The 69,192-nt window shown below is 41.7% G+C and overlaps 9 protein-coding genes and 1 long non-coding RNA gene across 14 annotated transcripts in view; 6 read left to right on the top strand and 4 right to left on the bottom strand.

Annotated features, from left to right (window-relative positions):
- LOC116261302 (peptidyl-prolyl cis-trans isomerase CYP18-1) overlaps positions 1-695 on the bottom strand; it is a 6,410-nt gene extending 5,715 nt beyond the window's left edge. The window contains exons 1-2 of one of the 3 annotated variants that reach the window (XM_031640001.2): positions 344-695; positions 1-130 (exon numbers count right to left, since the gene is read on the bottom strand). The exon at positions 1-130 is cut by the window's left edge and continues 20 nt beyond it. The gene's annotated coding sequence lies outside the window, so the exon portion shown is untranslated. Of the gene's footprint in view, positions 179-343 lie in introns of all 3 variants that reach the window. The other 2 variants (XM_031640000.2, XM_031639998.2) reach the window with 2 other exon arrangements.
- Positions 696-8,561: 7,866 nt separating this feature from the next.
- Positions 8,562-10,554, top strand: LOC116260119 (3-ketoacyl-CoA synthase 7-like). Its single transcript, XM_031638211.2, has one exon. It carries the CDS (start codon positions 8,946-8,948, stop codon positions 10,410-10,412), a length of 1,467 nt encoding a protein of 488 aa, XP_031494071.1. The 5' UTR covers positions 8,562-8,945; the 3' UTR covers positions 10,413-10,554.
- Positions 10,555-12,982: 2,428 nt separating this feature from the next.
- On the bottom strand, positions 12,983-18,166 carry LOC116260804 (small nuclear ribonucleoprotein SmD3b-like). Its single transcript, XM_031639304.2, has 5 exons — positions 17,860-18,166; positions 14,369-14,421; positions 14,226-14,292; positions 14,090-14,146; positions 12,983-13,250 (listed from the first exon to the last, which is right to left on the bottom strand). Exons 1-5 carry the CDS (start codon positions 18,016-18,018, stop codon positions 13,185-13,187), a joined length of 402 nt encoding a protein of 133 aa, XP_031495164.1. The 5' UTR covers positions 18,019-18,166; the 3' UTR covers positions 12,983-13,184.
- A 2,746-nt stretch (positions 18,167-20,912) lies between these two features.
- Positions 20,913-23,757, bottom strand: LOC116260803 (alpha-L-fucosidase 1-like). Of its 2 annotated transcripts, XM_031639303.2 has the most exons (4): positions 23,346-23,757; positions 22,270-23,262; positions 21,864-22,106; positions 20,913-21,775 (listed from the first exon to the last, which is right to left on the bottom strand). In XM_031639303.2, the coding sequence occupies exons 2-4, from the start codon at positions 22,800-22,802 to the stop codon at positions 21,070-21,072; spliced, it is 1,482 nt and encodes a 493-aa protein (XP_031495163.1). In that variant the 5' UTR covers positions 22,803-23,262; positions 23,346-23,757; the 3' UTR covers positions 20,913-21,069. The 2 variants fall into 2 exon arrangements, with proteins under 2 accessions (XP_031495163.1, XP_031495162.1); XM_031639302.2 differs by having other exon boundaries at positions 22,270-23,757.
- An 8,245-nt stretch (positions 23,758-32,002) lies between these two features.
- Positions 32,003-34,600, top strand: LOC116261330 (subtilisin-like protease SBT1.3). Its single transcript, XM_031640038.2, has one exon. The coding sequence runs from the start codon at positions 32,150-32,152 to the stop codon at positions 34,484-34,486; it is 2,337 nt and encodes a 778-aa protein (XP_031495898.1). The 5' UTR covers positions 32,003-32,149; the 3' UTR covers positions 34,487-34,600.
- Positions 34,601-36,779: 2,179 nt separating this feature from the next.
- LOC116260659 (uncharacterized) lies at positions 36,780-38,594 on the bottom strand. The gene is made up of 4 exons (XR_007574284.1): positions 38,520-38,594; positions 37,582-37,649; positions 37,330-37,461; positions 36,780-37,178 (listed from the first exon to the last, which is right to left on the bottom strand). It is a non-coding gene; the product is annotated as an uncharacterized LOC116260659 (long non-coding RNA).
- Positions 38,595-38,769: 175 nt separating this feature from the next.
- LOC116260858 (phospholipase D beta 1-like) lies at positions 38,770-45,538 on the top strand. The gene is made up of 10 exons (XM_031639379.2): positions 38,770-39,985; positions 40,081-40,197; positions 40,686-40,880; positions 41,336-41,581; positions 41,736-41,804; positions 41,881-42,028; positions 43,180-43,328; positions 43,622-43,798; positions 43,998-44,195; positions 44,971-45,538. Exons 1-10 carry the CDS (start codon positions 39,071-39,073, stop codon positions 45,262-45,264), a joined length of 2,508 nt encoding a protein of 835 aa, XP_031495239.1. The 5' UTR covers positions 38,770-39,070; the 3' UTR covers positions 45,265-45,538.
- A 1,743-nt stretch (positions 45,539-47,281) lies between these two features.
- LOC116261045 (phospholipase D gamma 1-like) lies at positions 47,282-58,569 on the top strand. The gene is made up of 11 exons (XM_031639636.2): positions 47,282-47,433; positions 48,989-50,818; positions 51,320-51,436; positions 52,128-52,322; positions 52,908-53,153; positions 53,327-53,395; positions 53,516-53,663; positions 55,047-55,195; positions 55,641-55,814; positions 56,039-56,236; positions 58,141-58,569. Exons 2-11 carry the CDS (start codon positions 49,238-49,240, stop codon positions 58,432-58,434), a joined length of 3,171 nt encoding a protein of 1,056 aa, XP_031495496.1. The 5' UTR covers positions 47,282-47,433; positions 48,989-49,237; the 3' UTR covers positions 58,435-58,569.
- A 761-nt stretch (positions 58,570-59,330) lies between these two features.
- LOC116260660 (pentatricopeptide repeat-containing protein DOT4, chloroplastic-like) lies at positions 59,331-61,307 on the top strand. The gene has a single exon (XM_031639100.1). It carries the CDS (start codon positions 59,331-59,333, stop codon positions 61,305-61,307), a length of 1,977 nt encoding a protein of 658 aa, XP_031494960.1.
- Positions 61,308-62,094: 787 nt separating this feature from the next.
- On the top strand, positions 62,095-66,336 carry LOC116261046 (uncharacterized). Of its 2 annotated transcripts, none has more exons than XM_031639637.2 (4): positions 62,095-62,345; positions 63,722-63,987; positions 65,601-65,784; positions 66,037-66,336. In XM_031639637.2, exons 1-4 carry the CDS (start codon positions 62,232-62,234, stop codon positions 66,157-66,159), a joined length of 687 nt encoding a protein of 228 aa, XP_031495497.1. In that variant the 5' UTR covers positions 62,095-62,231; the 3' UTR covers positions 66,160-66,336. The 2 variants fall into 2 exon arrangements, with proteins under 2 accessions (XP_031495497.1, XP_031495498.1); XM_031639638.2 differs by having other exon boundaries at positions 63,722-63,969.
- Positions 66,337-69,192: the final 2,856 nt, after the last annotated feature.

The raw sequence follows: 69,192 nt of genomic DNA on the forward strand, positions 1-69,192 counted from the left end.
GCCAATCAACTACAGTAATGAATCGTGATGCTTATTCCAGTGCCGATTGGAACAAGATTGCCCTAGTGTTTCAATTGCAATGTTATTTTAGCTTCCCCCGGGTAAACTCAATCAAGTGTTTCATGAAGGCCTGGCCGCGTGATCAATCAAATACACACTCATCCCCAAGGTAGAAAGCCTAGAACAGGAAAACGAGAAAAGAAGAACCGTGGCAATAACTTTCTTTTTCCGCAGCAGGGGAAAAGGAAAACGAGATACCGGACTTTTGCAATGAAAATCAACCACCGTGAACGGAGGGACGGATGCCCTTTCCACCATGCAGAGAGAGAGAGAGAGAGAGTACCAAGTGGTAGGAACAGAGGCGACGAGCGACAGTGACTCTGTGAGATTGAGGAGGTAGGGTTCCCTTCCTTTCCCGCGAAAAACATTCCAGAGAGGTCGATGGCGGCGCTAATGCTTTTCTCTCTCGTGAAAATTACGCTTAGCGGGCAAATAAGCTCCCCGCACTGAATCAGGATTCCCTTTTCAATCGCCAATTGAGCGGAAACGTGCGGCTTTCTTGCAAAAACGAGAAACGTTGATGGGAAAGTGGCAGAGGCAAACGGGCCCTAAAAAGGAGGTATTTCCGTAATGTCCGGGAGGAGGGAAGGAAAGAAAGGAAAGTAGGGAACAAGAAAGCCAACCAAGAGGAAATTTTTTCCCAGACTCCTGTTTGTGCTAAGATACACGCAACGAACCGTAAAATAATGTTATGAAATCTTGGTTTTGGTTTTGCATCGAAAAGCTTGAAATTTGAGGCGTGCCTCTCATGCGCATAATCTTTTAATTTAATTGTTAATTAGCTTTTTATTAATTGCATTTGGCCAATTTTCTATGGGCCGCCAAATAGATGAATGCTTGTCAAGGTGTGCCCAACTCCATCTTATCATCAGGGAAAAGAAAACTTTGTTTAGACAAGTTGATCTGGGGAAGGAAGAGATAAGCAAATTGAACTGGGTTCTCACAGAAATTGGGTTCAGAGAAGAGGGCATCTGGGAGCAACAAGAGCTCCCCCTTAAGAAGACTTGGCCTCAAAGCAGTTCAATGGCCGTAGTATATGCCTTCTAATGAAAACTAAGACGCTTCTCAAAACTTGCCTACCAAAACAAGGTAAGCTGGAGTTTGTGGGTTTATTTGGAAGATCAGGTTATAAATTTTAACGAGCGCGTCCGATGCACATATAATCTGTAAATTTATTGGGACTGGACTTTTGGGTTTTAGATCTCGTAACTTTCGGGGGCCGTTTGATGGCCTGAAAATCAGGAATTGAAAATATATTTCTGAAAATATATTTCTTAGAAAAATAGAATGGAAAAAATCTTTTTGATTCTCATTTTGATGTGTGTGTAATGACTGAAAAATATATTTTTAGAAATATATTTGTGCGTTTGATGATAAAGAAACATATTTCTTGATTTCCAGAAATATATTTCTTAGTTTCATATAAAAAACATATTTCCAGATTTTCTAGAAGAAAAAGATTGATGTAGCATAAATCTTCAAAAGCAAGGAAAGATAGATGACGTCCATACAAATCGTAATCTCAATTTATACAAGATGTTGAACAAGATCATTGTGTTATTCCAGGACAAAAATTCCTGGTGAGTGAACTATTTCATACTATTAACCAAACCAGAAATACAGATGCAGCAAAGTTTATCCATTTACCAGACCAGAAATACAGATGCAGCAAAGTTTATCCATTTACCAGACCAGAAATACAGATGCAACAAAGTCTATCTAGACCAAACCACAACCATTCAAAAAGTATGCATCCCCAAAAAACAAATAAAATGTAACTTTCATAATGTCTATCATTTTAAACAAAAAGGTTCTTCCAAAATATGGTGATTATACTTCCTCATATATTTCCCTTGAACGACACTCGAACATGACATAATACTTATGTCAGGGCTTCAACTTCGATTACCTATGAACATAAATATAAACATCAGCTCTTATTCTACATACAATAACTAACAAAAGTAAAACATAAACAAAATAAACATATGAATAACTAATCATCAACACAATGATATTATTCAAGGGACATTTAAACAAAATTAATATTTGGGCAGCCATTCACTCTTGAGAAATTGAGCACATTTACTATGATATCCTCTCTTATTTTATCAAGCAACATCAGTGCAAAGAAAGGAGTACAGTGATATCAATGCTCCTAAAGCAATCGAAAGACGCAAATTTCAACAAGAGGACAGACATCTTTCTTTGTTGCTCTAACAGAAAGGTCTAAATCGACAGGAAGAGCACGTCATGTTGGTCTCCTCTCTCTCTCTGCTTCGGGCATCTACCATAATGGGACCAACGAAAGAAGAGATATCTGACCAGAGTGGAAGGCGTAGATCATTGGGGTTGTGCAGTAGAGAACGACACCAGGTAGAAGCAATTTTTTGTCAGCCGAACGTGTCAACCTCAAACATGAGGTTCAACGGGTTTGGTTGTCACTAAATAAGGACGTTTTGATGCAGAGATGCTAGAGTCTCCTCCATTATGCAAAAGAAAAATGACCACAAATATAACGTCAATCTTTTCGACCGAAAAGGATCAGCCCTCTTATTATTGAATTAAACTGAGTCATAGACAATCCTTCGCATTATCAAGCCTGCAATCAGCTTTTCATTCTCTTTGCATGAGTGATATATATGATATGCCTAATCCGATGGACAATCCGGTGACAGTAATCAACCAACACAAAAGCACCCAAAGAAGCAAATAGGATCATGGAAATGCATGATTGTGTACGATTGTACAAAGCCATATAGCAGGAAAAAGGGTCAAACCGTCAGATTCAAACAATGGAAAAGATATGAACTCCAAAATTTTTGAACCATATTGAAACAACGGAAAAGGATCTTCTCAAAAACGTTCGAGCCAAGGCGCAAAAGGCTTCCCAAGCCCCATTACTAAATCAACAAGACGAAAAACAAAAGCGCCAGAGTATTGATCTTACACAACGGAGCAAGCGAGTGGTCGGAGCAGGAGAGTGTGAGGGAGACGATGAGGCAGCAGCTGTGGCTGGGTGAGGAACTCGCGGCAGGAAGGAAGAGGCAGAACGCGAGCGATCGAGCCCTAACGGGCCAAAAAAAAAATTCTAGAAATATGTTTCCACCAAATCGACCTGAACGGTCGAAAAAACATTTCCGTGTTTGTTACGCTGGAAATATTTTGAAAACCAAAAAAATGTTTCTGGTTCCATAGGGAAATTCCCACCAGTCAAACGCCCCCTAGGTGAAGAGAGTGTTCGTTGAATGGGGGTGTCTTCAACCAGTAGAGTCGAGCCGAATCGGGCTTGACTCAAAGTCGCCTGGCTAAGCTCGACTTGAGCAAGCTTAAATTAAATTTCAGGTTTATAAACGCTATCAAGTTACACTAACTCCACTTGATTAAACTCTTTATCTCTAGTAGGCTCATATACCAACAAGTCAAGTAGAAGTGGTGTATGTTAGCTTGTTCACCGAGCTACAGCCGCAGTGGGGCAGACTCCACCATTTTTCTCACCATTAATATGGAAAGCCCTGGTGGCTCACGTTGGCATATGGCATTATAAGTAGTACAGTCTCTGGATGGGTTTCTGCTAGTAGGTAAGAAGCGATGGCGGCCCCATATTGACCTTAAATGCATTGGAAACGACAGAAAAACCGCTGCACCCAAGGTTCTACTATTTAATGAACTTGTGTAACTTTCTTTTTTCTTCCATAGCTTTCTTGCGATTACTGTTTGTCCCCAAGACTGCCCCTCTCTCAATTTACTTTCACGGGCCAGTATGAATGATACTGAAAGCTGGCCTCCTCTCCTCATCCCTACGAGGCGCCGCCAACCCATGACGCCAACATTTCAAGGAATAACATAGACGAAATCTGGGGGGAGCAGAAGAGAAATTCAAGGAAAAAGTAAGAAATGCATGGCTTATCGCTTACAAAAGAAAGAAAAACACCTTAATAGAGGTTATGTTATTGTTACTGGAGAAGTACCCAAGTTAAGCAATTCCAAAAAACAGGCACTTAATTTCTCATTTGAAAAGAAGAGTCTAGATTTAAATGCATCGTTTAATTGAAGGCGGGAGTAAGTAGGACGCCAAGGTTGGGAGTTCCATCATAAATTGAAATGAAACAAAAAAATCTTCCCACTGTCATTCGACGTGCATTGGAAGTGTAGAGCCAAAGGGTCAGCAGGATTTTAACATTTCCTAAAGAAAACGTGATGCTCTACTGATTTCATATATGTCCGAACCCCTTGATTGTGAGGGAGTGTATCCTAATCGATTAAGGCTTAAGCTGTGTGTTGACGCACCTCCGTAGCTCCTCTAATTGCCTTGCCTTTCAATCGATTTCCATCTACCTGCACCTCAAAATTGCTGCTTAATTTAATGGCATATACCAAGAATGCACTTCTGCGTAATGAATTGGCTTTGCTCCCACTTCCCGATGCATTTATTCCATGCCCTTCTTCTGCTGCATGCTACAAGGACGAGATGTGCGGTGGTTGGGGGTCATATTGTCAACCGCAGGATACGGACATGGAACCTTTAAGTATGGGCTCTTTAATCATCCGTAGCATAAACCCACATCATATGTGCATACCTCGTCTCTGTTTTTTCTCTTCCATTATTTTCCGTTCGCTATCATGTGATTTTTCAGATCTGAGCTGTCCTTAGGGGACATAATAAATATGCATCAAAAGGACTTTAGGTCATTTCAGCCATTCTTGAAAAAAAAAATGGTTTATTTTGGAGATTTTATTTTTTTTAAATATCATTAATTTTGTTTCAAATAAAGAGCGCATTTTAGTCATTTTACACCCAGTGCACAAAAAAAATTTGTGCACCATTTGCTCGATCGGTCTTTAAATCGAGCCAGAGAGAGTTAGAAACAAAGCTATCCTACAGGAAAGAGCAAGAGCAGGAAGAATGGAAACCAGAGTAGGAGAGCATAAAAATTTCATTTCTCTAACACTTATTTATAGTTATAATAAAGGGACAATGCATAAAAAAAATTAACGAATTTTCTAAATTAATAATTTCACATTCTTGAACAACCTAGAATGCAGAATTGTCCTTCACGTTGAAACATTTTTCTGCTGAGCGTAACAGCCTTGATTGAAGCTTATAACAAAAATATTCTTGTGGACCACCACGACGCATACAACGAAACTCCTGCAACAACCATCAAGCTTTAACATATACTTATGAACAAGTAAAAGAACTGTTGTTGGTGAGATTGGCATGCGAAGATTGCTTCATCTTCTCAAAAGATCGATTGGCATGCGAAGATTGCTTCATCTTCTCAAAAGATCGATTGGCATGCGAAGATTGCTTCATCTTCTCAAAAGATCGATTGGCATGCGAAGATTGCTTCATCTTCTCAAAAGATCGATTGGCTTGCGAAGATTGTTTCATCTTCTCAAAAGATCGACTTCTTTGCGGAGCCAAATACACCACGGCATCTGAACTGCAAGTGGAAGCCATCAACAGATCGCCTCATTCATTTAGCTTGCCGTGAAATTGGGACATGTGGGTGATCTGAATAAATGGTCCAGGTCATAATTTAATAGCGGCCTGCCAACTTTCCCAGAGAAAGAAATTGATAGCGGCTGGCCTCCCTTGTCCGTTATCACTTGAAAAAAACGCAAGCGACCATTTATAAGTTGGGACATCAAGGCGTTGCCACGGAATGCTTTTCTAGTAGTTGGGATGCGACTCAATTTATTTCTAAATGAACGATTTGATTACATCTACATTACTTAATTAGCACAGAAAAATAAGTCTGGTTGGTTAAAAAATCGAGATTCGATTTTCCAATCTCTCTCTCTCTCTCACGCACATACATCCAGATGCGGTTTGTTGGACGCAGTAATGACCATCTGTCTTTCAGCTGTATAAGAGAGATTGGTGAGTATGGGTCGTCTTTTCCGAGAAGGAAAGTGGGTGATACATCGACCCTCCATAGTAAAAGGTCCGATAGTAAGACGTTTCTTTCAATTCTCAGAGTAGGAAGGGGATGATGATGGATCATGGTTGTCTCACGTAAGGTCTTGGGGCTGCTAGGTTATTCTTACAACATGTTTCAAGGGAAAAAGGAAAAAAAATGTTCTTACAACATGTTAGCAGCAGCGCACATGAGTTAGGTGGGGGCATAAGTGTTTTGAAGAAGCAGATGTTGCCGTGCTTTAAGTGGCGTTTTTATTGGGGATACTGTACATGATCATATATTTGTGGTAAAGCAAGTTATATACGAAACCGCTGTCCTTGAAATTTTTGTGAATCATGACAAAAAATGTTCTTGATTAATAAAAAAAAGTTGTACGAATAGAAAAAAGTAATCAAAAAAGTAAGATTTTGAAATTTGATAAAGCTTAAGCTAAATGAGTTGTGTTACATAATGACCAATATACTTCTTTAAGTGACAAAAAAACATCTTAAATGAGTTGTGTTTGTCCAGCTGATGTCGTTATCTCAAATCTCTATCTTTATCTCATATTCATGTTGTTATTTCATACACATTCTATCATTATTATCTCATACTCATTATTTTATACTTTTGTTATTGTCACATACATATATCGTGATCTCATATCATCTTTGTCATTATCTTAGATGTTATGGGTATGAGATAATGATAAGATACGATAAAGCTATCAAAATGATAAAGTTGATGCTATGAACATGAGAAAATAACAGGAATATCAAATAAAGATAGTGGTGTAAGTTAATTAAGACAACTATATGCTTACAAAACTCCTTAAAGCATTCACGCATGTAGATGATCGATGGGTTTCTTCTGCAGACAGAGAAAATAAAAATAAAATAACGAGAAACCATCCTCTCCTTTCAGGGGCAAAGTGTAGAAACTGTCGATGGAGGTGCAACTCATCGCACCATCTTCCAGGCTGTATTGTATGAATCGAAGCGGCGGGTGGCTTTTTATTCAAAGCTAGCGGCGGAAGACAGTCACACGTCACTGCTTGCGTGGAGTTCCCTGAAAGTCTCTCTCAATCAGACTCAGACACGTCTTACATGTATTTCCATGCGCCAAGCCGAATTATTGGATAGAGCCAACTCTTCCGAACAAAATTTTCTACTTTGTATGATTCTATTTGCTTGGCTTTTGACGGCACCAACCGAAAGCTCCCACCTCTCCAATTCCAATCAATTAATTTTAAATCCTCTTGTCCACCTTTTTCCGATCATTTTTACATATTCAATTTTGCTACTTTTTTTTCTTTCTTTCTTTCTTTCAGCTTATTCGTCCCAACTTCTTTAATCTTCTGATTGTCATATGTATGGTTGTAGGTGAAAAACATTCTTCGTGGACCGATCCCTATCGCGTGTTCTATTGGCTTTGCGTTTTCTATTTGACTTTGCTGATTTTATAAAACATGATATGTTTCGCATCCCACTCCATCGTATTTCATCTAAATGCATTTGCTTTCCCACTTTCTCTTCCGGTATTGCTTCGTGATGATATCCTGTAACAGTGTTACCGGAAGATCACAAAGTCTTTTTAACTGAGCGTCGCAAATACCCAATCATTGATGTCAATGAATCAGATTCTTCCCAACGGGCAGTTCGTGAATTAAAGTCTATACTCGTGCGTGTCGATTCCTCGTTATCAGTATAAAGGAAAACAAAACATGTACATATTTATTATGTTTATATTTATATTTGATTTGTTAGCGGGCACACCCATGTCTAATGTGGCGTGCACCTTCAGAGGCCACCTGAGTCGTCGTCTGCTCTCCGATTTGGTCTTCACCTTTTCCGGATGAGGACGGGTGGCGGTTTCGCTCAGCTCATTCAATTACATTTACTCCCTTTCCCGCCCGTTCGTTTCACTTCGTCTGTCTGTCACTAATATCTACGAGCAGGAGATTATCATGGGGTGAACAGGAGCTGAGTTCAGCCGCTTGAGTTCGGCTCGACTAATGAAACCAGAGTTTAAGAATATCTCAACGAAAACAGCTCAAGATTAAGGTTTCACAAACTCTTTTAAATATATGGACTATTATTTTAACATAAATCGAGCTCAACTCCATTAAGGCTAGTCAAAGATGAAATCGACTCAAAGATGAAATCGACTCCTTCACTCCCTCAAACTCAAAATAGACTCAAAGGTGAAACTAAGTGAGGAGAGAGAAAAAGAATGAGAATGAAGCTTCACAGAACAACCCAAGAAGAATATCCATTACTCGACCTAACGAGTCCACTTCGGTTCAAGCTAGCTTCGTTAAACAAACTTAAACTCGACTCGATAAAATAAACCAGCTGAACGATCAACTCAAAGCTCGATTCATTGAGTAGAAAAGATGGCTCCAACTCAAGTTTAAGCAGCCAAATTCAAGTTGCTCGCTGGTTGTTTACCCCTACTTCAGGTTGGTTGGTGAGAGGGAGTTTGGAGCAACCACGCTTGTTCCACCCTTCATGCCTCCTTCCCTTAATGCCTCCTTTCCCTGTCAATACAACACAACTCCTGACGCTTGATCCGTCGCCATCGGGTAGAACACATGCTTACGCCTCATCCTGTTCCTGTGGCAAAAGAGGTGACCTCTCGCTCTCTCTCTCTCTCTCCCTCTCTAACTAACTGCGGAAGAACATTGATTGAAAACCCATTATACAAAAAAATGGCGGGCTTCTGCACTTCACTGGCATCACTAAAATAAATAAGCTAGTTGCCATCTGTGTACCGTCATATTAAAGAGGGCGAAGACTCACCTGTCACTCTCTACCAGTCACCTTCCCCCTCCCTCCTTAAGAACGGCACAACTCATCTCAGGCACATTACATATATGCATGGCTTCGGCCTCCTAACCGCCATCAGCCAGCTGCGCAGTTCCAGAGAAGTAAAGGGCGCCTTTCCTCTCCCTCTCGCGTCCCGTCTTCTCCCTCCATCATGGGGGTGCCCGCACCTTCCCCCCTCAATCCTCTCTCGTCCGAAGACCCTGAGACCCATTTTCCCCACAGCCTCTACACACACCTCTTCCGCTCCTTGTTCAAGACTGTGAGTAGGAACCTCCTCCTGTTTACCGTCTCCCTCGAAGTATCCACCTTTGCGTGGTGGGGTTGCAGCCCCACCACCTACGCGGTTCCTCTCTTTTTCTTGCTACTGTGTGCCGCCATGGCTCAGTATTGGCTCACCCGCCCTCGCCCCGTGTATTTGGTGGACTTCTCCTGTCTCAAGCCACCTTCCCATCTGAGGGTACCGTTCAGCACCTTCAGCGAGCACGCTTCCCTGGTGGGGTTCCTCAACCAGGAGAGCATCGACTTCATGATGAAGGTCATACGTAGCTCCGGCCAGGGCGAGATGACCTACCTCCCCCCTCCCCTGCACTTCCTCCCTCCCAGGACCAACCACAGCGACTGCGTTGACGAAGCCTGCATGGTCCTCTTCCCCGTCATGGATGATCTCCTCGCCAAGACATGCACCTCCCCTCGGGCCATCGACTTCTTGATCGTCAACTGCAGTGGCTTCTGCCCTTCCCCCTCCCTCACCTCCATCCTTGTCAACGCCTACGGCATGAGGGAGGACATAAAGACCTACAACTTATCCGGGATGGGGTGCAGCGCCGGAATCCTGGGAGTCGACTTGGCTCGAAGGCTCCTGGACCTGCACCCCGACTCCATAGCCCTCGTGCTCAGCACGGAGATCATCTCCACCGGGTGGTACCCGGGGAAAGACCGCAGGAAACTTGTGCTTAACTGCTTGTTCAGGATGGGATGCTCCGGGTTGATGCTGAGCAACAGGAAGGATGCGAAGCGCAGGGCCAAGTATGAGTTGTTATGCACGGTGAGGACTCAGATGGCGTTCGACGACCGAGCTTACAGGTCGGCGGTGCGGGAGGAAGACGAGGACGGCATCACCGGAGTGACACTCGAGAGAGACCTGCTGCACGTGGCCCGAGAGCTGCTCGTCGCGCACCTTTCGGTGCTGGGTCGCCGGATCCTGCCCTTCAGCGAGAAGGCACTGTACGTTCTGTGGATGCTGCGCAGGAGGTACTGTGGCTCCTCGAAGGAGATCCACGTCCCGGATTTCAAGTCGGCGGTACACCACTTCTGCATTCCGCCGTCGGGCAAGGGCCTGATTAAAGAGATAGGGAAGAGCCTCAAGTTGAGGCCACAGGACGTGGAGCCGGCGCTCATGACGCTGCATCGCTTCGGCAACCAGTCGGCTGCGGCACTGTGGTACGAGCTGGCGTACATCGAGGCGAAGGGGAGGGTGAAGAAGGGCGATAAGGTGTGGCAGGTGGGGATGGGGACGGGGCCAAAGGCCAACAGTGCTGTCTGGAGAAGCTTGCGGTCCATCAAGGCCGAGGGCGGGCCCTGGTCCGACTGCATCGACGCCTACCCTGTTGTTGACTGATGTATTGTTTTGCTGTCGTGCCCCCTCCATATTGAAGAAGACCATGGCTCGTAAGCAGTAATGTTCCGGCTAGATAGCACTGTTGTTAAGCTCATTTCTCTATCTTTTCTTCCGTAATGATGATTATGAGTTCATGGTTTTCTTTTCTTGTCCTGGTGGACTGAGACTTACACTTGTTGTTGGCAAGCTGTCCACCTTCCCTTTATTGCAAGTTTGGGCACCCTTTCAAGCAAATTGATGAGAATGTGCCCACGGTTTCATAGTTGTGATTAAATTCCCTATAAATGGACTACTGAATAATCTTCTAGAAAAAAGATGGGGTTTTCTCTTCCAAAAAAGGTTATTGCCGCAGAACAGAGAGCTTTTACATATGCATGGAATTAGAATGACTCGGTGACTCATCCCAACTAACGCACCGTGAATTCTTCGTGTGGTCTCATTGGGTTGGATTATTGACGCATGCTTCACAAGCTTGTGATGAATTTTGATTTATGAAACTAAGCGGAAGCTAACCTATAACAGACAGCGCATGATGTGAGGTTGTAAGGAGCTTTTCTCCCAAGAGCGTGAATGCATGCGCAGTTGGGCACACAACAGACCAAACCTGAACCGTCCTCAAGTTCTTCAAAAGATGTATGGTCATCCAGAGTTTCCCTAATTATTGAATACATTGTTTTAAACGGATCCGCGTGCGCGCTTGTCTATATACATATAATATAATTCTTGAAAGTGAAAGAAGACTTTTTTAACTTGACGAGGGCAAATCCGTTCTAGTTAGGGGTTATCAACCATTAAACTGACTAACACAAATAGTCTAGTGATAGAAGGAAAGCAAATCTTATCTTCAACTTGAGGATGATTTTGGATGGAACTCAAAAGGAAGAGATTGTTGTGCAAACTGCACTATAGAAAAGAAATTACAATTTTTTTTTTCATAAAACTTACTGCGCAAACGTTTTTTTATATCAGAAACCTTGATCAACAAACGGATCAAGTTTTCTAATATATAAATACAAGGAACAGTAGTCCGTTACTTTTTTGCTTATAAAATTTTAACTACACAAGAAAAAGTATTATTTTTACACCCTTTTTAGGTTGTTGATTATGGAAATCACATCTACGCCATTAGTTTTTTTGTGAAAATGCTTGTAAATACTAAAAACTTGTATGATTCAAAGTAAAAAACCAGCTTAGGTTAAGCTCAAATCTTGTGTGAAACGACAGCATATAAAGTATGAACCCGTCCAACTAAAAGAATAAGAGGATGCATTTGAAAACTGAAAAAGGAAGAATATTGGATTTAGCCAGCTAATTATAATATTAAAGACTATTATCTATGGAAAGCTATTTTATTAGTGCCACCACTTTCCAATTATTTGTCTATTTACGATGGAAAAATAAAGCTGGGGTACAACTCTTTTATTCGACAAACCGGACATGCTTTTCCGTGAAGGCTTGGTATCAAAGCCTGCAAAAGAAAGGTCTCTTGTGGCAGCAAAAATAAACTTATAAATACAAACACGACTTGACTACAAATTTGTGTTGGCACAAGTCTTTTTTACATAATATTCGTCCTAAAAGTTTCGTACCAGTGGACAAGGAAGTAAAAACTAGCCAGCTCATTAATACATATAAATTGTCACTGAATACCCTTATCTTTCTACTCTTGAAGCCGTACAATGTTGCCTGATTGTAAAAGCATGCATATGATGGGTTTCTTAGTAATCTTCTAGTCACTGGGGTAAACCCCTCCAAAAAAAAAAAAAAAAAAAAAGGGACCAGCCGCAAGACAAAACAACAGGTTTAAGCGGTTCGATAATAGTAACCCACCTAGAGCACGCGCATTGCACATGCACCTCAATTGGAGGCTGGAGGAAGATTTACCTATAACGCAAACACATTGGTTTAGGAAATTTCCTTTGTCATTTCACCGCCAGGAAAGCACTTTGACTTAGAACATAGGTTACAGATGAATTTTATCCCTTGATATTCAATATTATCTTCGACTGAGCTTGTCTCTTCATCATATATTGTCATGTCGGCCAGATCTATACAGCATTAACTGCAATCTAAGTAATCCTGCAGCTCGGGCGAAAGAACCTATCAGGAAAAATCCGGGCTTCCCCTGTAGAACTTAGCCATCGGTGTGATTACTTTGGCTAGTCAAAACAGTACCCGGCGCCTGCTGCCTGGGCTCGCCAACAACTGGCCGAGTTGGGGGTTGTAGGGGGCTGATTCCTCTCCGCACATCACGCAATCCATACACTCGCCATCCTTGGTAAGACTAAAAACAGCATAATTCGCAGCTGAGCACTGACCGGATCACATAAGATGATCGATTCGCTCAAAATAAATTTGGAGTTCCTACCTTTGGAGCTAGGCATGAAACGCGAGTACTTGGATCTCACAGACTCGGACCACTCATAATCTTTACCACCTACCACTGCTTGTAATAGGGTTCAATCACACACACACGCACAGAGAGAGAGAGAAAGCGAGAGAGGGGTTATCGCAGTTGCTAGCGGCGGCCATGTTTTGAGCCAGCACCTCCATTTTAGAAAAGTATCCACTGATTTCCACAATACTGTAATCATGAGAAGGGAGAATTTTCACAAGAGGAAGACAATCAGTTCCAGTACAGCAATGATATCAGAACATACATTAGTGTTCCCTTTTCAGATCATGGATGGGCCAAAATGGACCTAACAAGCCAGGAGGACGGAAAGCATAGCGATCTAAAAGCAAATTCTAAGAAAACGAGCTCATGTGCAGCTACCTCCTCACTGGTGGTGCCACACCCCTTCCAAGAGCAGGGGCTGCGCGCCCTGCCGCCTGAGCCTGCCAAAAAAATAAATAAATAAAACAAAGAAAAGAAGATTTCATTCCTGTTCTCTATTATATGTTCTACGTGCTACGACAGCATCATCGCATTTCTGGGGTAGGACCTAGTTCATCACATGGTAAACTACTCATCAGAACATGACAGAGACCGCCTAGCATTTCACACTAAAAGCAAGAGCAAAAACAGCCCGTCTCAAACTGATTCAGATTATCAGCATGACTATAAATTTCCAACATTCAAGCCGCTGCATCTAAAACTATTGTTGGCATAGAACAACAAAACAACGATTAGTTTGAGAGAAACTACAAATTGGGAAAAAAGAAAGATAAAATATTGCTAACTATACGAACTAGATAAAAAGAGCTCACATCCTTAACACAATTCTTAAAACGCAATCCGGTGCAGCAACATCGATCATCATAATTCTAGTTCCCTCAACCAAACCCTACTTTCCGTTTGAACTAGAGATCTTAGAGACTTTGCATGCAAGGCCTTCACATTCAACCATGGGAATAAGGGAAAATAGCACAAATTAGACACAAAAACTGACGCTACAATTTGATTACTTACAACCTTGAACAAGAAGATGGATTAGACCCAAATGAAATATGACAGGACAAAACAACAATGTAAGTTAGGTATCAACCGGCAAGTGACTCCAGCCCCTTTCTAATAAATGTACAGGGGAATACCAGTTTCAGCGAGAAGTATGTAGTCAGGTAAACATACTCAAAGGCAAACTTGTAGTTGTCATTAGAACAAAAAATGTACCATAAAATACGCACACAGCACAAACAAAATTAATCAACAGCTTGCAAGATATTTGGAGACTTACTCTTGCACGCATTGCAACAGCACGGCCACGGCCAACTCCCAATGAAGAGCCCTTTCCCTGCAGTGCATTCAAATAGTAAGCAACTAAGTATGAACTAAGTAGATAGAAAACAAGCAGATCGAGCATAGTAGCATACCCTAATTCTTGCATCCAGACGTTTGAACATCGGGGCATTCTTCAGCATATCAGGGATCACCATAAACCTGTGCAAATTCAGTCTATAAGATGCAATTACTGATAACAAAGTGAAGCGTAATATACAAAATTTCAAAAGACCACCTGACTTTGCTACCACGAATGAAAACATGCTCCAACTGCGACACCTTTCCATCCTGCCACAAGAAAAATTAGACATTCAACAATAGGTGTAACCTTTTTTATTAAAGAAGAATCTACTTCCACATAAAAGATTCTTCAATTATCTCCAACCAAACAAAATCAAAGGTTGATTTGCTCCTTATCGAATTATCCTACCAAGGAAAAGGAATGAAGCCCAAACTAATTGAAGTTGTCAGGAACTTGAAGATCACGCCAGTCTTCATAGCAAACATGACAATATTTATTATGACATGTAAAATGCACAATTCTAGTTTGCACAAAAATGGTTCCAAAAGAAGGGGCATTGAAAAGATTCAATCAACACACCAAATTATACATAGAATTCAAAAAATCTGACCCTTCAGGGTGCCCTCAAACATCGTCCATCATTTCCCCTTATGCAATGTCATCAAAAATTCCGTGAGAGGAGATGAATGTCTCAGGCCTTCTCCTGTTTCATGCAAACATGTCCTTAGTCCTCTAATGAAGTGGACTGCCGAATCTAGATTACACGTCCTTAGTGTAATGAAGTGGACTGCTGAATCTAGATTTACTGGTTATACCTCTCAATTTTTTGTCTAACTTATCAAAGTTTGCGAGTGAAAAGAAGCACAGCTTTGGAGCAATTGCGACTTCCAAATCGGTACTCATTCCCCACCACCCATGCATTTCATAGACAATCACAAATTGGTCCAAGTCAAAGAAATACTGCCAACCTACAGGTTTACGTTGTTTAAGAGATCCACTCAACTAATACCAAGTCCGTTTAATCAATTAAGGAGATCTTCTTATCTACTATAGGACCATATCTTGATAGGAAGTATGAAGATATCTTCTTCTTCACCTTCTTCGGCAGGCAAATCAAGAAAGACATGTCAGAGGATACTAAACAAAACAAGCTTGACCAGGTACTTCAAAGCAAAGATCAAACTGAAGTACCTAAGGACTAAGAGCGTAAGACAATGTCTGACTATGCATTTCTCATCAGTAGCAAAAATATGCCTGAAGCACTAGTAAAGATCTGATGGGAGGCATTATGTCCAAAAGGTAGAACAAACATCATTCACAAGCTTTATGTTCGTCAGCTCTATAATATCCAGAATTTTTCTTTCAACCACCCTTCCACCCTCAAGAAAAATAAGCTAAGGCCCTCATAGCTGATGTGAAAAAAACAAATGAAGTGGAAGATCGTACAATCTAAGCTCCCGTAGACGTCATCAATGGCTGACCAAGCTGTCCATTGACCGGCCACCGATTAGTTGAATTTATGAATGCCCTCACTCCACAAACAGTCAAACAACAAATAACTTCAGACCCATTACCAATATAAAAAATACCAACATAGCAAAATTAGCAAACTAAAATCACAACCACTATTTTCTTTAGTTGAATATTAATTCATGCACTAGTGAATAGTCAACACTACTAAATTTTGTTTCATAAGAGGAACCATCTTGTATGACATGATACAGTACAACACTCTCAAATCCATAACGAAAAAACTGTCCCATGGATGCTTCTAAATGGCTGCCGCATCTGCATCGATGCTGATGCTGCTACGACAAAGCACATTCGGTTTGGTCAGTCGAACTGGGTCAAAACTGACCATTTTAAATGTGCACATAACTAAATTATCTTTAATACAAAAAAATTACATATAAATATAAATAAATAAAGCTACTAAATAGTTAAATAAGTATTAACAAATGATTTATATACATATACACACACATTTATATACACCCTCACTGCAGCCGCACCTAAATTTTTTTTTTTTAAATTGAAGCATCCGCTCCCTGCACTTAGGTGACATAGCAAAAAAACTGGCATGAGGACAAAGCAATAATTAAAAGAAAATTAAACAGCTCATCAACATAATACATGAAAAAATTTTGCCCTCCATTCATAAGCCATTCAGGGATTTGGTTGCCCTCATACAAAATTTCAGGAATTTCATGGCAAATTGGCAATAGTCCTAAGAAATTGTTTCATCAGTCACACAATGCATCTGGCTGATACTTAGCTACGTGATTTCATTATTGCAAATCAGGTCACTCTATCTTTGGGACGAAGGCTGGATTGTAAAAAAAATTATTCTTTCACAAACATTAGCTTCAGTTTTCCTGTGTTTAATTCAAAAGTTTTATCTTGCTGCACATATCAGAACTGTTTCAATTATTTTCAGAAGGACTGTTCTATCAATAAAAGTTACCCACTTAGAAAAAAAATATATATAAAGAAAAGGGGAACGTAATTAACTATTTCTGAAGGCTGTCACAAGGGATATTGACAAAACTGTGACCACTTCATTTAATCCCACCCCAGATGAGTTTCCTTATTGCTTATTTCAGTATACGTGTACATAACATTCATGTGTATCACTTGTTCCACTTAGAAATTGAAACCAGAAGGCTGCCTGATTCAACCAAGAATATTCTCTCCGTTTTGCTCCTTCTGAACATAATCAACAGGGCCGCATTCAGGCAGATTGAATTCATTTTGTCTTCAAACTAAGTCACCGTCCTAGACAATCACGATGAAGACCAAGATTCAGCAGTTTACCAGTTCCGCTGATTCCTTAGGGGTCTCGACAACCGCTCTATACCAACCCGATGAAGACGAAGATTCAGAAGTTTACCAGTTCTGCTCATTCCTGAGGGCATACTGGACAACCCCACTATTGATAAGTGTCTAGATTCTACTCACACATCTCTGGAATCAGGTGGGAGATGGAACCTGCGTAATTGCATCCAGGGGACTCTTTCATCCTCTTCTTCGTGTTTGATGAAACCTGGAGAAGCCCATGGCCCAAACATCAAGCCAACCCTAAAATCATACTAGGGTCACTGCCCGGTAACTACGTTTAGAAAAAACAAAAAACGCTGATACGACGTACACGGACCAATTCAATCTCAATCCTGGTAGTGGTAAAAAAGCGAAACTCGCAACATTAGAACAATGCACCGCATGTTTCCACAGTTTCCGTTCCTTATAGAAGAAACCAAAAGAAGCACGTAGTTAATGTCCATGTTTCTGCCCATCAATTTATCGATTTTCGAATGGCACTGAAAAAGAACAAAAACATCCATTCAGCCCTTAATCCGCCACCAAGCCACCTCAACGGCAAAAGAGAAGCCTGTTCTTATTCTCATAACTCGTAAGGACATGTCGGGTTTTGCAAAAACGATCCATCCACAAAACTGGCTCATTTGGTTTATCCTCGTCCTCTAGGCGTGCAGTACGTCCCGGAAACCCCGAACCCCAACGAACTCAACATGGTGAAATCATCTGAGAGTAACCACCCAATGAGTTGCAATATATCCATAGGGGGAAGGGGAAATCAACCACTAGCTAGCGTTGAAGAAGAGAAAAAGGGAAAGGAAAGGAAAGGCGCAGAACGAACGAAAGAGAAGGAGAGTAGCGGGGGCAGAAAGGAAGAAGACGAAGCAGACCTTGGCAGTGTAGGTGATGTTCTCGAGCTGACAGTTCCAATTGTCCTCGCACTCGATCATGGACCCTCTGTAGAGCTCGCCGCTCTTCAGCTCTACCGTTACCACATGGCCGGACGCCTCGTGTAGCAGCTTCACCGGAATACCCAAGCTTCTGCTCATCCCTGCCACCCTTTTCCTCCGTCTTTGCCCTCCCGCGAGAACCGTGAAACCCTTCGAAAGCCCTAGCCCCCGACCGAACGCCCGGATATCAGTCCAAACGCCGGTCAGAACTTGGTAAGGAGGGAAAAGAAAACCTTTCACCTGGAAGTCCCCACCCCGGCTCGAACCTATGCGCTAGTGCAAACGGTTAGATTCGGGTCGGACCCATCCTTTTGTCAGATCCTTTTAATTGGACTTTATCTAACCATATCCGGAAGTGAAGTTGACCCATTTTAGAATTGCACCCGGACCCAAGTAGCGTAGGATACGACATCGAGGCGGGGGCTGCAAAGTCAAGCTATCCACAGCTTCTGTTATGATCCACCGAAGATGACAGACAGAAGACTGGGAGGTCCCCTTCCCCACATGCCTTCAATGCTTTTCATTCAGTTTGCCATGCCAGCTTAATACAAATTAAAGATGGAAAGAATCCTTTACTTGGTCAAATCATAGACGACCTTCATTTCCTGTTCAAAGTAAGATTGAGGTGCTTTCTTACTAGTAGGTGGGTGGAGCTTTTTTCAGGTAATGCTGCTCTATTTGTGGATTTTAGGCCTTCATCTGATCATGCTGCACTTGTCTTCTCATCTCAGCAGCATCAGCGGGAGACTAGATTTGATCATTCTGCATGTAGAATCGACATTGCAAGAGCATGGAGAAGTGATAAGCCAGGATGTCCTATGTCGTAAGCTTCCTGGCAAACGCTACCTTATTGTTATAGAAGTTTTTCATGGGGTTCTTAAGGGTTCGGTCGACAGGAAATATATTTCAGCCCCTAAGCTGTGGAAAGGCGTGCATGGGGTAGTCTTCACTTGATATCCCATTCGCGCCTGCCTTAGGTCATGGGAGGTGTTGGAGGGAATCATTACTTGTGTTTTGAGAAGGGCATGAAGATCAGCAAAGAGAAATCTCAGTTCTTTACTTTTGGTTTAAATGAGGGAGAGACCTCTCGTATAATTAATAGATTTTCCTACTATGCATTTAGGGTTTTCCTTAAGCCCTCAAACCTCTTGGTACTCATATATGGGACTCCATCCTTCAGAGCAAACTCATTATATTGAAGAACAAACTTTTATCATACGGTCCGTTAAAAATGTAAAAAACGAGGCCCCACATTATAAACGGGCCAGCCCGAGGCCCGGCCCATTTAGAAACGGGTCGGGCTTTTTCGGGTTAAAGGAGTTGAAGAACATAGGAAGGGAGACAAGTGAGCTTGGCACCGGCGACCCATAGAAACAGAGACTTAAGTTGTAGCGGTTTTCAGATGACAGGAGTGAAGATATATAGGGGAATGGTCATGTTCTGGTAGACTTCGGGCAATGCGCGTCGCTCGGCTACCTCAACATTCAGTTTTTTGAAAAAAAAAAAATAATGATGTCGGGCTTCTCGGGCCGTCGACGATCACAACGACAGGCCCGAGCCCGACCCGTTAATTATCGGGCCGGGCTGAGCCCGTTAACCTCAGCCCATAAATCATTATTTCAAGGCCCGGGCCCAGGCCCGTTACGGGCCGGGTACCGCCGTTGCCCAGGCTTAAGTGTTTTCTTTGGAAGGGAACTCTTGACATGCAAAATGAACCGCACTTAATATCTTGGAAAGTCCTCACTTTGTCATTGAAGGAGGGAGGTATTGGAGTTGGGCGGATGATGGAGGTCACTTCTGCCAATCTTGCATATTTGAGGTGCATGGCCCTAACACACCAGGATTGGGCAAATCCCGTTACGAAAAAATATTTAGGTTGAAACTACTTGAAAGAGTGCTTAAGATTCCAAAGTGGGGGCTAATGTCTCTCCAATTTGGCGAGCGATTATGATGGCTTGGAGGAAAATTAATAGTGAAATCTCTTCAACAGTTAAGCGAAATTTTGGTCGGATCACTCGCAATTAGAGATCCTTATTAACCACATTTCTCCTGAAGAATATGAAGCGGTGAAAGCTCACAGGGGCAAAGTGTAAACAAGAAATTGTTGATGATGGTTGCAGGAATATGGGGAGGTGGAGGCACATTCCACAGATTTTGACAGCTTTGGCACTTGTTTAGTTCAAGGCAAAGATGTTCTCTGTTGGAAGAATAGCCTAAACCTATTATAAGTAGAAGACAGATTTAAGGGTTTGTGAAGGCCAGAGGTAAAGTGGAGGATCAGACTTTGGTTTTCAAAAAACCTGCCTAGAGCCTGTTGGTTTGCATTCATCTGCAGCTACCATAGACTTTCAACAATGACCAGAGCGCAAACAGTGGGGTTTAAGGCTTAAGCTTGCATCTAAATGCATATCGTGTGGACGAGCAACCAAGGAAGAGGACCATTGGTTTTGCTGCACACATTTTGAAATTTGTGTTATCTTGGTTCAACTTCACTGACTTTACTGCAGCTTGGGATGGGTAGTGGCGTGAGCACCTAGCTAGTATACAACTACGTTAATGCTGGGGTCAGCGTCGTGATATCTAGTGTTTTCGCAACTTGGCAGTGCACAAAGAAATAGTTAAACATGTCAATGATGCAAGGAGAGAAGCCTGGCATACCTGATGTGAAATATTTCTTAAGCAGGAATAATGGTCTGAATGTGAAAGGACAGCTATCAATCTTTGGATCAAAGCAGAAGTGTTTTCACCGTTTTGGAAAATTCGAGGCAAAAGTGGTTGGGTCGTGGAAATCGCTTCCTCGATCAGTTATGGAACCATAATTCGTGCTCGTGCAGGCATTCTGTGGGTAGGTGATCAATCCATTAGTAACTAAACTATCTTATGGGAAGGTTAGAAAAATCAAATGCTGGGCAACTAAACTAGTACTGCTTTGATGGCTGGATTTCGGAACGCTCAAAGCCACTCGCATATGAGACACGACCGACAACACGATCGGAATCATGCAAAAGAGAGCTAGCTGGCTGCAGGTAAGCTCTCACATGTCATTGTCATCACTATTATTACTGGCAACTTTATTAACTACACAATAATGCAGCTAATGTCCATCAATCAAATCATGGACGAGTGTCGCAGCAGAGCAAAGCGAGCCAACTATGAGATTTGAGACTTGGAGTAAGGATCAAAGTGAAGGCCTATGGAAGAGATCAAGGGCGGGCCACGAGCCTCGGTTACGCGCACCCAGACGGCCTGGGCTCGAACCACACGACCTAGTCTGTGCAACCTCTTGTAACCAACCGTGGTTCCATTGGCCACCCTCTCGCCTTTCGTCAATCCCCGCTCATCTTGCTCCACGCTAGTGAACTTCACATACACTTCATGCTTAATGATTCTCTGCCCCAACGTGATGGCTTCCTGTATCCTCACCACATTGAATTCCGCTGGTTTCTCCAACCTGAGCTCGATCCAGGGGTCCTCGTCCGAGTCGGCCGGCGCCCAGTACGACTGCGGGTCGTCGGCAAGCACATTGGCAGCTAAAAATCCTCCACTTCTTCCTCCTCTCTGGCTGCTGCCCTTAGCTACCGCTCCCTCTGCCAAATTGGCAGAGAAAATGGTGGTTACTGCAGATCGAAACTCCGTTAGCCTATTGACATCCGGCTCCGAGATTAGACCAGTTGAATTCGGCGGCACGTTGAGCAGCAGCACGCAGTTTCTTCCAACCGATGTGTAGTAGATGTGAAGGAGCTCATCCACTGCTTTGGGGGTTTCATTTTTGTGCCAAAACCAACCAGGTCTGATGGAAACATCACACTCTGGAGGCACCCATTCACTGCCGTTTGAATCGCCCGTATTCAAGTACCTGAAACCATTAAAACCTATTGCTGTTATGTATTTCATCAGCTTTTCATGATCTATTATCGCCGGACGCAGCATGAAAGTGGACATACCCTATGATGCTTCCATCTCCAATTCGGAGAGAGGTTCTATTGATAGGAGACCAACAGGTCGTACCGGCAGTACCCGTTTCACCTCCAACCCATCTAACATCTGGGCCGGCGTCTGAAAAAATGTTAATTGACCCCTGCATTCGCTTCACCGTTGAAAACCAATCGTTGAAATGGTAAGTCATGTTCTTCGTATTATTGCCTTTTGCTCCGTCGAACCAAATCTCTGAAACATGTCCATACTCGCTGTAAATTCAGAGAAAAATAGTCAGTTTGAATATAGTGATCGAGTATCTCTTCGGAAAACAGGGGATCCTGAAAGTTCGAAGTTCAAACACTGTCTATTTTGCATCTAACAAGAATTTTCCCACTGAAGATATACCAAAGCAATGCAAGTGCAACCCCGTACCCGTCGAGGAGTTCTTGAAGCTGCCCCATGTAATACTCATTGTACTCCAGTTGAAGCCCATAGGTCCTCTCATGCCGATCCCATGGAGAGAGATAGAGGCCAACATCCAAGTCTCTGGCTTGAGCAGCCTCCATGAATTCACGAACAACATCTCCTTCACCATTCTTCCATGGACTGCTCTTCACAGAATGGTCCGTGTACTTCGAAGGCCACAGGCAGAAGCCATCGTGGTGTTTAGCAGTAAGGATCACAAGGGAGAAGCCGGCATCTGCAGCCACCTTGACCCACTGACTTGCGTCTAGGAACGATGGGTTGAACAGCCTTGGGTCCTCGTGTCCGGATCCCCACTCGGAGTCGGTAAACGTGTTCATGCCAAAATGGAAAAACATGACCAATTCTCTTTGCTGCCATCTTAGTTGCGCTGCACTGGGTAAGGGAAGAACTGGCAATGGAGGCGGCAAGCGCCTGTGCTTGCTTAGCACCGAGTCTAGTGTGGCGAAGGCTAGGGCTAGAAAGAGCCATACCTTTGACATGATTCTCTGCTTTCAATGGTTGGCATGCAAGGCAGGGGAAATTCTAATTGTTTCCTTGAATCTTTAGCGCAAGGTATCCTCTGCACTTAGCAGAGGAAGTGGTGGTTAGAAAAACACGACAAACTAAGCAGACAAACTCTGGGATGCAGTTTCTGATTTGGCAGTCGATTCTGATGAAAGGATGTATTTCTTAAGCTCATGGGTCACAGAGTGCACGCCAGTCCAACTGCTTCCCATCGATGATCTCACAGGAGACCATGGCTCAGAGGGTTCAAAAGGGGCTACCATAACCGACACAATTTTTTCTTCGAGTTTCTGGTTTGTCTGTTCTTTAAACTTAATAAACCTCTTGTTCAGTATACATGCATTTACGATGCTTCAGAATTGTACTTCTCATTTGTAGTGGGAAGTTTTTCATTAACACAGAATATGAGATGTCACCTGGCCTGGCCTGCAGCAACTGGTAAGCAAACAAGTATTAGCAATCACGCACTACCAGGTGGTAGAGGGCAATGTAAAAGGTGACGGTGGATGAAAGCCTACCATGTCATTTTTGTTTCCTCAGCTTTTCATGGCGTTGCTGCCCTCTTAAAGCTCGGCGGCCAATTTTAATCTTATGAAACTACTTTACCTTTTCTGTTTCTTGCGCCTAAACCATATATTGTTCTCACAAGTGGAATGCGGAAGGTGTAGTGGTCCAGGAAAATCAACAGCCGACGCCAACCCAGCCATCTCCAAATGATCTGTTAACAGCCAATTAATCATGTTGCTTGTCTTTGTTGTAGATCTGAAAGAAATACCGTGTGGCCTCTATTAGTCTTGCTCGCTCTTTTCTTTTTTTTTGTTTCCTTGCCTGTTTTTAGTGCTGAAGTTCTTTATTTTGACATGGAAAACCTGAAGCAGCTAGCTTATGATAATCCATATTCGACCAAGTTTTAATTACTCTTGCGGTTTTTTATGCGTCGGACAAGCGCGACAGCGTGTCTTACTCTTTAACATTTCCAAGTAAATGGACCAGTTTTATCTTTGGCAGGCAACCGAAGAAACTGACATTAATCGACCACGCGATCAAACAAGTTGAGAAAATTAAAGAGCTCAAGTTCAGATAGAAGATTATTTGATCTTCCAAATTACATTTTTTAAGATCTAGCTAATTTATGTGCGTTAATTGTGTAAATTTTATGGTGCCCCTACAAACTTTATTGAGAATGGTTGTATCTGACCTACTGAAGGTTGCGGTTGTTGGAAAGAACAGATAATGTCACATGAAGGCTGCTGTTTAACCACCGCCGAGACCCGGAATTGATCACGTTAACGACCAACTTTTTATGCTTCGTGCTATCAATTCCGATGGCATGATTTAAACCAAACATGTTGAAGAAGCTTTTAGTTGGTTAACCAAGAATGTACAAGATAATGTTTGAGAAATTGTGAAGAACTCTCCGTTCTGGTTATGTATAAAATCTAATTTACAGATCGAGAGAAAATGAGCAAGAGTAGTTCTCATGATGCACACACGGTGAATGGTAAAGAGGGACGATCGCCAATGTTGCTACTAAAGTTAAGAGCCAGTGGCGGAGCCACATGTGGTCTTGCCCACACAAACTGCCTTTATTTTTATGTTATTGCATTCAAATATTTGACAATTTATATGTATCAGTGCCCCTCCAAACATGCAAGTTTTGGATTACTGTCCCTCTAGCCAAGATATTTGGCTTCACCGCAGCGGCAGAGTAAACAGTTTTATTTCATGGGGCACTAAGCATATAGTTCATTTCAATTGGCCATGGGGTAGTGAACTGGGTCTCTCGGGGCTGTCCTATATAGTTGGACCCACTAATTTAAGCTTTCAAGCTTGCACATAATGGTCGCCCCATGCAGCTCCCACCTATCTACGCCCCTGCTCCACTGAACGTTGATCAAGTCACTCTGGAGGAGGAGCAGACCAATTAAGAAGTTGCTGGAGACTGAAGGATTCATCTACCTTAATTGTTTCAAAAATGGATTTTTATATTTTCTGAGTTCTGGAGATTAGTAGTTTTCAGAATATGTATGTCTGCCAAATTTGTATAACTACATAATATTTGACTTATTCTCCTTGTTTGCCATCACTCATAAGTCCAGTCATACATGATGTTTAATTTAATTAAGAATTGCGAATTAAAATGTGGATGCTAGTCTCTAGTAATTGTGCATTGGAATTTGCATGGTCGTTTGATCTTTCCCATGAGTAACCAGGCCTAGAATTGCACAATTACTGCATTACACTACAATAGATTATTGCTCCTTCGTTTTCACAACTCCACCCACATTTGATGCCCATGGACATGAGCATCATCATGGCTTTGCATAGGAATTCTTTTTGCACGATCAGCTGCATCCAGTTTGATGGCTTCCACAAAAGCTCTACCTCTTTGAAAATTGAAGTGTTGCGGATAAATGACGAGCTCAAGCGCCTCCTCGATGCAATGTTTGTATTAAAAGATTGTAATGTTTGGTTTGCGAACAAGATTATTTATTGTATGTGGTTTCTGCATAAAAACGATAAAAAAAAAAAAAAGGCCGGGGTTTCCATATGTAGTAGCCTTAAACACAGTTTACTTTATTCACACCATGCAATGCAACCAAGGGCCCTAATAAATGCTGCAGGCCATGCCATGTTCCCTATTTTTCCTAAAAGAAGGCAAACAAGTCGTCGGCCAAAAAGTTTAATATGATCAGGTGGGTCGAGGAGAAGTCGGCCAGCTAGCGCGGCAGAGTGATCAGTTAAGAAGAAGAAGATACTTCTCGCGTTAAGCATGCACCAAATAGCAAAAGAAATGGTCAAGAAGTTGATTGAGAGTGAGCCATGTGATCAAGAACTTAATCCTCACCAACTAGAGAAACTTGTCTGCAAGTGTGCTTTTGCCAAATAGCAAAACAAATGAGTATGCATCTGAACTAACTTTTTTTTTTTTTTTTTAAAGTATGAACAAAACCACCGGACGGCTTTGCCGGTGTTTCCAGGGAAAATCAAACACTACGTTCTTTTTCACAAAATACAGATAAAATCGGATATAAAAAGGTTGAACGTACGTAGCATCTACCGGCATTTGACTAGTGATATAAAAATGTCCGCACTCTAGTCGGACGCACAACTGAGTTCCGATTTGCATATCCGAGACACAAAATTCCTTATTTAAACATTTTGCAAGCATTTGATCTGACTTTTAGAGATCTGTCCGATTTGATAAAAAGATCTACACCAAATTCGGATTCCGTTCAGTGCGAGCAATGATCAGATCTCTCAAAGCATCCAAAACATATATACATCCTCAATTGTCGGTGAACCGATGACGGGGAAGACGACAATTTTCGTGGGCGGCCGGAATCTGATCAAACGCCAGCAAGATGCTATGATTGCTCTTCATACAGGAAACAGAAAGAAGATTTGGATCCATCAACCAAAAATGAGAGAACACCAATAACAGATAATGTGTTTCTCGGTCTGCAGTCGCGCCAGCCATCATACTTGAGAACCTTACTTAGCCAGGGCTACCCTGCTTGTCGCGTGGCAATTGTGTTTCAGTAAGCGCTGTTCCCGAATATTCCGGAATGGAGATTCTGAAATCTAATAGTATCGGATCCACAAGCCTGTGATATTAATCTGGTAGTTTCTTAATTTCTCATGCATAGCGTATGACTTGTGATTTGTGAAGTACTCAATGATAAAAAAAAAAAAAAAATTTGCAATTACAATTAGGTAATGTGTTGGGACTTTGCTTTTTTGAGCCTGCACCAGGCGTTGGCTTTGGGGAATGGATCAAAGTGGCTGGATTTTGGCATTGCCCCAGCATCAAAATATATCACAAAGTATATTGAGGTAGACCAGAGACGTCTTATAGACAAAAGAATCAGCTCCTCTCTAGTTTACGGGGCTACAACTAAGAACATCAATGAATCAGATTCGAATCGGATGTGTTCTTGATTGTATCTGCTTTTTCAAAATCAAATTCAGATACAAATAGAGAAATGCCTAACACCACATCCGAATCCAAATACATATTCGCATGAATCCGATCACAAAATGTATCTTTCGCATAATTGTGTGTACTTATTCAATCAACATATGCCTGAAAGTGCAAGTTCTCGGACATTAGGGTGGTGTTAAGATTCGAGGCTGATCTGGAATCTACTCTATGTAGGAAACCTCAATCTCAAGTCCATACAATAGATATATATAGTAAGCGTGAGATTTCTGCTGACTGCGGCTAGAAAGCACCACCGAGGTGTCCCAAATCTACCCATTTCTTTACAGAAGAAAAAGAAGGCCACTGACCACTTATAACTCCCACCTTCATCTTTTTCTCTCGCTCAGTCCTGCCTGCCGTCTACCAGTTAGAGAGGAAAAAAAATGATCAGGACAAATATAACGTCACAAGCATGACATTAATTGGCCATGTCCCGTTCTTGATCATCGTGAAGCATCTGATTATTTTAACAAACAAAGTCAAAGCAATTAGATGAGAAAAAAAAAAACTCTCTTCTTCAGATGCATGTTTATCCGAGGAACACCTGATTATGCATCCCATGTTTAGCTGTAAAAACCAAATTTCTTGAAGTGAATAAGACAATTTCAAACATCAAACATCATATATATTTGGGGAAGGCAAGTCGCAGGGAAGATGCGTCTTGTCTTATGGAAGCTTCTTCTGACAGTCTGATAGGCAGGCCAGTCAAAAAGCTTGCTGTCCACTTGAAATTTGTATCCGTGGAAGGCTTTTATAAAGCAAACATGGTGATCAGCGTGTTTCTTGGACAGCCTCTCTGGAAAAGCACATCTCAACAATGACCAAAATAACTGTGGGTTTGAACTTCTAATTTCAGTTTCTAAAATGAACTTGGGAGCAGATTCAATAATCTGACCAACTTTCCACTTGAGGTGGTTCACTTTTCAAAATCTGCAGCATGTATTATGATGCTATGAGCAAGTCATTGCGATTTACGAATCTGAGAAATTTTGGTGCCCACCATTCTGATCGTCGAAGATTTGAAATCGAAGCCGTCAGCTTTGTATACAAAAAGGCGCGTCTCAAAATCTGCGGTTTTCATTCACCCCAAAGTGGGCCGTCTACTTTTTTGGGAATTCCTTGCCGGTTGACTGTCTGCCGCTGCAGCTTCCGACTTCCAGCTGCAAAAATTTATTCAATGCTCTGATCTGAACCCCACTCCACCTAATTTTCCCTGAATCGTCCACTACGCCTCTCCTTATGATTCCACCCATTAATCCCCAAATAAATGCCATGTACTTACTTTATAATTTATATGCTTCCTCACGGTAGAAACGTCATAGCAGGCAATTTCTTCCTCTCTCTCTCTCTCTCTCTCTATATATATATATATATATATATATATATATATATATATATATATATATATATATATATATATATATATATATATATATATATATATATATTGAATGGTGACTACTCTTTCATATAACTAACTCTAAGGAAACAACAGCTATCCTTTCTTCTCCCTCCTCAATGTTGGCTACCCTTGACAGGAGTCCCCGACAAGCTCGCCAACAAGGGGGGAAAGGGGGTTGGTGTTGGGGAAGGGCCAAGTGGCAAAGGGAGACAGCTCCCCCTCTGTGGTGGATAGAAAAGCAACCCTTTGCGGGCCTGTCCATGTCCATTAGATGATTTTGATGGGCTGTCCATATGTTTATGATGAATCCTGGAGTCAGGTTCGCTTTTCCTATATATAACTAATTTATTTTCCTTCCTTTTTTAGTATACCATTCAGTTTCTTTACAAAAAATTTCCACAAAGAAGAAGAAAAATTAAGATACTGAAAGGAAATTCACATATTTAGAATCTCAACGCTGAGCGCACAGGGTTCTGGTTTGGTAATCAGACTATGATTTTTTTTTTTACTACGATCCTCATTAAGGCTTCAACATATATGTGGACCTGACCTGGCTGAGCATGGGGCCTCAATTATTGCCGGGTCAGGGTGTGTGTGTGTGTGTTTTTTTTAATAATGAAGTCTTAATCTAGTCAATTGTGTGAGAGAGTACATGGTGGCCGCACCCATAAGATTATGACAATCTATTCAATTCTAACCAATGCAACCCATAACTATCAATTCTTTAATAATAATACTAATAATAATCATAATTACAACCATATATTTTATAATCTTTTAGTATAGAAGCCAGTAAAACAAGTTGATGCAAGGCCATACCCCTGCGGTCTCAGATCTGGGTCGAGCCCCAACTTACAAGTTACAACTGAAGAGATTGATGAGTACATCATCTTTTGGCACCATTGCACTGGTCTCCTTCTCCGACATGCCTAAAGCTGGATGCTTGTCGAAAGAAGATCATTTTACCAGCCTTTGGTTTCCCATTTCTGTGAGGCCTCGGGGCAAAGAAAGTTCTGCTTTCTTATTATTTTACTCCTGCACTGCAGCCTAACGCATTGACTGTGGCAAAAGAGGGTGCTGAAGTGAAGATCTTGCATCGAATCCGAAGCATGTGACCTTGTACCCTGAGTTTTTCCATGCTAGGTACTATTTTTTTTTTAAGACACAGTGATTCTGGATTACTCCCAATGCTCGTCCAATTAAAGGCGCATGAATTGGGTTCTATCTTAGAGAGCTGCCTGTGAATTACAGAAACAAAGCTCTTCTAGTGCACCTTTTCCATCTGAAGAAATAGACCGGGGTACGACTTGGTGTTGACGTCCATCAGAATCCAACGGTGATTCCTGCCTGTCTGAGAGCAGTGCCCTGTTCTCACTAAACTAACCCCTTCAGATCTACTGCAACTGCGAGGGTTTCGTCACATTCTTAGAAACAGCCCAATGCAAAACAGTGAGAACAGATGAAAACTAAAAATGTCGGAACAGGGAAAGGCTTAGAAGGTAGGACTTAATTTATTAATTCCTTTGAGATCTGTGTTCCTACGGGTTAGACAATGCATCGACGCTTTTCTTCTTTCTGTATGAAAAACAAAGAGCCCGCACTTGGCTCCATTTGTGGGGCAAGGAAACAGGCAGTATTTATTAAATGGTTTTCCATTTTGCAAGGGTCATTGCTCACATGCACCAGCATTGCCGTCACCAATCGTCATAGCTATTGGTGCCTGACCCATAGCCAACCATGAGTACGATTTTTATGCCCCAATACAGCTTTCGTCCACTTAACGTAAATTTCCTGATGTATGATTTCAAGCTGGGCTCTGTCATTTTAAGATCGACCTTGGAATTCCATTCAAGAAAATTCTCTGTCTCTCTTTTTCCCTCTTTCCTCTTATACTTCCGAGTACTAGAGAGAAAAGGTAAAAGAACTTTTCCTTAGTGACAAGGATGAGCCCAGGACCACCAACCTTGAAGAAAACAATACAGAAATGTTCAGACAACTGAAGATCAGGGTTAATAATTGATGCAAGGTTTTCACAGAGAACGTATGTAGCAAGAAGCCTCCTTGCATGGAGAAGCAGTGGACAGGCACTTGTGCCCTGCAGATGGACAGACAGATGCACAGATGAGATACAATGGGTAGTTCCCAGTTTAAGGAGGGCATGTGGCTCAACCAAGTTTGAAAACTGAACTGGATTTCTCTCTTGAGAATTGTGAATCGAAGTTGGGCACTGAACGCCATGTGCTTCCGCCACCGTCAGAAGTGAAAATCGATGTAGTGAGTGGAGGGTCCGTAGCTTCAATAAGCATTTGGTGAACCATCGTTTCTTGCAGTTTGCGGGCTGCAAGTATTGGTCCAGTGAAGAAATGGTGGTGGACCGTTTAACTGCAGCTGCATTTTTCTATGTTCCGTAACCTGTAATTGTCGCCCCCCGTGTATGAAATGTCACATACACAACTGAAATTTCAGAAAAACGAGGAGCAAAGCCAGAAAAATCTTGTACCATTTTTTTAATAATAAAAGCAAAGTTTTTCAACTGCCCGGAAAAATGTTGCACATCTTCCTTGTTTATTTCTTTTGTTGGGAGATCATCTTTGTAAACTCTTGGAATGCCCTCGTGGCAACTGGATGGGAAAGTTTTAAAATACATTTCGGTCAGGCAAGAAGCTGGCCTGACAATCTGCGTCGGTCGCATTTGGCAAGTAATACCAGTAGAATTTAAAAATAGAAAACTGAATGCTAACCAAAGGAGTAATGGTGATGGAGGAAAAGGGGAGAGGAGCAAGTACGAGGGGAAAGGGGCACAGCTTTTATGTGGCTGCATACCCTTCAACAACTTAATTTACTGAAGCCAAAGCCGCGGCCACTAGCCATTAAATTCGCCATCAATTCATTCCTTTGCCACCTCCAACAGCTGGTAAAGCAAAGGCAACAGCAGACCCGAATCAAAGAAATGACAATGTTGCCCGTCTGAATGCAATGCTCCCCCACAGATCGTTTACAGCCATGGTTGCAGCACCGACGGCACTGATACGTAGCTTCTACCAACACCAACTCAGTCAGAACATCGACGGCTTTAAATGTAAATCAATAGGGGCCCAAAGCCCCCAGAACAAGAAATGGGCATCCAGAGATGTAACGACGACTACCGGGAGCAGGAAGAATATGCAGCAGCGCAGAGAAGAGAAGGAAAAGCGAAAGTTCCATCTAACCTAAGTTACCCCAACCTTTTGCATTTAATTTAAAAGGAGATATTCCAATATTCTTCAGAACGGACCGACCGACCTATCACTGAGACTGATAGGTAGCACACATCAGACACCACGTCCGTTCTAAATTAGCTTTCTCCAGTTTCTAAAATAACTTTTCTGAAAAAGGAGGATGGTGCAGCCTGCATTGTTGTCATGGTTTGTGGGAGAGAGTGATCACTCGAGGAGCATGGCTATCGGCGACTGGCGTGCCGACGGACCGGGCCTCTTCTCTCTCTCTCTCCCTCTCAACCCTCGTGTTGTTAAATGCGAACTCGATGGATGGTGTGTGCCGTCCGTCGGAAAAATTAAAAACCTTCTCTGATAAAATAAATAAAGATGGGGAGTGGCCTGTGGGAAGAGTGAACACGTGTATAGAGACAGTGAACCGACTGCATCTCTTCCGTACGGGGGGGGGGGGGGCGAGGGAAAGTGTTTCCCGCCAAGGAGATCGCCGATGAATCGCGCCTCCCGTCCTTTTCCCTTTCATTCAATTCATCGATGGTTGCCCTTACACAACCATGTTCCGATGGGAAACGAGCCAAACCCCTCCCCTCTAAATTATTTGCTGCAGGAAAGCAACCAACCAACCAACCAACTGTCGTGGCCCTTTACTCCTCCTCTTAAACCCCCATAAAGATGTAATATCTTCCCCTTACTCTCTCTCTCTCCCCCGAGTAGTGACTAGTGATGGCTATACCAGGAGCCCGATGGCTATGGCTGAACCTGGCTTTTTTCTTCTATCTCACTGCTGTTTCTTCTTCAGTTTCTACTTACGATACGCCATGGAAGACATTCGTTATCCATACAGACAAGTCCCAATTACCAGAGGGCTTTGCCACGCATCTCGATTGGTACTCCTACACCCTAAACTCCATAGTGGACGAGCCAGGGCTTGAAAATGGCATCGAAAGGATCATCTACAACTACCACAACGCCTTCCATGGTTTCGCCGCCAGGCTAACCGAGGAAGAAGCGGTGAGACTGGGAGACCAACGCGGCGTTCTGGCCGTGTTCCCGGAAACTGTCTACCACCTTCACACGACCAGGAGCCCAGAGTTCCTCGGCCTGGATCCGGGACTGAGAGGAAGCAGAGACATTTGGTCCTCCCTCAAATCTCGCCGCGATGTGATAATTGGGGTGCTTGACACCGGAATATGGCCCGAAAGCCAGAGCTTCAACGACAGCGGGTTGCCTGCCCGGCCTGCCCGCTGGAAGGGCGCCTGCGAGACTGGCCGCGGCTTCACTACCAGCCACTGCAACCAGAAGATCATCGGCGCTCGGATTTTCTTCAGCGGCTATGAAGCAGGCACAGGCATCATCAACGACAGAGATGAGTACAAGTCGCCAAGGGATCAAGATGGACATGGCACTCACACCGCTGCCACAGTGGCAGGTGTCCCGGTGCCAGGCGCCAACCTGCTCGGCTACGCCTCCGGAACCGCTAGAGGCATGGCGCCTAGAGCCAGAGTGGCGGTTTATAAGGTCTGTTGGACCAACGGTTGCTTCAGTTCGGACATACTTTCCGCCATCGACCAGGCGGTTGCCGATGGCGTCGACGTGCTTTCCATTTCGCTCGGTGGCAGTGTCTCTGCCTACTATAGGGACACCCTGTCCATCGCTTCTTTTGGAGCCATGGAGAAGGGGGTCTTCGTCTCGTGTTCCGCGGGCAATGGAGGACCTGGTGCCAGTAGCCTAACCAACGTCTCCCCATGGATTGCAACCATTGGAGCCAGCACCATGGATAGAGATTTTCCGTCACATGTGAAATTGGGCGACGGCCGGATCTTATCCGGTGTGTCCCTTTACAAGGGCAGGCGCGTTCTCTCCCCCGATAAGCAGTACCCTTTAGTGTACATGGGCAACAATATGAGTAGTCCCCTCCCGAGCGCTCTGTGTATGACCGGGTCGCTAGACCCCCACATTGTAGCCGGCAAGATTGTACTCTGCGACAGAGGAATCAATCCGAGGGTGGAGAAAGGTCTGGTGGTGAAGGAAGCGGGCGGCATTGGCATGATCCTGGCTAACGCTGACGCAAATGGGGAAGAGCTTGTGGCGGATAGCCACCTTCTTCCCGCCACGGCTGTCGGCGCAGCACTCGGCAAGGAGATCAGGCGATACATGCAGACAAGTCCACGTCCTACAGCCACGCTGTCCTTTTCCGGCACCAATTTGGGGATCAGACCGTCTCCTGTTGTTGCTGCATTCTCATCAAGAGGTCCCAACACCCTTACTCCAGAAGTACTGAAACCAGATATGATCGCGCCGGGGGTTAACATCCTCGCAGCTTGGAGCGAACAGGCCCCACCGACCAGCCTGGCGCAGGACCGCCGGCGGGTGAAGTTCAACATCCTCTCCGGTACCTCAATGTCCTGCCCTCACGTCAGCGGCATAGCTGCATTGCTAAAGTCCGTTCATCCGGAATGGAGTCCAGCAGCCATTAAATCTGCTCTCATGACTACTGCATATATTCATGATAGCACCCATAACCCCATCAGGGACGCTGCATCGAACTCTCCTTCAAGCCCCTATCAGCATGGTGCTGGCCATATAAACCCGTCGAAGGCTTTAGATCCAGGCCTACTTTATGACATAAGCCCACAAGATTACTTTGATTTCCTCTGTTCAATCAAACTAACGCCTGCTGAGCTTAGAATGTTTGCTAAGTCGTCCAACCTATCCTGCCACCACGGTCGGAAGTCTCCTGCAGATCTCAACTATCCGGCCATCTCTGTCGTACTAACAGAGCCTCCTGCTCCTTCTGTTCTCACCGTTCAACGGACAGTTACTAATGTGGGCAACCCCAATTCCAGATACTATGTGGCCATCGCTCCGATCAAAGGTGTAACCATCAAAGTGGCACCCAAAACTTTGGTGTTCACCAAAAAGTACCAGAAGCTATCGTATGAAGTGACATTCACCACGACTGCACAGCAGCCGGCACCACAATTTGGTGCCTTGATATGGAGTGATGGAGTTCATGACGTTCGAAGCCCAGTGATTGTTTCATGGATGCCACCACTTTAAGTTTCTACTAGTCCAGCTATCATGCGGAATAAGTTATCTCTGTAGAGCACTTTTGACATCGGATTTGCTTCCTTTGGATGCATTCTTAACATTGGTTGTGGGTGTTGAACTTTAGACTTCTCTGTTTTACATGCTTAACTTCTTCCTGGATGATTTCTGAGCAAGCACATCCCGCAAGACAATTGCAAGTCTGTCTGTCTGTCTGTCTCACTAACGCAGATGCGTGCACGGCACAAAAATACAATACTTGCCACCAGATATTAATCTTCCATGACTTCTATTCAACGTGCTCATAAATGCACAAAACACACACACACACACACACACAATATAACTAATGCAAGTCAAAAAATTGTGATTACCGGTAACTGGATTTTCATGCATCTGGCCGCTACTAGAATGACGAAAAACATTAGGGAACCAACTAAATGAAAAGATAATATTACAAGCTGAGCCACTTTTCAGAAACGCTCACAAGGTGGAGCTACCAACTTGTTTTCGAGGAGGATACAGCTTGGATATATGAGAAAGCAGGGATCATACCTAATTGGCATCAGCTAGAAGAGAAATTGCTATTACTTGATTCCCATATAACAGTGCCATCGCAAGCGCATTACTTTTGTAGTTCTCTCCTACACCAGCGCTTCTGGCTATTACAGCAGCCGCAATCCGTGCACTGAACCTATCCTCAGTTTCATAGACCACAATAGATCGACCAAAGAGATCCATAACCTTCATCATCTTCTTTGCACCAGAGAAAAATGCATCTCCCTCGTCGTTGACATTCAGTGTTCCCAGGTACAAAAACGAAGTATTGTTTAAAAAAACACCAAATAGAATACGAGGCCAATGTTGCATGATGTGTTCCACAAAGGATAAAGTCATTTTCCAACTCGGTGGGTTTTCAAGAATGGAAATCAATGGGACACCTGTTTCGCCTTGTGTTACCAAGCACACCATCCTTCTTCAGGGTTTCGTTTGTACTCTTTATCAGTTGATAGCCCTCCTCTGTAGACCAGCTATCCGGTCCAACTTGCTAGGTGAGACACACAGGTGGAGACCTGATTTCTCTTCGGTTTGCAAGCATGTAGAGAGCGTAATTAACAGCACAGTCAACAACTTAATGGGATAGAGAAGCAGGAACGTCTTATCTTCTTTCCTGCGCAAACTGAAGGGGTCATCCCTGGACTTGAATTTTTAGGCCTCCTAGGGGAAGACAGGGCGTCACTGCTGTGGGCTTCCGTGCACCATAGCCCTTTGCATAATTCAATCACAACAAATTTGCGTGACCATTTGTACCATAATCAGGACACGTAGAAGAAAATCGATTAGATAGTAACTAAGAAGCCTAGGAAAAGTACAACTGAGAAGAAAAAAATGAACAGAGTGCTTACATCCGACTCCGGTAACAGTATTATCAACATAAAAGTCACAGCTTGCTAGTTAGAAAGAATGTTGAAACTGACCTCTTCAGAAATACCTCCTAAGGGATTGAACACTTTTCCAGTGCTTGCAGCCCCATTAGTTAGATCCTCGAATTCATTTATAGACCATCTGTGTTTCCTAGGCGACAGGCTGCTGAAGCTAGCTTCAATTCTAGCCAGCTCCATGTTAGCTTGGCAGAACGAACAACACCATGTATAACTGGACCTTTAAACCCTGCAATAGCAGCAGAAACTGAAAAATCTGCATCACAGTGGCACATAATCTTGTTAGCATTGAAATACTATTTAAGCCATAAAATTTCATAAATCTGCAAAGGCATTAACTGGTGAATGATGTACTAAACTATGGTTTTCACATGAACTCTCATTAATCATTACAGCTCTCTTAAGGACCATCCATTTGCTGGAAATCCTTGATGAACTCTAATTTGTGAAGCAAAAACGATTGTCTTTTAATTCCTGAAAAACAAGTTTGCGCTTGAGAGTTGAAACCATTTATTATTGTGAAATTGTAAGTAGAAGGAGCCATCGTCATGCTTGTCAATGAGGTAACTCAAGACTGATAATTATCAATCAGAAGAATAAAATGCAACAGGGCTCACATGTAAAACATTATAAAAGTATTGTATCCTTACTTTCTTAATATATATCTGTAGATAAATCGATCGGGTCAAAGAAGATAAATCTACAAACTTGGGTTTCTTGTCAGTAAAGGTAGGTAGAATGGTTTAGTATAACGTGGTTCAGTGTCTCAGGTAGACAAAGAAAACAGCCACCGATCTGGATGAAGGACCTTCTCGTTGAAACGCCGGACTAGCTACTGATAACAAAAATGCAACCAAGCTAGGGTCGTTGACATCCGTGTCAACTAAATATAGACAAAAAACCCAAATTTAAAACAGCAATCATATATGCCATCTTGCTGTTTGAAAGAACAAATCTAATTGCATGTATACAGATGCCAATATTAGAGATTCTAGATGAGAAAGGTGTTTGAATTTGGGGCTTCTCCCAGCATGCCGGACTTTGTGTAGATCCATCAATTTTTGAGGCCTAAAAGAAGGAGAGAGGAAAGACTGATGATAACCAAGAGCATCACGAGTATACCACAATTAAGGAAAATCTCCTGAAGCTTAAGGACAGTCCTTAGAAATCAAAATTTGTACAAGTACACAAGGGACAGGGAAAAGCCACGTCGACTACGGCTTGGCAACCTTAGTAGAGACCGACCTCCAATAAGATCAAACCTACAAAGAAGAAATCACATCCACATCATAATGTTAGAACTAAATCACGTTTTCCATATAAGATATTTGCAGACGTTTAACACGTCAAGGACTTTCAAGAAATATCACAGGTATTTGCGAAACCTTGAAGACGGACAACTGAAATGCTAACCTGCTGGCCTCCCTTGACCAATTAAGCGAGTCCTGCCTGTCTGCTGCAGGGCATCTGTCAGAGTCCGCAGAGAAATGGAGCCTAGCACTCGTACAACTTGATTAGTCAAGTCGACATCAAGTCTTTTAACGCCTGATGGAGGACAGCGGTAAAAGTCATCTTGAGAAGAAAAAAACAAAACATGGGATAAAAACAAAGATAGAGGTAATTCATTTATATTAAAAAAGCTGTAAATGTCTCCAAAGGTCATACCCTCGATCGTCTGCAATTTGCTTTTTAACATCTGAAACACAGCCGTCACACTTCACCATGAATTCGGTCTGTCGGAAAAAATAAAAATAAAAAGTTCAACAACTGAAACGCAGAAGCGTTTTCGTTGGAATGATAGAGACGAGTAAACAAAGAAATGGCTCCAGGCCTCCTGTGGGCTGGGGAGTGCACGTTCAATCTACCTTTGAGCAATGAAGCTACTTTCACCATATACTAGAACTACATAGATCAGATCTAGGACCACACAATGACATTATTTACTGTCATCATTCGACACCAAAGCATTAACTCACTTGTGCAGACAACTTAAAGAGTTTTCCTTAGAAGGTGGGCACAGGTGAAGAAGCAAGTAGCCGTCAATGCACAGACAGAAGTGCGCATGACAGAACGTACTCAAGCATGCAGAAATGTCAAATATCCAAACACAGACACAAGTAGAGGCATAGGCACACACACAGATGAGTTCCATATGAAACCTTGTGGATTACGAAACTCGTTTTCCAACTTAGAGACATCAATATCTTCTCCACAAAGAAGAAAACTCGGATATCTAGAGTGGACATCCATCCTCTTTTGCAAAAATATAGGTCGCACAAAACCAAATCATATTATTGATACGCCAAAATGCAGTAGATACCAATATAACCTAAAATTATTGCAAAATCATTTTTGCCGCATTAAAGTTCAATATTTTTAGCAAAAAAGATTCCTTCCCGAAATAGTTTGTTGTTTTTCAGTATCCCAGCGACCGTCCTGCATTATAATACTTAAATCAGGCCACGACAATCCCTGCCTAGTCATGCACAGAATCATTTCAACAACATGGGGTGAGAATCCCTTGAATTAGAACTGCTGAATGAAGCATGGCTCAGGGGGGCAATGTTATCAATGAACTGCTTTCTAACAGGACAGCCCAGTACCTCCGGTAGCAATTCTTGTATCTTCGTATCAATAACAAGGGATGACATGTCAGCAGTGGCGGAGCACGGAACCAACTTTGATTCCGATATTGTTATATAGCCGGTTTTAGGAACACCGTCTTCTAGCTTTTTGGCTCGCGACTCCCTTAAAGTTTCCTCGAACCTCACATAAACAATTTGGAGTTTCATGGAACATGATGTATTTTGGAAGACTCGTTTTGGGGGGGATTTTCGGGTCATTAAAACCGCGGGACTTGATTGACTTCCTTCTCGTTGACTTCCTTCTCCCTCCTCTGTTTTCCGTCCATCGGCATCTCTTCGTTTCCTTCCTTCCCTCTTTTATCTTTCCAGCAGACCCTTCAGATTCTTGCATCAGCTTCTTCTTTTTTCCTTTCCTTCTGCGTGAATCATGATTCGTTCTTCCCTGAAATAAGTGAATCACTGCTCATCGAGCATCTATTCTCATCCGAACTCTTGAAAGCTTGATGCCTTGGAGCTCTCTATCTATCTAACCGTTCTGCATCTACTATATCCTTCTCTCGCTTGTGGGAATGGAGAAGTACCTTTCAAACTCATCAAAGAGAGCGTCGTCTTTGAAAGTATTGTTGCTACATGGGAGGCTTGATATATGGATTTACGAAGCGAGAAACCTCCCAGACATGGACGCGTTATCCAAGAACTTTGTTGGTATGTTCAGAACAAAAGTTTCCACCAGAATTGCTGATAAGATGGACGGCTTCATGCATAGTCAAAATTCGACGACCGATGCTTATGTTTCCGTTTCTGTATCAAATGCTGTGGTAGCAAGGACCAGTGTGATCCCCGATAACGAGAACCCAGTTTGGAATCAGCATTCTCGCGTTCCGATTGCACATCATGCCGCGGAAGTGCAATTTTTGGTCAAGGATAGCGACGTAATCGGCTCTGAGCTCATTGGAACTGTTTCAATTCCAGTTGAGCAATTCTACTCCGGTGTGAAGTTAGAGGGCTCTTTTCCGATACTTGATCCCAAGAACAAGCCTTGTAGAGATGGGGCTACCCTGAAGCTCTCAATTCAGTACATCCCCATCGTGAGATTGGCGTCTTACAGTCTTGGAATTGCTGGCCTAGAGAACAGAGGGATTCCCGGTACATACTTCCCTTTGAGGAAGGGTGGGAAGGTCACGCTTTATCAGGACGCACATGTTCCGGACGATTGCCTTCCGGCCCTGCTCAGGCTTGAGGGAGATGCGCATTCCCAGCATGGCAAGTGTTGGCGAGACATCTTCGAAGCAATCATGCGGGCACGACGATTCATTTACATCACTGGATGGTCGGTGTATCACATGGTCAGGCTGGTTCGGGAACAAGGTTTCTACTCCGACACTCTAGGGGATCTTCTGAAGAAGAGGTCCCAGGAAGGCGTGAGAGTCTTGCTTCTTGTTTGGGATGATTTCACTTCAAGGACCATTTTGGGTTTTCCAAAGGTGAAAATTTTAGCCGTGTTACTTTTGAGTTCGACATATTACAATTTTTTTTTTTATAATCCTTTGCGTTCTGCTGGGTTCATTATCATATGCAGGAGGGTAAAATGCAGACTCACGATGAGGAGACACGAAACTTTTTCAAGCACTCTTCAGTTCATGTTTTGCTTTGTCCTAGATCTGCTGGAAAACGCCACAGTTTGGTCAAGCAAGGGGTAACTTTCTAACAGGAAGCAACTATGTATTTGTTGTCAACCTTTTTAGTTGACTTTTCTTTCCCTTCTCTTTTCGACATGCTTACAGAAACGCCCATCGTTCCTGCTTGTGCTTTCCCACACAAATTTTGTTACTAACATCGTTTGTGAAGCCGAAGCTACATCCCATTCATATATAATCTCCCATACTTTTGAATTGAACACACATATGAATACATGCATGAATGCTTATATGTGCTAATGTGCACATATAACATATATGCTTCTGTTTACTCTTTCTGGTGCATGTAACTAAAGAAATAGTAAATCCGCTTCTCTCTCTCTCTCAATTATGAAATTTATTAAGGTGAAATTATGATTTGAAACCATCCTTTTCCAATTGATTGTGGCTCCACGTGGAAACAAGTTATCTGCAAGGGAATAGTTGTGATTTGATCAGCTATTAGAAATACCTGTTGATTATAATTGCTAAATTGTACATTGTACAGGAAACTGGAGTAATTTATACACATCATCAAAAGTCAGTGATATTGGACACCGATGCTGGCAATGGCAAGAGAAAAGTTACTGCATTTGTTGGAGGGCTGGATTTATGTGATGGGCGATATGATACTCCAAGCCATTCCTTGTTTAGGACGTTAGAAACTGTTCACAAGGACGACTATCACAACCCAACCTTTCCGGTAATTTAATTTCTTCTGCTCTGCCATTTTCTTCTCTTGATGTATGTGCTTAAATATTTGATTTATTTTCCAGTTACGCACAACGCTTTAAATAGGATCAGTAGTGAAGCAATATTATGGTTCGATTGTCTTTCATTTTGATCTTTTAATTGCCATCAGCTAACTTCCTCTTCTGTCGTTTGCTGACTGTTGATACAGAAAATCGCTAGTCCCTTTTTCATTTTCCAGTCCTTCTCCCATCTTTTGGAAGCATTTTGATTTCCAGGACGTCGTTACTTTAGGATGTGAAAATGTAAATTTGAATGAAAAAGCCATAGACAACGTATGTTGCTTTAAATGTGTGGTGACAAGTAGTGATCTTATTATGGTGCAGAATATCTCTCTGCAGAGGAGATTAATGTTGCAGGCTATTAGATTCAGAACAATCATTTTTCTCTTGCATGTGGCCCTTACAGGCAGGTGTAACTTCACCGAGGCAGCCATGGCATGATTTACACTGCAAAGTTGATGGCCCTGCCGCATATGATGTGTTGACAAACTTTGAGGAGAGGTGGTTGAAAGCTTCAAAGCCCCGTGGAATTGACAAACTTAAAAGGTCTGAAGATGATGCGTTGCTCAAGCTTTCAAGCATCTCTGAGATACTTGGAATAGAAGACGCTAAACACATGGACGAAAGTGACCCAGAAGCATGGCATGTACAGGTAACTCGTTCGTCCCAAGGAAGACTTAGAAGTTATTTTTATGTACATGGCGAAGCAATATTAAGATGCCATATTTGTTTCCATCCTTTGCTACTCTTTTCTTATTGTGTCCCATGTCCTTACTGATTCTTCCTTTTTCTCCGGCCCGCTTCAGATATTCCGTTCAATTGACTCCAATTCCGTCAAGGGCTTTCCGAAGGATCCAAAAGTAGCAATGAGCAAGGTTAAGTCGGTTTTCGTCTTCTCTAAAACTAATGGTTGTTTTACCTCTATACTGAGATGGCTTGTGCATGCGACAGAGTTTGACTTGTGGGAAAAACGTAAAGATTGACATGAGCATACATACTGCGTACGTTGAGGCAATTCGAGCAGCACAGCGTTTCATTTACATTGAGAACCAATACTTCATTGGGTCTTCGTACAACTGGTCTTCGCACGGTAGTGTCGGTAAGTTTCAGCTTGTTCAGTCTCCGGATATTGTCATGTAAATTAAATTTGTGCGAGATTTATATTCAGAAGACATCAAGTTATTTGCAGTCGATCGCGAGGAAAACACATTCGTGTGGCCAGACATTGCTTTGGCATCTTGCTCCTCAAACATATTCAAACTAAATCCAAAAAAGAAAAGTTAGACAAGCAGAGGGAGAGGACGGCTCCTAGAGCAGAAGAACAGAGACAGAGACAGAGGGAGACCGTGGGCTAAAAGGCGTTGTTCCATTCACTAGAAGTTGCCCATGAGGCCACGACATACCAAAATTTTCAACGTTTCCCCAAATAAAAACCTAAATTTTGCACCATTAATTATATAAAACTATTTATTTCCATCAATTACACCCAAGTTTTTTCTAGGGAGATAATGAGAAATTAGTGTTAGAGCCAATTTTGTATGAAGATTTTGTGAAATCTAGAGTAAATATTTATGTGCCATACTGCCAAATGCCGTGATGCGGTAGTCTTTTTGTGGCATGAGACAAACTCATCTAGGAGGTGAGTTGAAATCCACCAACTCAGACAATGGAGCAATTTTGAGTCAATTTTTTACAGTGTGTCCTATCCTCTACTGGTTTCTTGTTGATGACAGTGTATTAGTTGTTGGATAAAGGCTTAAAGGACAAAAACTGATGTTCTGATTTACCACGCCTTCTGAACAATTTTCAGTTGCCTTCTCAGGGGCAAAGTTCATTTGGATGACTTGAGGTTTGCATCTTTGCAAACATTCTCATGTTAGATGCAGTGAAACTTCTATGAACTATCTGAAAAGCTGACCTGATGTAATCAGCATTCCGAACAACTTTCTGTTGCTTCCTTAGGGGCAAGTTCATGCGGATGACTTGAGTTGGTCATGTTAGAGGCAGTAACACTTCTATGAACTGTGTTATTTTCACCATATAATTGCTGCTTTAATAAGGCAAGTGTCGCTTATTAGGAACTCTTTTTGGTTGGCACTTTCTGAAGCCAATGCTGAGATTATTTTAGATCGGGTTGCTTGTTAGCACAAGTTCACATATTTCTCATTGCAACCAGAAACCAAGATTCAGTTTGTTTGATATATTTATGCATCTCCGTTATTACTTAGCTTTATTAATCGCCGCGTGCAGGTGCCGACAACCTAATACCTATGGAAATAGCTCTAAAGATTTCAGAAAAAATTAAAGCCAAGGAAAGATTTTCTGCCTACGTTGTAATTCCGATGTGGCCTGAGGGTGTTCCAACTGATATTCCCACCCAGAGAATCCTCTATTGGCAGGTGAGGTCGTCAACTCGTCATGATAAATTTTTCAGATATCTTTCTTGCCATGGTTTTAAATTCTATTTAAAGTAATTCTAGAATGACCATGTTTTGATATGCTAGTCATATAACAATTTTCTTTTCAAGAGGATATGTGTGTGCTCAGCTCAGGCCTGATATTTATTCCCCTTCTGCTAGTATCACTCGCATGTTGTTTCGGTACATTGGGCCATTGCCTGTTGAATTAAGGATCATAATATTACCGAGTTTTTCTGGTGTATATTGTTGCTCATCTCCTGTCACATTTGCAGCATATGACAATGGAAATGATGTATGAGAGGATCTACAAAGCCTTAGAAGAGGTTGGCCTTGAAAAGACATGCCACCCACGTGATTATTTGACCTTTTTCTGCCTCGGTAACCGTGAAACAGAAGATCGGAATATTTCTTCTCCAAGTTTAAATGCAGATAACAGCAGTACTCCCCAGGTGACTTTAAAACTTATTAATGTAAACTAGTTCCTCATTTGAGCACAAAGGTGTTTACTTTCTGCAAATTCATCTATTTCAAAATCTTCTCCTTCAGAAAAGATAATTTTTCTGTGATCTGCTTGTTTCTCTCTCACGAGTATAACTTGCTGCAAATGTTCTTTCAAGACTTCAAAATCTACTTAATTGCATTATGTAGGCACTTGCTCAGAAGAACCGTCGCTTCATGATTTACGTCCATTCCAAAGGAATGATAGTCGACGATGAGTATGTAATCTTGGGATCCGCGAATATCAACCAGCGATCTTTGGACGGATCAAGAGACTCAGAGATTGCAATGGGTGCTTATCAACCTCAGCATCTGCGGGGAAGAAAGTCATCACATCCAAAAGGGCAGGTATCGACCAGATCTCCGCCTCTGCTGCCAAGGCAAACTTTTTGTGCAGTTATAAGCTTAATTACTTCTAGGGTGCGTTGCTTTAGATGCGCTACATGAAGAAATTATTTTACTCTTTACACGGGAAGAAATAGCCGTCTTGTTTGCCTCTCTCATTGGACCTACATATCATACGCATATTTATTCTAGCAGCAAAGGTTCATCCTTTTTTTGTGCCCCGTTGCATATATTAATCTGACACGACTAGTGCTAATAGCGTGTCTTTGATGAGATGGACCTAATTGGAGGTCAATTTGTGACTCTGCTTGTAGCTACTAGCTCCTATTTGTTAGCCAACGTCCGAGATCATTCCCCTCAGGATTGAATGAATCATCTGCCTTAGAATTTTTCTGTTTTGATGCTTATGTGCGGTGATGGCGCAGGAGCGAAGAAACAAGTTCTTTCGAGTTTTATTCATCATTCTTCTTGTTTGGATCCAAACCCGTAGATCTGTTTTTACCCTATTTAAGGGTGTTTAACCCTAACCTCTATTTTGCCTTCTCTTTCCATTGTCTGTTCTCTTTTGCATTTCTTTTCGTTTATTCTTAGATTTGTTAGGCGTTTGATCGTGGATTAGAGGAGACGTCCTCTTTTCCACTGCATCAGGTGATCCTTCAGAACCTACCTACTTCTTTAAAATTTGCTAGACAGTTAGTTAAGACCTGTTTGTAGATTGGGTTACATGCCATAATTTATTGACGTCTAAGTTGTGCAATATCTTTTCTTTGTTCTCTAGATCTATGGCTACCGTATGTCCCTCTGGGCAGAGCACTTGGGAGTATTGGAGGAGTGTTTCAGACACCCAGATAGCCTGGATTGTATGAGAAGAATTAACCATTTGGCAGAGTTAAACTGGCAACAGTTTGCAGCAAATGAGGTTACAGAGATGAGAGGGCATCTTCTGAGGTACCCAGTTGACGTTGATTCTGGAGGCAAAGTAACGGCTCTTCCTGGATGTGAAACTTTCCCAGATTGTGGAGGCAAGATATTAGGGACCTTTACATTCGTTCAAGAAAATCTGACGGTGTAAAATTAGTAACTACAAGCAGAGTGTTTTTGAAAAAGATTCAGTGCAGTTGGTAGTTTTCTCTGCCTCCGCCATCCACCAATAAGAATCTGCATATACAGTGCCCTACAAATGAAGCTACTATTTTCATATCTTACTTGGTTCGGTCATTACCGTGTAACTGTAGTTTATGTGTTGCTAATTATTGGAAGTGCTATTCTTTTTTTATGTATACATAACTATGTTGAGGTTACAAATTGACGAATCCAAATTTAAATGTGGAGCATATTCTGATGAAGATGGTATCTGTTGTGATATATGCATATTGCGTACACAGAGTAGTTGAACGAGTTTAGTTGAATTTTGGTGGGTTGCCATTGTCACATAATATTCAAATATCAGGATGTGTGAGAAAGAGAGAGAGATGAAAAAGAAAAGGGAAAATAAAAGATGGGCAAATTCGACCTGCTGGAGGGAATTCCATCCCTAAAGCTAAGAAAGGAAATCATAAAAGTACTTAACAAAAAAGGACAGTTTACCATTGACTTTTAGGACGTTGGAAAAAAGTTACATGTGAGTTGAATCACAAGCTACAACAATCTAAGTTATTTCTGGCAAGATATTATGGCGAGTACCAAAAGATAAGGAAAAATATGCTTGACTAGATGGTAGGATGTTGGTTATTCTCTCGCATGGAAACCCTTCTATTTCGGATTGTAGCTACCTTCACTGGAAAACCTTATCTGCGATGGATCTTGAGATACCTATCTCTTTTAGGATTTACCAATGCTAAATGATAGAGAAGAAGGACGTGAAAAGGAAAAAGGTAGGTGAATTCCAATGTTGAACCTAACTGACTTGTGATTGGCATGATTTCAGACTTCTGATGAGAAAACAAGAGTGCTAATGGGTTAAGATAAAATCTGATTCCAAGATTTGATAGTTTCCTGTCGTATCAAAATCAAATCTAATTTTAGCCTGACTTTCAATGCAACTAGGCGTTGCAAACGTAGCCCGCCTGATCAATTTGGGCTGGGCCATGTTCTCCCTCGCGGGGCTCCTAACTTGTCTGCGATGATATGCAATGTATCATAAATTTGCTGATATGATACAGACTATAGTATAATCATCTTTTAAGAACAAGGAGAATTGAACGCCGAACCTCACGTCTGCTAGTCACAAGCACAGCCATGTGGCATCAGGAATAGTTTGCACGAAAATTTGCATTTCTATACCTTCGTTTCAGAAATTTCCAGCTACATTTTTCTTTTTTGTGCTTTGTTTGCATTGTGTTTGTTTTTCTTCTTCGGGCTTTTTCATCGGCCGACTGCCGTTTGAACGTGGCGGGCACGACTTCTGCTTTATTACTCTTCCAACGGTCAAGCTTTTCCCCCGTCCCATAACGCTCCCGCCGGTAAATAAGAGGACAACCAAACGCCCCGTCCGGACAACGTTCAACCTTCAAACTGTCTTCATCCAGACCGGGTCGTCGTGGACCACAATCTGACCAATTTCCCAACCCAACCCCCTCCAGCTCAAACCCTTATAATATCGTTCATGCTTTGGGTCGTCAAGGCCGCCTCAGTTGACGAGGTCCAGTTGGGTAATGACACCCAATTTAGTAACATTTTCAAATATGAGGCCAGAAAGGTCAACGGTGACGGAAAACACATCTAACGTTTTCAGATTCTTCAAAACATACCTGATTTTTTCTCTGATTAACCAAAGCAGTGTGCAAGTATTCTTACAAATTTAGTTGTTAAAGAAGTAAATATTTATCATTTTACCGTTTCAAATTGGGTTACTTGGACATAATTGCCTAGGTTGTGATGCTGTTCAATATAGTTAAGAAAGTTGATACAAATTCATGAACATACGGTTGGAATATTGCCCAAAGTATTTTGGTAATTCCTTATGGTAATAGTGTAAAAGTTAAGTGCTCTTTTAACAATACGAAAAAGTTAGGTGTACTTTATTGTCTCGGACAGCCAAAGTGTGTTCTGAAATTTTTCCTACTTTTTATATCCTACCAAGACCCAACTGTCCGGATCACTTTGTCTCCCCTTTTCCTTCTACTCCTCTCTTTTCTTCCTTCCTCTCCACTCCTTGCGGGTGAAGACTTCTTTCAGCAGCTGCTACGAGGCAGCAGGTGGTTCAAAGTGCAACTTCTTCTTCTTCTAGTTCGTTAACCAGGTAACTCATTCACGCTTAGCCTCTGAATGTGTCTAGAATCATGGTTTATACTTCGATCTAGCAAGAAAAGTGAAAAAAAAAAGAAAAGGAAAGAAAGGAAAATTATCATTAATAATACAACTAAAAACCTGCCATAATCTGTTTCGGATAGCAGGATTTATAAAAGAGCTAGTTGTGTGTGTGTGTGTTTTTCTTCTTCTAATCTAATCTGTGGGCATGCCTGACTTTGATCTCCGTTCGTTCTGCTTCCGACTTGCCATGCTCCTGCTTTAAAATGGCTTATTAAAGATGGTTAATTGCCGAATCCATTTTTATTCTAATGGGCCAGAATCAGCAACGTTATAGATGTGTACTTAACCAAATTCATCTTCTTATGCATTATGAACTAGGATTACTACAGATCATGGCTTCAGAGATTGGTAGTGTGCCTTCCTTGTGGTGTTTTAATTCTGACCTATTACGCCTGTCTCTGGTTCTCCGTCATGCTTGATTAGATCTAATCTGTTTCACAGGTCTGTTTGATATGACTTTTCCCTTTCCGGAACTTAATTAAGACTTTAGCTTGGACCTGCTTTACTTTTAAATAATTTTTTATCTACCATTTTTTTTTTTTGCTTCTGGTTAATTTCTAATTGATAGGCTTAAGATTATTCAGTCGGTTGCAGACGTTATTTTAGGAAAAGGAATGAAGAAAATCAAACTGAGTTCACCGTGTCTGGACCTGTTTCTGCCTCATCTAAAAGCAGATGTTTTTTGGTCCATTTAGAAAAAGACAACAATAAAAAGGTGACCTTCCTTAGCATGCTGAGTTTAGTTCTCTTTCTTTTTCCTGACACGAGGTGAATGCATGTCTGTTTCATGCAGTGGTAGGTCGTGTATTAGGTCGATCATTTTCGTTGGATAGATCCCTTTTGTGGAGTGCAATTTGAGTGTTTCTTAATTTGGTGCAGTTATTTTATATGAGCTTTTTCATTGATCCGCTGTCATCTGTTCCTGATCCATAGTAACACAGACCCTATCCGGTTCAGTTATTGAACTGTCTTTCAGGTTTAACTGGATCTGATCCGTTTCTGTTTCGTTTTGAGACTGGCCTAACTGTGCCAGGTTTGAAAAGATGACTTATTTTCGCTTGTTAAAATTCAGTCGGCACCTGTGTGGTTGTATTCAAATATTTATAGTACATCTCTGAGATGTCTCGTATATGAAAACCTGTAACACTACACACATCGGAGATGTCACATAACTGAAAACCTGCCACACTACACACATCAGAGATGTCACATAACTGAAAACCTGTGATAATGCCAGATGGAGTGCCAGTGACAACTAAAAGAGTGAAGATCTAATTAAAGTTATGTCTTCCAACAGATAAAAATATAATTTTCTGAACAGATAGTTGCTTTCTTTTACTGGTTTGTTGACGAATTGCTATTAATCTTCTTCCAATTTTGTTATTTTAAGTAATTTAATATGTTCCAAAAACGTAAATTAAATTGTTTATAAGGTAATTTTCTCAATACTCCATCTGTTAACTTTGTCTTGTTATTTCTTATAGGTGGTGGAGCTGAGGACTGCTCCTGCAAGAGCAACTACACTGGATTGTATGACAAGTCAGCACCATGTCTTGACTAGAGACTTATTTTGCACCTGAATCTGATAATTTTTCTTCCTGCATTGAGATTATCCTTGGAGGTGGGATTTTTGGGTTGTGAGATGATCACCTACATATCAAGCTGAACTTACAGCAGCTTTGATTATTTCATCTAGAGAACCCATCCTGTTTAGTCTGTAGTTCTCTTGCTTTATGATAATGGATAAGTACCATTCAAATTCATTAAATGGAAATCAAAGACCCTATTATCCTCCACCTGCCTCTTATGACAGACCTCCAATGCATCCGCCACCTCAAAGTCCATATCCTCCTCCTGCTGTGTCTAATCATCCCGGTGTTCCTACCTTTGATCGTGTGCCTTCAAACTCATACTCATTCCCTCATTCAGAGCCACAATTTTCATATCCATATCCACATCTTAATCCTCATCTCTCACCTAATTTTTATCCTAATCCTCCTCCCATGCCACCACAGCCACCTGCTCCACCTTTTGGGTACCCACCAGATTTTCAACAAGGGAGTTTCTATCAGAATCTTACATCCTACCATCATAATCAGCATTATCAGTCTGACCAATTTCCTTATCAGGAAAATCCTCATTCTTATCAAGGGAGTCATCCCTCTTTAGCTCCAAGCTTGTCTAGCCACAACTCTTTCAATTTATGCACACCTTCAGCTCCTACTTTTTCACCGGATGATCTTGGGGCCTCAGGCCACTTGTCTGATGGTCAACCTACCTCTGGTATTCTTTCTGCTTCTAGCTCATTCAGTGGAAGCCAGAGGCAGGATTCAGGGTATTTATATGCTGGTATTGACAAGCACCAAGATTATTCATTCTCTGAAGATTCACAGCATAGTGTAAGCCAACAGATAGTCTTGCATTCGGAAGGTAAAACATCTCTGAAAGTGTTGTTGCTTCATGGGAGTCTTGATATATGGATTTATGAAGCAAGAAACCTTCCCAACATGGATATGCTCTCCAAGAGTTTGAGTGACATGTTGAGGATAAAAGTTTCTACCAGAGTTGCTGATAAGATTGACCAGCACATGCCTAGTCAACATTCAATAACAAGCGACCCCTATGTTTCTGTTTCTATATCAAAAGCTGTGATAGCAAGGACCTATGTGATCTCTAATAACGAAAACCCCATCTGGAACCAGTATTCTCGTGTTCCAGTCGCACACCATGCTGCAGAAGTGCAATTCTTTGTTAAGGATAGTGACATGGTCGGCTCTCAGCTAATTGGAACTGTATCAATCCCAGTGGAGAAAATCTACTCTGGTTTGAAGGTAGAGGGCTCTTTTCAGATCCTTGGTCCCGACAGAAGACCCTGCAAAACTGGCGCTACCTTGAAGATCTCAATTCAGTATACCCCCATTGAGAGATTAACATCATATAATCTTGGAGTTGTTGGCCAAGACCATAGAGGGATTCCTGGTACATACTTCCCTGTGAGGAAGGGTGGAATAGTTACACTTTATCAGGATGCACATGTTCCAGATGGTTGCCTTCCATCTTTGAGGCTTGATGGTAACATGCCTTACCAACATGGAAAGTGCTGGTGGGACATCTTTGAAGCAATCAAGGGGTCAAGTCGTTTGATCTACATTACTGGATGGTCAGTGTATCACATGGTTAGGCTGGTTCGGGAACCAGGTTACTACTCTGACACTCTAGGGGATCTTCTGAAGAAAAAGTCACAGGAAGGTGTAAGAGTCCTACTTCTTGTTTGGGATGATCCTACTTCAAGGAGCCTTCTCGGATTTCAAACGGTATAGATTTCTTCCTGTTACATATGGACCTCTTTACAATTTTTGATGATACTCAATTCATAGCTAGTAATGCATATATCTAGTTAAAGTTAGAAACTTGTTATAGGATGACTGGTTATACAGGTGATAGCATGAGGTGGTTATTACCATAACTGAATAATTGTTGCAGAATCGGTTCCCCATTTATGATTTCTTTTCTTGTAAGGCGTGAGAGTTCCATGCTTTAATTTTTTATATAGAAGTAGCAGAAAAATATTTCATCGGATGATGAGTACAGCATAAATCATCTTGGCTATTATTTTATGCTCATAACTGGATGTTTGTACGTAGTGCATAATACTTCAAATTCATGGTTGGTCATTCTGTCATGATCAATAATTTTCAAATGCTTGAATGATTTCTTTTATTCTTTGAGTAACTTGCATACAGGAACAGCAAAAATGCCTCAGGCATTGAGAGACACATTCTTAATAATAACTAATGTTGGTTCATCATATGCAGGATGGCATGATGCAAACTCATGATGAGGAGACACGCAAATTTTTTAAACATTCTTCAGTTCGTGTGCTTCTCTGTCCTCGATCTGCTGGGAAACGTCATAGTTGGATCAAGCAACAGGTGATCCTTTAACAGGGAAAACTACTTATTTCTTTCTTGACCTTTTAATTCAATATTAAATTTTATCTTGGTACTTTTCAGTACATAATACATACGTTAGATATGCTTTTGAGACATTATTTCATGTTTGTGCTTCCTGAATAATTTCTTGATCTTAAGTTCTGTTTGGCAACCTTGGTGTGGGATCACTGTCTACACCTTGTTTATATATATTCTGGTGTATTTAACTAAAGGAATATTCAACCCTTGTTAATTCTAGAACATAAGTACATCCAGTGGTGGAGCCAGGATTTTTTGGCTGGGCCACTCTAGTCACCAGCCCAGGTTTGGTGTGGGCAGAACATGTACTTTTGAATTATCATAGTGTAATTTCAAGTTATCCCATTGAAATTTTTGATGAGCTGGTGCGGGTAGTGGCCCACACCAGCCCCCATGTATCTCTGCCACTGAGTACACCTGTACCTTCTGTTATTCCACAAGTACAACTTTCTCTCTCTCTCTTCAGCTTCTAAAATTTTGGTAAAGTTCTGTCTTGTTGTAAAATCATTCTTCTCCAACAATTGGTTTCTTTGTGGAGACCTTCTTCCATAGGATTGTTGATAGATTTATTAGGGTGGTAACGTTTCCTGATGTGCACATGTAAGATGGAAAGGTTTGTTGATTATCGATTGCTAAACCTTCTCTTTTACAGGAAACTGGGGCAATTTATACTCATCACCAAAAGTCGGTGATCTTGGATGCTGATGCTGGCAATGGCAAGAGAAAAATTATTGCTTTTGTTGGGGGGCTGGATTTATGTGATGGGCGATATGATACTCCTAAGCATTCGTTATTTAGGACTTTGGAGACTATCCACAAGGAAGATTATCACAACCCAACATTTCCAGTAATTTTCTTTCTCTGCTATTAGTTTTATCTTAATTAATTGTTGGATTTAGTTATCTGAGATAAATGAAGCCAACAAGAAGTTGTGCTTCGTGGGCTTGGCCATTACTCCCCATCGCACTGTAGCATGTAAAGTAAGGCTTGATTTTCAGCTTATATATTTTTCAATCTGCCTTCTCCATTGTACAGAGAAGCTATTGATGAGGTTAGTGGCAGGAGCACATTAATACGAGAAAGGCATTATGATGTGGATTGACTTCCAATATCTTCTTGTCATTGGGAATACTTAGCCTTTGGTCTCTTGCTTTCTAATTCTTTTGCTGTTAAAATTTTCTTGTTTTTATATATTCTCTGCATCATTCTCCTAATCCTGGAAGAATTTCAGTTTGCATTCTATCCTTCTCCTGCGATATACTGTAAAATCAGCAAACCTATAACCATAGTTAATATTGCTTCATCTACTTGATACCAACCAATAATCTTACAATCATGCACATCTGCCTGCCAGGAGTTTGTTGAGACAACAATCGGATTGCAAGCTATAACATTCAGAACATTCATTTTTCTGTTAATGTGGCCCTTATAGGCAGGTGTGACTTCCCCAAGGGAGCCGTGGCACGATTTACACTGCAAAATTGATGGCCCTGCTGCTTATGATGTCTTGACAAACTTTGAAGAGAGGTGGTTAAAAGTTTCAAAACCCCGTGGAATTGACAAACTTAGAAGGTCTGAAGATGATTCATTACTGAAGCTTTCAGGCATTTCTGAGATACTTAGCATGGAAGATGCACCATATTTAAATGAAAATGATCCAGAAGCATGGCATGTACAGGTAAGTCATTGTTTCTATGGAAGAGGTGCATCCTATATATATGGACATAATATTGCAACTAGATGCCTTCTTTGCTTCCATCTTTTCCTTTTATGATTATTGTATTCCATCTCCCTATGGGAATGGTTTTCTGTTTCCTTATATCATTCATGTTCCTTTTCCTATGACTGCAGATATTCAGGTCAATTGACTCCAATTCTGTGAAGGGCTTTCCTAAGGATCCAAAACAAGCATTAAGCAAAGTTAAATTGCTTTGTTCTCTCTCTCTCCCTCCCTCTCTCTCCTTCTCTCTCTCTTTCTCTCTCTCTCTCTCTTGAATGGCTGCGTATTTTCTATGCTAAGATAAATTGTGCATGTGACAGAGTTTGACATGTGGCAAAAATGTAATGATTGATATGAGCATACATACAGCATATGTTGAGGCCATTCGAGCAGCACAACATTTCATTTATGTTGAGAATCAATACTTCATTGGCTCTTCATACAACTGGTCTTCAAACAGCGATGCAGGTTAGTTTTAGCTAAGTCAATTTGATGTTGCTGGATTCACGGACCTGGTGTTGTAATGTTTGTACTACCTTCAGACGAATCTGAGTCTATGATAGCTAAAAAGTTAAAAAAGATTATTGATGCAGCCAGAAAACCTGCCTTGATATCTATTATCTGCAAAAGTTTATACAAACTAAATTGGAAATAAAGTTGGACAAGGAGGGAGGTGAGTGGGCTGATTATTCACTAATTAGTGGCCATGACCCTAAACAAAGTAGGATCAAAATGCCTAGCCCATTTCTAATAGACATAAGTTGTATGTAAGGTTATATTTGCTTTTTCTGGTGAGACATAAGTTGTATGCAAGGTTATATTTGCTTTTTCTGGTGTGATACTTATAGCTCAGTTCCTGTGGCAGTCCTACTAATTGTTCAATCCCTTCCAATGTGAAGCCCATGCCCAAAAGCATTATACATTTACTGGTTTACATTTTAACTGTGTGAACTGGCTGCTTCTACAAGGCAGAAGCACCTATCTCAACATGTCGACGTGTCACTGCAGCTGCATCTGTGGGTGAAGGTGAAGACAACAAAAGTATGATGTGAGCAGCAGAGGGTTTATGGTTAAGTTTGTTAACAAACAAATAATAGAGGAATTGATTAAGGCTATTTTTGCAATTTTCCCCTTCTTTCTCTTCTTCGTCATCTTTTTGCTTCTCTGGGTATTGAGCCTAGATTTAGTACAAACTTCATCATTTGGGACCTGTAGCACTCCATGCCTAGACTAGATCTTTTAGGTTGAAGTAATGCTTGATATGTTCTAATTTCTAAATTATTCTTTTCATGGTAACGTTACCATCTGTGCAAAATTTCCGAAATAAATGTGTCTATTCAGGATAGTCCATCCAATAGTCTATATATGAGCTATATATGCCTGAAATCTCTACTGGTTGTAACTGAGGTCAGTTGCTGGATAAAGGGCCTCTGGAAGCTGCTGTGCAGCTATGCCATATTGGGCCGTGTGTTTATTTATTTTTTCAGGGCAATTTCATGTTCTGTGAAGATGATGACTTAAGAATAGGAAAATGCATTGGTGTTAGAGTTGGCGACACTTTCATCACATCCCTGTTGTTCATCTCCATATACTTGGTGTTACATTGTTGCAAGAAGCTTTTTACTAGGAAACAAATCTCCAATTACTTTTTTCATAGTACGTAGCATGAAGCTGAGTTTTTACAGTGAGGTTTACTTGTCAGTACGTATATCACATGTTGTCTTCCTATTTCTGGTATTGTTAATGGAATGAAATAATTTACTGTAAAACTGTAAAATTTATTGCATTCTGATGTCTGTATGTGCCTTTGCTCATTACGTTGTCTGTAACTTTATTAATCATGACATGCAGGGGCGAACAATCTTATACCCATGGAAATAGCTCTAAAAATTGCAGAAAAAATAAAAGCAAAGAAAAGATTTTCTGCATATGTTGTAATCCCAATGTGGCCTGAGGGTGTACCGACTAGTACCGCTACACAGAGAATTCTCTATTGGCAGGTGAGGGAATCATAATATTCTTGAGATCTATTTCTTGCCAGTATCTCAAAATCTATTTAAAGCAATTTAGTACAATTGTTTTGATATGATATTTTTGAGCTAATAACACTGATTTCCTCTATTGGCTGGTGAGAGCATCATATATTCTTGAGACCTATTCTTTTGCCAGTATTTCAAAATCTATTTGACGTATTCGAGTTCAATTGTTTTGATATGTTAATATTGACGCTAGTGACACTAATTTGCTTTCAAGAGGATGCATCTGGTTATCTGTAGCCTGATACTTCCTATGTACGGTTCTCTCTTCTACTAGGATCTAATCATATGTTATTTCAGTAGATCTATACATTTTATTTCCATATTATATCCCACCATCAGTCGAAGTTAGGATCATAATGTTACCAAGTGGTATGGTACTGTTTGTCATTCCCTTTTATTTGTGCAGCATAAGACAATGCAAATGATGTACGAGACAATTTTCAAAGCATTGGAAGAAGTTGGCCTTGAAAAGACGTACCACCCACGTGATTATTTGACCTTTTTCTGCCTTGGGAACCGTGAAACAAAAGATGGGAATATTACTTCATCTTCAAGTTCAGCTGCAGAAAATACTCCACAGGTTACTTTAGTCCTTATTTTGGCTTACTGATTCAGTATCAATGTGTTGCTTTTCTTTGTGCAAGTTCACTTCCAAATTCATTTGGTCCCATCATTCCATGATTTTTTGGTTCTCCTGTTCACATATCATTTATCTCACATTTTCTTGTCTCACTGACAAAGTAACTTGCAAGTATTCTCTTACATCTTCAAAACCTACTTAAATATTTTTTGTGCATTAAATAGGCACTCGCTCAGAGGAACCGTCGCTTCATGATCTATGTCCATTCTAAAGGAATGATAGTCGATGATGAATATTTGATCTTGGGATCGGCAAATATCAACCAGCGCTCTATGGATGGTACAAGAGACTCAGAGATTGCAATGGGTGCTTATCAACCTCACCATACATGGGCAAGGAAATCATCTAGTCCACAAGGACAGGTAATGATCAGATTCCCAGCTGTGTTGTGCTAAAGCTGGTCTTTCTATTACATAAGCTTACCTTACCATTCAGGAAACTTGTCTAAGTGCCTCGTGCTAATGTTATCAATTGTCTTTCCCCACATACTTCCAGTTACATTTTGAACTGTTCTGAAGCTTCACAAATCCCCGATACAAATTGTAAGATATTTCTTGGTTTTGTATGCTGCTTACTTCATGCTATCTTCTTATACATTACAGGCTCAGCAAGAGTGAGGCCATTTTCTGGTGATCTACTTAACTTGCCATCAGCATGGCTCAAAAGCTGCCAATGATGGATTGGTGGTGAACAAACCCACACACACACACAAATGAAAAGTTGGGGGGGGGGGGGGGGGGTGGTGGAAGGGGTGATGGGGTGGGGTCGTAATGTTTTACTTTTCGTTTCAGTATTTCATTCCCATTTACTGTACGACATATGGGAAGTGTGTCCCACTTGATCCTGCACCATAGTTCTACGGTTTGAGTCTCTGATTAATCACATCCTCTTTTTAGGACAGCACTTTAGGTGCCAAGACTTACTTCGTTGTGATATTCTGGGATCAATTCAAAGTGATGACTTGATACTCCTAAACTTCCTCTTGTATACTTGTTCTTATTATACAATAAACATCTGCGTATGCATCTTTAGCAATTGCAGTCCATCTTGTAAAACCATATACTTTTTCAAATTCTTTTCCGTATACCCCAGTCCACTGCTTTGTCCTAATTTACTGGTCCACCACTAGTTTTACTATTCGCTCATTTTGGATCACATGTTAGAGCTTTTCATGCTCAAAAACTAAAGAAAATAGCCCTTGTTTGCCATCTCCTAAACTTCCTCTTATATACTTGTTCTTATTGTAACAACCCGACCCACTCCTGGGCTCAGGCCCCTGGTTTGACGGATCCCAACCCGCCCCCTAGCAGTTTCGGTTCCAGCCTAAAAAAGTCTAGGAACTAGGGCAATCATTTATGGTAATGACTCCCTTTATAAACCCTTGAAGATTCCTCACAATCTTCAATACAAGACTAAACATTTTGGGGCATTACAATCCACCCCCCTTAAGACACATGCGTCCGCGCGTGTGAGACCCCAGGTCCGAGTGTTGAAACTGCTCTGATACCACTGTAACAACCCGACCCACTCCTGGGTTCGGCCTCTGGTTTGACGGATCTCAACCCGCCCCCTAGTAGTTTTCGCTCCAGCCTAAAAAGCGCTAGGAACCAGGACAATCATTTATGGTAATGACTCCCTTTATAAACCCTTGAATATTCCTCACAATCTTCAATACATGGCTAAACATTTGGGGCGTTATACTTATTATACAATAAACATCTGCGTATGCACCTTAGCAATTGCAGTCCATCTTGCAAATCCATATAGTTTTTCAAATTCTTTTCAGTATACCCCAGTCCACTACTTTGGCCTAATTTACTGGTGCACACTGGTTTTGCTATTTGAATCCTCATTTTGGATCACATGTTAGAACTTTTCATGCTCAAAAACTAAAGAAAATATCTCTTGTTTGTCATCTCATTGGACCAACACATCCCATCCATCAATGCATGTTTATTATGTTTTAGCGTTCTGTTTCCTCTCTATGATGCTGGCACAAGTAAATAGTGCACGTTTTACTAGTTCTTTCTATTATCTTTACATCTAAATGATTTGACAGGTTGTTCCTCGCTATTGGACAAAATAAATTGCCTCATAATTATGCTTATCTTGTATTTTTCATTTTTTAGCAATCTCTTTAAATTTGTCTACGCCATAATGATTTCATTAGATGCATATTTTAGATTTTTCTTGTAGATTGCACTATAGATATTTGAATGTCACTTGTTTACACCTTCATTCTGCAATAACTTTTTTTGTTATCTAGATCTATGGCTACCGTATGTCCCTCTGGGCGGAGCACTTGGGAGGCTTGGAGGATTGTTTTAGACAGCCAGAGAGTCTGGAATGTATGAGAAGAATTAATCAGTTGGCAGAGTTAAACTGGCAACAGTTTGCAGCAAATGAGGTTACAGACATGAGAGGGCATCTTTTGAGGTACCCAGTTGACGTTGATTCTAGAGGCAAAGTAAAGGCTCTTCCTGGATGTGAAACTTTCCCAGATTGTGGAGGCAAGATATTAGGGACCTTTATATTCGTTCAAGAAAATCTGACGTTGTAAAATCAGTTGAGGAGCAAACATGATGGCCGAGCACCTTTGTATGGCTCCTATTTTTCTTTGTAATTGATCTCGATGCTGTGAAACTACTGTTCAACTATGCAAGTCAATTTAGTAAGGAAACGAGTGGCTTTTGTACATGTCCATCCCCTACAACGCTGACAAGAATTTAGAGCCTGCGTATATCTACGTGCAGGTTGCCGCGCCTGACGTTCCTTGGGACCTAATTTCTGAAAACGTTAGGCTCGTGAGAAAATTGCTCTACAGGGTGTTTTTGCTTCACTCTAAACCGTTAGACGTGGTTTTATTTTGTATTCGCCCTAACGTGTATTTAAGATTTCATTATAAAATTGTTTAAGAGCTTAATTTGGCATTTGCGGCATTGATTTTTTTCCACCTATGAAACGTATTGACAACGCCGCCTTACAGCACAGCCATGGGCCCATAAACTAACCGCTCTTGCACAGAGGACACCCATGGGAGGTTCCCTTGTTGATCACCAACGAAGCTAAGCGAACAATTGAAACGAAACCTCTCCGAAGAGGTGAAGCCGACCATGAACGATTATTTGCCATGAATAAACTTGTGGGTGAAGCCTGTACATAGGCATGAAGCAGGGCATATTGCTAACATTTTTTCTTTCAACCTTTGAAGCCATCTTTCTGCTCGGCTTTATCCTTAATGCGTTCATCCAAACACAGTCCTCTCATGCCCTGGTTGTGTTCTTGATGTTCCTTCTTCAATGTAACTCTCCTTGTGATGGCTCATCACCTCGTATACGCTCATAACTGGTCCTTTTGAGCAATCAAGCTCTGCTGGCAAAGCAGCTTCAGCTTTCCTATCAAGCAGTCACTACTGCCTCTCCATGATTTCCAGAAAAGTAGAGCTCAGAAACTCGGATGCTTTGGAGGGAGGCGGCCAGAGAAGGACTTGCCCTTCTCGTGTCTAGTAACTGCTTATGCTTCAACAAACTGTTGCAGGTCCATGCCAAGATAGTCTCGCTGGGTCAGCACCAGAATGTTTTCCTGGCCAGCCTCCTTATCACCAAGTATTGCTCCTTTGGTCGCATTCAAGCGGCCCGTCTTGTCCTCCATTCTGTCGAATACAAGCCTGGTCCTCTCTTATGGAATTCAATGATGAGGGGTTGCTTGAAGAACCGCCAATTTGGGTGGGCTCTCGATGTTTACCATGAGATGGTATCCTTTAAGAGTCGAGCAGATGAGCAGACGTTCCATCTTGTTATCAAAGCGTGTACCGAGTTAGCGGAGCTTGATTTTGCGGTAGGTGTTCATGAGAGTATGAAGATGGGAGGGGTTGAGCTGGGCGCTCTTGTTGGGACTGAGTTGATCAACATATACTGCAAATTTGGTCGGGTGGACGTAGGGCGTCAAGTGTTTGATGAAATGCTTGACAAAGACTCTGTTGCTTGGAATGCCATGATTGCAGGTTACGCACGAAGTGGGTTACTCTACGATGCCATGAAATTGTTCTGCTGCATGCGATGTTCTGGTAATGTGGTTCGTCCAACCGAAGCCACATTCATCAGCTTGATCTCAGCATGTGGGAATTCTAGATGGCTGATCGTGGGCGAGGTGGTTTGTGCTGATGTGATGAAGCTAGGATTTGAAAATTTTGTGTCACTATGCAACTCAATCATAGAGATGTACAATAAGTGCAAGTGTGTGGCTGTTGCTTCCAAGCTGTTTGACGGAATGCTGGGTAAGGATGTTGTATCATGGAATTCCATGATCGCAGGCTATGCACAAAATGGATGCGAAAAGGAGGCGCTTCTGCTTTTCCATCGAATGCTACGTCATGCCGCGGTGGTGCCAACTAGAGCGACTCTGCTCAATGTTTTACGTGCCTGTGCTGATCTGCGTCTTTGGCAGGAGGGTGAACGGCTAGTGAAATATTGCAGAGACAAAGCAGGTTTAGAAATGGATGTTTCTCTGGGTACTGCTCTCATTAGCATGTACACGAAGTGCAGAAAAATGAATGCTGCTCTAAAATTGTTCAGTAGAATGCCCGATAGGGATGTTATTACTTGGAACACCATGGTCAAAGCTTATGTGGACCTCGAACAATACAATGAGCTGTCCAATTTCTTGTTGAACATGCAGTGCCATGGGATTCTTCCTGACGAGGTAACCATGCTAATCATTCTTCCCATGCTTGCTTCTACTGCATCTCTGAGGAAAGGAAATGAAGCACATACTTGTGTAATCAGAAGAGGACTTAATAGAGATAGAGCTGTAGCTAATGCTTTGATTGATATGTATGCAAAGTGTGGAAAAATTTCATATTCGCGTGCGGTCTTCGAAAGGATCTTAGATAAAGATGTCGTGTCATGGACTGCTATAATATCAGGCTATGCAATACATGGAGATTGCAATGAGGCACTCTCCCTGTTTGCCCTCATGCAACAGTCGGATGCTACACCAAATGACTACACTTTCACTGCTGTGTTAACAGCATGCAATCATGCAGGGCTGGTGGAGATGGGGAGGGAAATCTTCCGATCTATGAGTGAAGTCTACGGCATCAAACCAAGCGTGCGACACTGTGCGTGCATGGCTGATCTCTTCTGCCGTATAGGCCTCTTGGCGGAGGCATATCAGATGGCACAGGCGATGCCTACGGACAGTGCCAAGGTATGGGGTTCCATATTGAGTGCTTGCAGAATTTACTGCAACCCAGGACTTGCAGAAAAGGTGGCCACGCATCTATTCAAATTGGAGCCGAGGAATGCAGCAAACTATGTACTTCTTGCAAGCATTTACGTCTCTGCTGGTAGAAGAAAAGATGCTAACAGAATTTTGAGGTTGCTGAAAGAGAATGATCTCCCAAAGGACAGCGGTGCCAGTTGGATCGTGTGACAATGTTCAGTGGCCTGATACTGGGGTGCTGGAGCCCCTGACAGGGAAAATCCCAGTATCTTTTGTAGCAATGTCACGTCCACTGCCGATATAAAGACACTGCGTCCACTGCCGATGTGAAGATAATGCCATGTGGATAAAGAGCGCCGGCCTGTGGTGTCCTGTCCAAAGCCCGAGCACCAACCCTCGGCTAGAAAAAGAGCTGCCTTGGCCTAGGCCTAAGGTGCAGGGCCCCCGTTACCCCTGTCCAATTCAGTTCCACTGAATACTCACTCAAACCCGAAGCGAATAACCATGTTCTCAACCAAAAATGGGAGCGGTAGGGATGTAGAGGACGTGGTTTTTGGATTTTGGTCCTTTTTGGCCGTACCAAGTTCATCAAGAATCACTTGTCAAGGCATTTAAGTTATCCGAACCAGGACGTCTCTAAGCCCAGCCCGGGCTCGCCAATTTAAGCCAGAGACAGGACACCTTGGGCAAAGTCACAAATGTCATCGGTAGGAGAAAAAAGTGGCTATATTGTTTGCTTCGTATTGAAGATTGTATAAAAAGTACACTCAACTTTTCGAAGAGATAACAAAACCATACTCAATCATGAACGTTTTATATTTAGCCACTTCATTTTTTATAGATGTAGATATAATTGAAAATGTCTGAGGGTCAGTCCGTCTCCTTGTGTATTGGAAATTCGGACAATTCATTTCCGGTTGTTAAGCTGTTTAAGCTCATTTTGCAGCAATAGTAACTAGGTGCCGTGGAGCACTTCACGATATTCGCAAGTTGTAGTGTTCCTTGGGTGGGTAAGTCGTAGGGTTCCTTTTTGACCTGTTCTTGTATTTATGACGGGTTCTTTTGGAGCGTCATTTGCCAAAGCGTATTTTTTCATGGAGATTAACTCTTGAAGCCATTCCCAACTGTGGGAGGATGGGGGGCAAAGGAAAAACCAGCCGCCAGATGGAGAAGAAATCGTTGTGGCCCGAAATAAAAACGAAATCTCATCTTAAAGCTACATTCCTCAAGGATTCTCATCTCTTTACGGTACGTGTTAGGCGGTTCCCACTTGTCTCTCAACCGAATCGTGGTATGTAGCGTTTGCTCCCTTGCGATTCAAAGCGAGAAGCTTTCCAAGTGGGGTGCTGTTCAGTCTTTATCCTTTTAGCTTTGTCGTCATGGATGCTGAAGAGAAAAATCTTCCAATGAACTTAGTTGTGAGGCTATGTGGGTCGAATTCTTCTGTATTTGTTTTTGCCAGATTTGAATGCGATCTGGCACACGTTTTTTAGTCTATCGGATGGTATAACGCCGTCCGGAAGCATACGAAGTGGAGTTAGAAGAATTGTGCGCCGGACAACACCGGACGCCCATGTGGGTATGGATCCAGTTGATGCCTAGAGCGAGTAGAATCATTTGAGGTGGTTTATTTCTTAAAGAATGAAGTAAATATGCTTTCGTTCGCCGTGGAACCTTAGACGTGATATAGATTGAAGTTCTGCAGGCATAATAAGCAATGTCTGGTTCTGAAGTGAGGTCCTGGACTGTTGTTTTTCTTACGATAATTTATTAATTCACTCTGATGTTGGCAGTAAAACGGATGGTGATGATCTTTGGTCCCTCCAAATTCGCGAAAAAATCTTTAGGGCGGGTTTTTAGGTTCCTTTGAAGTTTTTATAATATCTTCCTGTTGAAAATTAATCTCAAGATGGCAATTATGCTCCAAGAAATTGCTACTGTCAAACAGCCCTGAACAACTGTTCATTTTGTTCCCTTCTGAGGGTCCAGAATAAGCTACAGAACTGCAAGCTGAACCGTTGTACAGATACCACAATAGTGATACTGTTCGTACATCGTAACCATTTTGCTAATAAAAGAGGAACGTCTAGTGCCGAGATTACTTGGATAGGACATGATCACAGAGCACGGGAACACCTTGGTCCAAATTTTAGCTCAAATTTATGTTCTGTTAAAGACATTTTGTTGCTGGCATATTATCAAGATGTGTCGCTACTAGTTTGTCTTGTCAATCACACATCCAAACAAGCTGACACGAGTGCATGTCCCACCTGGTTGCTTGTTTTTGTGCATAACAAAGAGAAAGATGTTCCACGTACTGATGAAGATCATAAAACGAAGAAGCCTAGCTGCAAAGGATGTTCATGTAGATTTTCTTAATTCCATTTAGCAAGTTTGCTAACTGTTTCTTTTTCGTTTGCTTGAGTTGATCTCTTTTTTCATAAAAGCAGCTTTGCCTCACCTTCCGTTCAGTTGCGAAAATTGTTCTGTCAATAAGTTGTTCATTTGCTTCTTTTGTTGCACCATATTTTTTCATTTTCATGTGCAACTGAATATTTTTCCCGTCGTCAGTAGTTGCTACCTTTCATGGCACTAGGACTATTCATGTAGTGATGTTCTTACAGGTGCAAGACTTCCTTACTGCTGCAGAATCAAAGTCCTTCATCCAGGCTGCTGACTCTGTAGGTTTTGTCCATCAAGGGAGCCTTGGTCCAGCAAAAGGGGAAGCTTATAGGGATAATGACAGGATATCTGTTGAAGATCCAATCCTTGCAGAAAAGATATGGAAATCCGGACTTGATAAATTATTCAATGGCATTGAAGTACAAGGACGGGTTGCTGTTGGCTTGAACCCAAACATTAGGTTTTATAGGTATGCAGCAGTTTCGGGGTCAGTTCTCACTGTTTTCTTTGTTAAATATTGTTTTATTCAAATATGCAAATGGGAAGTTTGTGAATTATGAGAAGACGCTTATCCTCAGTTGTTAGATCTCCAGATGACCCTTGATCAATTTCTTTTCCTTGATGAGACAGTTTGTCAACTTCTCTTATGTACCCTTGAGGAAGGTAACCAACAGATAAGTAAGTTGTATAGGGTCTCTCAGAAACTTAGAATTTAGAAGACATGAAATAGTGTTTAGTCCTGATAAAATGCAGCTTCATTCTTCAGATTTTCTTTGTTTCTTCCCTATTAACTGTATTGAAAAGGCAATTTAAATTCATAACTGAGGGTGAGAGAGAGGTTCCACTTCACAGCTAAAGGTCATAAAGATGCTTTTTGAGCATCTTTTGGAAAAAAAATATCATCTGCATATCTTCGTGGATGAGAGGTCATTTAAATTCTGTTCTTGTCCTAGTACTCCAAGATGTGAGTCTTGGAATCAAATGGATTATTTTGCTGCGTTGCTTTATATATGCTATTACTGTACGAAGAAATTATTCGTAGATATTGTTAGGCAGTTTCGATATCCTTGAAAGGTAATGGTTGACTAATCAGAGCATAGCTGTAAACTCAAATGATTTTCATACCAAACTGTAATGTGTTAGTGTGTTAGCGTGCTGGTTTCTGTCCATGAGATGGCAAGGCTACGCCAATGTAAGAATTATGTTTTCATTCCATATGAAGATCATTGACTCCATTAAAGTTGAGGGGATGAATTCAATGAGAGGATGGCAACTTACAGAATATGCGTCAAGGATGTGGTGGTCCTTCTATGAATAATTTTCTCCATTGCCATAGAGAAGATGGGTTACTTGACAAAGAGCTTTATGATATTTTCGTTAGGATTTCATGCATTTCTATGAATGTCATACCGCTTCCATCAGTCAACCATGAGGTAGAAAAAAAAAAAAAATCTCGCAAACAATCCTGATTAAGGTAAATGCTGCTCGGTCGGAAGTACCTGTTCTCACTTACTTTCTGTGATGTCATTTATGCCCTTGCATATACTGTCTTAGGCATGTTTATGATTGTATCATGTTTCAGTACATTTTAGTGCAGCTTACTGTGGAAAAGATTTCTGCCTGAGAACTTTGGTTATGAAACGCAGCTCAGTCTGAAGCCTGAACTTCATGTGCCCCTGCTTATGTCATCATGGTCCAATTTTCATAGTTAATAATTGGCGTTTGACTTGTTCTCACTAAATAAATTCTCCAGGATTTGCTGGATGCATTTACTTCTATGGTGTCATTTATGCCTTTGCATATACAGTCTTGGGCATGTTTATGACTATATCATGTTCCAGTACATTTTAGTCCTGCATACTGTGGAAAAAATTTCTGCCTGAGAACTTTTGGTTATGAAATGCAGCTCAGTCTGAAGCCTGAACTGCCTGTGCCCCTGCTTATGTCGTCATGGTCCAACTTGGTGGTTTCATAGTTAATAATTGGTGTTTGACTTATTCTCACAAAATAAATTCTCCTGGATTTTGCTGGATGCATGTGCCCAGTTGTGCAGATGATCAAGAAAGTTTTCTTCGCTCTTGAAATGCCATTTTTTCTCAGGTACAAGGTGGGTCAGAGATTTGGACCACACATTGATGAAAGCATCGACCTTGAGGGGGGTCATTCGACTGAGTACACTTTATTGGTCTACTTGAATGGGACGAATAGCAGTACGAGTAACAACCAGAACCTAGTAGGAGGCGAGACTGTGTTTTATGATTCCCGAAAGCGCATTGTTGCTGAGGTCAGCTTTATTATTGAATTGTGGTTGGTTGTACATATGTATTAGATTTATGAGATTTTCATTGCACTCTCTTTGTAGGTTTGCGCTGTATTCACCATGATGTTGCATATGTAATTCCTTTTTCCACTATATATTTGTAACGCAGAAAAAGCATTGAGAAACAGAGTGCATCTCTGATTCAAAGTTATCCTAAAAAATGTTCATGCACTTAATCAGATTTTGATGTCACCTATTTGTTCTTATGGTTTACAGGTTGCTCCAGCTGAAGGAATGGCTTTACTTCATCTTCATGGTGAGAAGTGCATGTTACATGAAGCTCGCATTGTGAAGAAAAGTGTCAAGTATGTCTTGCGATCAGATGTTGTATTTGCCTAGTATCGTATAAATAATACCTTGAAGTTGCTTGGTAACTTTTATCTACGAGAGAAGAAAAAGGGTTTGGCACTTCAAGCTTAGCCTCTCTTTCCGTCTATTCTATTGCAATTGGCGCTTGTATGTTGTATGGTGGCGTTTGAATAGTTTATACAGTTGATTTTCCAGTCTTCTTTGGAATCCCTCTTGCACCTTTCATCAACATAAGGTAGCTTTATTTTGGAATCAGGTCTGCGTCTGACGAACCTGCATTCAGCCCTTTTCACGGGAATTTGCTTCTCTATAGGAAATCTGTGTTTCAGCTGTCATAAATCCAAAAAACAACACAAGGTCTGGTTTTAACGGTTTTTACATGTCTGTCGCTTATCTCTGCTGAAGATTTTTTCATGGACTCTACCTTACGAGAAGAGGGCCTGTCTCAAAGGACGGAGGCGGGATGAAGGCAGTCTTTTAGTAAAAGCGAGTTTACCTTTGAGACTATTTTCTTCCTCAATGCCTGGAGATGGGTAATCTTGCAAAAGAAGAAAATGGTTTGGTGACTGAAAAGTAAACGGAGCCAACTGTTGTGGGAGTGGGAAGTGGGCCATAACTTACATTCATCACTGTTAAAACTTGTTGCGAGTCGGAGATTTATGGAGTGGATCTGTGCAAGGTTTCCATACCATGAAATGCCTCCTAAAGTTACCAGGTTGATCCCATCGCACGATTTGGAAATCCTTGGGTACGTTTTCCCTTTTCACATGGTTTGTCATCCGGCTGAAATGGGGTGTACTCCAATACTGGAGGAAGAGAACACAAGTTATATGCTAATTTTACTTGATCATTTGTCGATGAATGGTTTATTAAGTTCAATGCGACGTCTACCCCAATGTTTCACCACATCTTGCGGCCATTGTTCAAGAAATGCTTGGACCCGAAGCAAATAACAACGATTTCCTAGCTCAATGTGCTGCAAGGTGGCACCGTTCGATTGGCAAAAGATACCCAAGATATTCAAATCCTAATGACCTTTGGGTCTTTTTCTTGTAAAATGCTGCCATTTGAAGGTCCAGAGGTAGAAACCAGAAAATTTTATTGTTTATGTTCTGCCCTCTTGCATGTTTATAACTTTTATAATGAAAAAATGACACAATATAACGTTAAGATGCATAATTTTCATAGAAAATAGAACATTCCATTTTGTAGCAAGTTGGGCAGTTCGTACATAGTCCAAAAGAAAAAGAGACATTCTTTGTCACGAGATTTTCGAAGAGAAGCACGGGTGCTTTGAGCAACGCTCTGAGGCTTTGCATTGCCAGAGCTTCTTCCCTCATGCAATTTGCAAGTGCTTTAAAGAAAATGAATGAAAAAATGGGAGGCATCTTACACGCCTCTCCTTAGGGAGACGAGGCCCACCACTTAAAACATAAGTAGGATAGTGTCTCTCCTTATGAAAGCGCAGCCTTGTTCATGTGGTGATTCTAGCAGTACTTGATAGGATCAATATAAAAATATGACGGGAATACTATGTTTTTTACAATGGAGCGTTCCATGAATATGTTCACTTTTTAGAACAGATTCACCAATGCCTTCTAAGAGGAGGGGCTATTCGACTACTCAACAAGCATCACATGACTGTATTATATTAGGGGGCTAGCTGATCTCTCATGCCACTGTAGTGAAGCTCTATAAGTACTAGAGAGGAAGTGCAATCCATCAAAACCCAAGAAACCTCCAATAAGGAACGGAAAACATCCAATCTTTTGCAGTACAGCAACACTGAACGGAAAACATCCAACCTTTTGCAGTACAGCAACCATGTGCGCCCCCAACTTGCAATTAATTTTAACGTCGCTGGTTTTGGCCCAATTTTATGTATGAAATCACCCACGCACTCTCGAAAGAAGTTTTGCAAATGATGATTCAGAAACATGGGCCATCTAAACATTGATTGCTTTTGGTTGACAAAATCTCCGCACTCCGTTTGTTTTTCCAGAAAATTCTTTGCACATAAACAAATACAAGGAAATCATCTTTTACCTCTTTCACATGTCTCACCGGGTGACACTCTCCATCCAAAGTGGCTCCAAAAAGTAATGAAAAAGTGGCGACGGCCATGCCGAGTTTCAAAGTTCAACGTGTTCAATATTCTTTGTTTGTTAATGTTAAGATCATAATTAATGTTGGGGGGTCGTTCTTTTTTTATATTGTTTTTTTTAAACTTCCACAGAAAGACGAAGGCACCAAGAGAGCATAGGCAGACGACAGCAAACGCGTTAATTCAATTGATAGAAGTTAAATAAGATCCGTGCCTTTTATTGGCCAGGTTTGGATTTTCAATCTTGTTTTCCTTTAGTGTTTCAAATTTCAATTCAAGGGCGTATTTTCTCTTAGAATTTTAAATAGAGACTTACAATTCATAACTCTTAATGCAGGAATGTGGTTTTCTGACAGCTTTAACTTGATTTTGATGTCACTTGTCGAGTTAAAGTGAGTCATCTTGAGAGGATAACTTTAAAGTGAGTCATCTCGGTAGGATAACTTATAAAAGACCAACCTTTTCCCCTCCAAAATGTTGTTACAGTAAGTTGAAATGCACTTGGCATAAGAAAACTAGAAAAGGAATGATTTCCTACCTACCTAGATCATTATCTTAAGTTTAGATAAACGTAACGGTGAAACTCGTTGGTACTCACGAAATCTATGGCTCCCATTAGGAAGTTCGAGAACTTAAGGTCACTCCTTTGGAACTGGGCTTCAATCACACGGTCGTTCATTATGTCTGCGTTGGGTCTGTATTATTTCACATAATGGTACCAAGAAATCGGTCCGTATCAGACGTGCCCAATCTGACAATATATAACTAATGAAACAAACTGATTCCAGATGTTTTTGTCAATTCAGTTACTGCATCGGCCAATACATAAGAAGGGTTCTTGGAACCGGAATGAACGTTCTTTGAAATACAGTAAGCTAGAACACAGTCGGGTTCTCTACCCTCTAAAAGTCCCTTCTTACCTCACACTGCATCGATTCAGCAGCGGGCGACGCAAATCG

The sequence above is a fragment of the Nymphaea colorata genome, chromosome 9 (assembly GCF_008831285.2).
Source record: "Nymphaea colorata isolate Beijing-Zhang1983 chromosome 9, ASM883128v2, whole genome shotgun sequence".
Taxonomy (NCBI): Eukaryota; Viridiplantae; Streptophyta; class Magnoliopsida; order Nymphaeales; family Nymphaeaceae; genus Nymphaea; species Nymphaea colorata.

Coding starts and splice junctions, on each gene's coding strand:
- LOC116260804 (XM_031639304.2), bottom strand. CDS start 18,018: ATGAGCAGAAGCTTGGGTATTCCGGTGAAGCTGCTACACGAGGCGTCC. Junction 14,293..14,368: donor ATTCGTGGTAGCAAAGTCAG/GTGGTCTTTTGA, acceptor GAATTTGCACAG/GTTTATGGTGATCCCTGATA. Junction 13,251..14,089: donor CTGTTGCAATGCGTGCAAGA/GTAAGTCTCCAA, acceptor TTTTTTTGGCAG/GCTCAGGCGGCAGGGCGCGC.
- LOC116261046 (XM_031639637.2), top strand. CDS start 62,232: ATGGGGGGCAAAGGAAAAACCAGCCGCCAGATGGAGAAGAAATCGTTG. Junction 62,346..63,721: donor AGGATTCTCATCTCTTTACG/GTACGTGTTAGG, acceptor ATGTTCTTACAG/GTGCAAGACTTCCTTACTGC. Junction 65,785..66,036: donor GAAAGCGCATTGTTGCTGAG/GTCAGCTTTATT, acceptor TATGGTTTACAG/GTTGCTCCAGCTGAAGGAAT.
- LOC116260119 (XM_031638211.2), top strand. CDS start 8,946: ATGGGGGTGCCCGCACCTTCCCCCCTCAATCCTCTCTCGTCCGAAGAC.
- LOC116260660 (XM_031639100.1), top strand. CDS start 59,331: ATGCTTTGGAGGGAGGCGGCCAGAGAAGGACTTGCCCTTCTCGTGTCT.
- LOC116261330 (XM_031640038.2), top strand. CDS start 32,150: ATGGCTATACCAGGAGCCCGATGGCTATGGCTGAACCTGGCTTTTTTC.
- LOC116261045 (XM_031639636.2), top strand. CDS start 49,238: ATGATAATGGATAAGTACCATTCAAATTCATTAAATGGAAATCAAAGA. Junction 55,196..55,640: donor AGAGAATTCTCTATTGGCAG/GTGAGGGAATCA, acceptor TTATTTGTGCAG/CATAAGACAATGCAAATGAT. Junction 56,237..58,140: donor CATCTAGTCCACAAGGACAG/GTAATGATCAGA, acceptor TTTGTTATCTAG/ATCTATGGCTACCGTATGTC.
- LOC116260858 (XM_031639379.2), top strand. CDS start 39,071: ATGGAGAAGTACCTTTCAAACTCATCAAAGAGAGCGTCGTCTTTGAAA. Junction 40,881..41,335: donor ATCACAACCCAACCTTTCCG/GTAATTTAATTT, acceptor TGGCCCTTACAG/GCAGGTGTAACTTCACCGAG. Junction 43,329..43,621: donor AGAGAATCCTCTATTGGCAG/GTGAGGTCGTCA, acceptor TCACATTTGCAG/CATATGACAATGGAAATGAT.
- LOC116260803 (XM_031639303.2), bottom strand. CDS start 22,802: ATGTCAAAGGTATGGCTCTTTCTAGCCCTAGCCTTCGCCACACTAGAC. Junction 22,107..22,269: donor CTTCAAGAACTCCTCGACGG/GTACGGGGTTGC, acceptor CTGAATTTACAG/CGAGTATGGACATGTTTCAG. Junction 21,776..21,863: donor GGAGATGGAAGCATCATAGG/GTATGTCCACTT, acceptor TAATGGTTTCAG/GTACTTGAATACGGGCGATT.